Below are 60,948 nucleotides of genomic sequence, written 5' to 3' on the forward strand. Positions count from 1 at the left end.
TACAATGTGAATGAACCTTGAGAAACATACTAAATGTAAGGATGCATATATGAAAGTCACACACTAAGTGACCCACAATAGGTAGTAGGTACATAGAAATGGAAAGATCAGAGCCTGCATGGCATTGAGACCAGGACAGAGTGAGGAATTGCTTAGCTGTTGTAGGTTTTCCAGTAGGAAAATGATGAAAATACTTTGAAGTCATAGAACTGACAATTGCACACCTAAACACCACTTAAACTAGTTAATTTTGTGTGAAGTTGAGATGCATAAAATTCCCTTTGGTTGCTTTAGCAGAAAAAACACATAAATCATTGGAATTATCTGAGCCACGAGATAGAAGATATTAGATTAAATCCCCAGTGAAGAAACCCACTTGCTGCTATTGGAAGCTTAGGGGACTATTTTTGTTTTCTCTCTTAATATTCTTGTATAGTTTTTGTAAAAAATAGGAATTGGAAAATTAAATATGAGCCTATATGTCCATACTCCAGAGACATGCTATAGCTTATATATTTCCTTTTACTATATTCTATGCATAATACACACACACACACACACACACACACACACACACACACACACACACAATTATCTATCTTTGTTGGGTGATCCTTTAATAAATAATTTGGTCAAAAATATAGATTTTAGGATTATTTTATGTTCTTCTGCGCTGTTGGATGTTTAAAACTATGTTCACCTCTTCAATAATGAAGAGAAAGAGAAAGGTGGTATCAAAGTGAAGCTACTGATTACTGTCCTTGTAGGTTTAACTTATAAATCTTTCACTCTAAAATATGTTAACCGACAGAGTCTTGAGAAAGTGGATAATATTAATTTTGCAGAATAAGCAATGTAATATATGTTTTTACAAGAAACCTTGAAGATTTTGATGTTCAAAGATGAAAAACATTCACTTGTTCTTTTTTTCATCAGTTCATAATCCCAAAGGTTTGGTTATGTAGTTAAATTTGGCAACATCCACCAAAAGCTGTCCTGCACTTAGAAACAGAGGCAAGTGATGATATACTATGTCATTTCTAGTGATAAATTATCAAGTTTTACCCTTTGACAAGGGGAGTTTCAAAGACTTCCAAAAATTTTCAGAGGCTTCCAAAAATTGGAACCAGGTGACACATATATTTGTGCCAATTATTTTCTTTTAGATTTTTATTATCAGCTTCAATTGCTCAAAAAAGGTCCTTAGAGGACTTTCCTTTACTACCCATGACAAGCAGACATCCATAATGAAATGAATTTGGCAAGCACAATTTCCCCAGACTTTCAGATTATAGTTGTGTATTTGTACTCCTGAATCAGAATCTGCTAGAGCTCATTCCAAACACTGGATGTGCATCTTGACCCAAGTTTCCTGGGTCTGAGTGACTGACTAGGAGATGGAGAGTACCCCAGAGTGGAACACAATACCATGTGTCTCCAACCAACTCATAATTCTCTTACAATGCTCATCTGCATTTCTCAAATCATCTCACAGAGTCTCTCTCTTAATGCTAGCAGAAACATATTAAATATCACACAAGACTGCAATTTCAAATACATATACATCTCTGGGGAGGATGCCATGGGGAGGAGTAAAGTCTAGAACCAGTATTCAGGTTTTTCTCTTCTGATTTTTAAAATTTATAACTTCAGCTGTGATGAGGGGGGAAATAAAACCTATGTTGGGTCTCCAGAACCTTAGAATGATGAGTCATTGCCTACAGCTGAGGCGACAAGGGGCTTATAGACACCTGCAGAGGCTCACTCAACTTGACATCCTGTTTCCCATGAGCTCTTGGGTCAAGTTTTGCAGCCATGGTGAAGATTTCTGCTGTGTTGGGAGGACTCCTTGTGCTTTTTGCATCAACTCATGGTTTTCTTAACAGTAAGAAAAAGATGCAATTCTAGGGGTCATAGTTAAAGAAAGGGCTATGTCACTTCTCTAAGCATGCTACTGAATTTGGGGTTATTTAAAAATAATCTGGTGATCCATAACTAATAACTAATGACTGTAATCAGGTATGGTTTTATGTATCTGTCTTCTCCATTGAGTTTTATCTTAAAAGTATCCACCACACTGGTCCCAGGATGCTGCCTTTTCCTTGAAACATTTTCAGGCTAAATCTTTCTCTGTACATTTGTTTGTTGATTTGGAATATGTGAAACACTTGTGTTGGGAGGAAGTTGCCTAGGACTACATGATCTGACCATATGCTATAAAGTTTGAACTGGCAGTATTCAGCTACATTCAATTCTAAGTGATTCCTCTGTAGGCTGGGCATCTCAATAGATTTGCATCATTTTAATTATGCTCTGCCACACAAAAGATATGCGATAAATTTATCTTTTATAAATATTGGGAAAACAATGAATTGAATTATATAGTACATAATAACAATTGGGATTAAACAACTGGAGTCTTAGAAACTTACCAAAGTAGGCACAATACTGTTTTACTTAGAATTCTTTAGTTTCATCTAGCTAATTGGGTCCTATTAATAGGTTCAAATATTTTAACTACAAGTTAAATTTTAAATGGAAACACATCATTCATTCTCTCAGTTCATCTGTTTTCTTTCAGGTATAGATCTTTTTTAATGTTGGAAATATTTTGAAAATATACTCATTAGCTCTGTTGGTCAAAATTTGAATGATGTCTAAGAAACCAGGGAATCTTTGCTTTAGAAACTCCCAGGAAATAGCTCTCAAATTATCCATGTTCTCTTGAAGGGACTGACTCACAGGGATTAACTGACCAAACTAAAGAAAGATGCAACTAGAATTAAAACATTGTCCCTCTGAATTTGGGAATTCAGCTCAAAACAGCTCAATTAAGACATAGGAAGATCTTGAACTACCATTTTGTGACAGAAATGTATATAATATCTCCCCCCCCTTTTTTTTTTTACAGTAACTGTATCCTGTGTCATACACTGGATTGAGGTTAAAGTGACTCAATTTGTTGCCATAGGAAACCTGCCACTTCAAGCCTATGAACTCTTCCTAGGATCTGGCTGTCCTGTCTCCTACAGGGATCAAGACATATTTGTATTCTTTTATATTCTAAGTAGCTGTGGCATCAGGGTCCATGTAAGAGCATTCACTTTAACAAATAACATATTCTTTGACAAACCGATGACTAAAAAAAATCAAGCTACTGAAATTTAATTGTCAATTGATTTAAGTTTTAGTCACACATTTTGTTTTTTTGTGTATATTCCTTCCCCATGCCCCCCACCTCTGTGTGTGTTAGAACAGAGACCATTTTGTTAGAGTTGGTTCTCCATCTATACTGTGGGTCCCAGAGAACTAACTAAGGTCACTAAGCTTTGTAGCAAGCACCTTTACCTGCTGAGTCATCTCTCAAGCCCTGCCAGTTGATTTTAAACATTATGTAATATTAACTAATCTATTAAGCTTTTATATTACTTCCAAGGTAGAAGATTAAAATATAGAATATAGAATTTTAAAAGCTATGCTATCCTTTACATCTTCTGCCAATAAACACTTCTTGTCTTTGTTTGAGTGATTTTTATAAATCTTCGAGATTAAAAATCTTCTTTTCCTAACAGCCTTTAAACTCTGACTTCTTTCTCATTATTTAGATTTCAGTGGACTCAGGGCATGTAAGGGTATACTAATGCTGTAGGAATATGAGAGGGTCCAATCTTTTCTAAAATCAGAAAACTAATTTTCTTTATACAGACTTGTTCACTGTGTTTGGTATTGATAGCTTGTCTTTTCCATCTGAATCCCATTTGCTCTGCTCTTAGTACAAACAATTTGGGCGAGCTGGTTTCTGGCCTGGATTCTGGTGCATGCCCTGTTTATTGACTGCCATAACTTATTTATCTATTATTTTATGTATATGAGTGCTCTATTGGCTTTATGCCAGAAGAGAGCATTTGATCCCACAATAGATGGTTGTGAGCTGCCATGTGGTTGCTGGGAATTGAACTTAGGACCTCTGGTCTTAACCGCTGAGCCATCTCCCCAGCTCTGGCTGCCATAACTTTTTTTTTTTTTTTCCGACACAGAGTTTCTCTGTGTAGCTTTGGGGCCTATGCTGGCACTCATTCTGGAGACCAGGCTGGCCTCAAACTCACAGAGATCCGCCTGCCTCTGCCTCCCGAGTGCTGGGATTAAAAGCGTGCGCCACCAATGCCCAGCTGACTGCCATAACTTTAATACCTAAAGCAATAATCAAAATTTGGCAAGTACTCAGCACACAGGTTGCTCAAATGCCATATGCAAATATTGCTTAGTAAGATGCAAGAATACAGTACTTAGGAAATAGGAGGCCATGTCAATATTCATTTCAGAAACCTGTGATAAGTCAGGTGCAAACCTAGATTTTTCTTTCTGGGATATGTAGAGAAGAGACTCTCTCTCTCTCTCTCTCTCTCTCTCTCTCTCTCTCTCTCTCTCTCATTGAGGTTATAAAGCAGTAATGTTTAAGCAGGTAGATTTAGAAGTTTTCATTTGCCAGCCAGAGAAGAGAGAAACTAAAGAAGAGGGAATTCAAGAGTACATAGAGAAATAGGAATTTAGTGATGTGGCTTATTTTGTTTTTATTTTTGAGCCAGGGTCTCAGTATGTCTTCCTTGCTGACCTAGTGAGAGTACAGGGATGCCAGTTGTAAAGCTGGGGAACCAGCATTGGGCAGAACCAAGTCCTCTGAATGTGGGTGCCAGCTAGGAGGCCTGGGCAGTCTATGGGACCTCTAACAGTGGAGCCAGTGTTTATCCCTAATGCACAAATAGACTTTGGGAGCCCATTCCCTATGGAGAGTTACTATTGCAGCCCAGATACTCGGAGGAGGGCCTAGGCCCTCTTCCAAATGATGTGACAGACTTTGATGATCCCCTTGGGGAGTGGGTGGAGGTTGGGTTGGCAGGATCAGTGGGGAGCATGGGAGGACGGGAGGGCAAGGGAATGGAGGGATTGATATGTAAAATAAGATTGTTTCTAAAATAAAAATTAGTAGCTTATATAAGTGTCTGTCACCTATGAGCAATAGATCACATGTAGAGAGCTTCTGGTGTTTCCACATTGTTTTCTTGGAACAAAGTGACACTCATTTAGCTATTATTATGTATGACAATTTTTCACACCTCACAGTGTGACAGTGGCTGAGATGATAGAGAGGATAATGTCTTTCAAGAGTAAAGTATTTACTTCTTGGCCCATCTTGTAAAACTTTTGCCAGTGCATGGTTCATATTATCTTCAGTTTACAAACGAGGGACATACAACTTCTGAAGTTGTCAAGTATTTAGCCAAGATTTACACCAGAGTCATTTAGATCCTCCTCAATCACACCCTGATTCTTAAGTATGATTAGCAAAAATCAGCTATACAAATTAAATTCCAGACACATCAAAGTCCCTGAAACCATGTCTGCAAGGGACAGACAGTTTATCAGTCAATTCTTTGTTCCATTTTGAATCTTGCATTTGTATCTACTTTATAGGATAAAGATACATGGCTCATTTTCATATGCTACATTTAAAAAATTGAAACAATTTTCAAGAGATTATTTAATTAAGATAACCAAATTTATATTCTTTATATCATCAGGAATTGCCACATGGTACAATCATTGAAAGTTCAATCATATATTCTCCAATCCAACTAGGTATCACTTTACACTATCCAATATCTTGCTTGATTCCAAGGTAAGTGTAACAGGATACTGACATTTGGATTATTTGATACTATCTTTGGTTATCAGGTCTTTTGATGAGAGAAACCAGTGGACAATATGCTGAGATTGTGTACAAGGCTGAGCTTGACCTTCAATGTTCTACTTAAAGTAGAATTATTGTAATTATGATTTCCTTTGGCTAGTAGGTATTTCCTCAGTATTTCTCATTATTTCCTCATATAAACAGATTAACTTTACATATATACACTTTAGGCAGAAAGAAGTGTCTTTGGAATTTGTAACATAAATATGTAATGGTATTGTATGTCTTTATCTTTCATGTAATTAAATTAATTTCTTTATTATTATGAGTGTTCCATGGCACTTATGTGGAAGCCAGAGGATAACTTCGTGAAGTTAATTCTCTCTTTATGCAGGTTCTAGGGATAGAACTCAGGATTTTGGGGCTTGCAAATGTATTGTACTTGTGGATCTGTCTGGCCAGCTCCAATATTGGCTAATTAAAAAAATACTTTATTTCATTTTATGTATATTAGTGTTTGTCTACATGTATATATGTGTATAATACCTGTTGCCAACAGAATCTAGAGGAGGGCATCAGATCCCCTGAAATTGGAGTTACAGCTGATTGTGAGCTACTGTGTGGGTGCTGGGAATCGAACCTTAGTCCTCTGGAAGAGCAGCCAGTGCTCTTACCTGCTGAGCCATCTTTCCAGAGCAATATTGGTTAATTTTTAGCAAACTTTTCTTTTTTTATCCTAGAAGAATTTAATGTATATTAGAGAGGTCATTTTTTTTTCTTTTTGAGACAATGTCTCATGTAACCCAGGTTAGTCCTGAACACTATAGTCAAGGATGACCTTGAGCTCCCAATCCCTCCTGTCTCTACCTCTTAAGTGCAGAGATTACTAGAGTGCACCACCATACCTAGTTTGAGATTGCTATTCTTAAATGAGCCAAAGAGTTACTTAAAAAGACAGAGTTACTTAAAAAGACAATAGTCTTAGAACTTAGTTTGCCAAAATGAGTATTATTGTTACACATGAAGGAACCCTCGTAATTCCAACTTGAGATATTGTGGTTATCTCAAATTTGTGACTTAAACTTGATCCAGAAAGTAATGTTAATGACATAAATTTTTTTCCAAGCATCTTTTAGCAAAAAGCATGTGTTATACGTTCTCTTGAATTATTAAAATATTGAAGCCAGGTGTGGTGGTGCATGCCTTGAATCCCAGCACTCAAGAGTCAGAGATAGGTGGATCTCTGTGAGTTTGAGGCCAGTCTGGTCGATGAAGTGAGTTCTAGGACAACCAGGGCTGTTATACAGAGAAATCCTGTCCCAGAAAACAAAAAAAGTTATAATAGTTTCTGGGAATTGAATAAATGCTTCTCCTATGTGTTTTGTTTGTTTTTTTTTCCTTGTTGAATCTCAATGCTTCTGGTCTGTGTGCTACCCCATAGCTTCCCATCAGTAGCAGTACTGCGGTGAAAACTATACCTTTTCCTCCCTTACAGGGACAATTTAGTCTTGTTGATGGTACTTCAGCTAAACACTTTGGAAGGAGATTTAACAGTGCAACTTGAAGTGATGGCTTTATGAGGATCTCAGTGCTTCTTTAGAGGGGAACTAATAATGCCCATGACCTCCATTCTTCACCCTTTGCACTGGGATATTTTTTTTAATAAGAAATTTGTCATGCTGTTTACATAAGAATGGTTTCAGTGGGGCCAAGGACTCTCCTAGATTTTAAATTTGCTACAAAGGTACCTTTGAATAAAGTTTAGTGGTTTTTACTGTTTGTACTTCTTTTATTTGAGAGAAACCTTAAGGCCTGAGTTACAGGGTATAAAGTACAAGACAAAATTGCATTTTTCTTACTTAAGGGGGCCATAAATGTCTATGTATTCTAACTCTATCTGGTCTAATTGCTAATTAAATAGTTAGTACAATGTAATTTATTTTTTCATCTCTTGTTTTTCATCTCTCAATCTCCCATTCCCTTTTAATGATCTATGTGTATGATATGACAGTGCATTAAGTCACATTTTGTAATGAAAATGATTTCTTGGAAATCCAAGAAATGTTTATTATGATTGGCAAGGCTTTTCTTGAAGGAACTAGCTAGTAAATGTTTTTACATTTGAATAACAAATGTAGGGTCTGTCACAATTAACAGACTCACCAATATGTCAGTGGAGGAACTGAATTACCAGGTATGTGCTGCTGTGTTCCAGTAAGCAGAGCATGAATGAATTTAACTGCTAACACAAAATAAAGAAATTGAGGTATGGATCCCAAATAGAATAATCAGTAGAAATTTCTCAAGCATAAAAGGTTAAATTTAGGTATAGTACACTGTTGTTCTAGTAATTTCCATGTTGATTTTTTGCCCACAATTAAAAAAAAATTAAGGCTTAATTTTTGTTTACGTGTGTGTGTGTGTGTGTGTGTGTGTGTGTGTGTGTGTGTGTGTGTGTGTGCTCTCGCACAAGGCGCGCATGCACATGCATGAGGGTACTGCAGAGGCCAGAAAAGGGCATATAGTCATCTGAAACTGAAGTTACAGGGAGGATGAGGGTGCTGAGAACAGGACTCCAGTCCTCTGTAAAAGCAGCAAGTTCTCTTAACTTTTGAGACTTCTCTTTAGTCACCACTGTCTACAACTTTTAATAAAAGTGTTTTCCAGGAAAAAAAATCAGAATTTACTTTAAAATATTTTGATTCTGATTAACACATGGGATTCAGGGGGACGGCAGTAACCCACATTTATAGTATGCACCAATCAAGTTTAGCCTGCTTTTATCCTCTATCTCTCCCACTCCCAACCTCTAGTAATCAATATTTTGCATTCAGTTTGGCATTTTTTAGCTTATGAATATGAAAGAGAAGATGTGATTGTGTGGCCATTCACTTAATGCCCTCATGTTTCATTTTCCTGCAGAACAGAATTTAAATTCTTTGTGAATGAATATCATTATGTTTGATTTATCCATTCTTTTGATGTAATCTAGGGTGATTCTATATCCTAGGTATTGTGAACAGTGCTTCAATAAGCATGGGTATTCTGGTCTCCCTTTGGCAGTCTGTTCTTATTTCCTGTCTAAATACAACACAGCAAGTGACAATGGTCTTTTCATTTTAAGGAACCTCCTTACAGTTCTCCAAGATGGCTATATTAACTTCAATCCCTAATTACATGGGTGTTTCTGGTCCTCATATCCTAGCCATCACTCTGTATTTTTATTGTTCTGGTAATAGCCATTTACACTATAGTAAGGTAACATATCTCATGGTTTTGATTCATTTTCTCTGATGACTAATGGATGATCATATTTTCATAATTGTTGCCATTTGTATTTTTCTTTTGAAACATTCAGGCCATTTGCCCATTCTTTCATTAGATAAACTTCTAAGTTTTTAAATTCCTTACACAATATTAGATAGGAATTCTATGTAAAACGCACAGTAGAAAACATTTTTCCCATTCTTCAGGTTGTCCTCATTCTCTTGGGTGTTGTCTTAACTTCTAGAGCTTTTTAGTTTGAAGTAATACCATTTGTTTACTTTTTATTTTCCCATTTTTGGAATATATATATATAAAAAATTTCAGTAAGGGAAGTGTCTTCCCTACAGAATTTTCTTTATGGCTAGTAGAATATTTAATTCTTTCGTATTTTTCTGTATCTTGTTTTGTTCAATGCTACTTTTCTATCTTAATATCGTACCAATTTGAAGTCAGTTTCATAATTTAGTTTTATCAGTGTTATAAAAGGTCATCATCTGGACAGGGAATAAACACTGCTGTTGTTTTCAGTGTAGCTAATGACATTTGCAGACCCAAAGTGCATCGTCCATGTTTATGTGTCTTATTTCAGAAGTAGTGGATTAACTGGCAGCGTTTAGAAAAGATCTTGTAAAGTACATATATATCCTCGGGGTTGCCAGGTGGGTCACTGGGTAAGGGAAATTGTTACTTCGGTAGACAGCCTGAGCTCCGAACCCAGGACCCACATGTTGAGAGGACAGAATTAGCTCATGCAATTAAGTTGTCTGCTAAGCAACAAGTACATGCACGCTCAGTTTCCAGCACTCATGTTCACACACACAAATAAAATATACCTCAAAATCCACATGAATTTAGGGAATTTTTTTGAATCTGTTCACTCCTGATATCCGAACTATAAATTTGTAAACAGAAGATGCAGGGGCTAGGTGGAAAATCATAATATATTCACTATTCCTAGTAGCTCTATTGAAATCTCCACATAGGTGTCCTCTGACCTCCATACACACCTTATAGGGAGAAATCCTGATTAGAGGTACCGCTAACCAGGCCCACTTGGGCGTTGTCAGAGTTATGTAACAAGGGTTTAAGATTAGTATCGTGAACACGAGACTTCCTTTGAATCTTGGCTCTTCAATCATTTAGATATAATATAAAAGTTTCAATAATTGAAGAGACCTGTAGCCGGTGAGATTTCAACACCACAGGTCATGAACTGTGTAGAGTGATTAAAAATACAGTTTAGCCGGGCGTTGGTGGCGCACGCTTTTAATCCCAGCACTCAGGAGGCAGAGGCAGGTGGATCTCTGTGAGTCTGAGACCAGCCTGGTCTACAAGAGCTAATTCCGGGACAGCCTCCAAAGCCACAGAGAAACTCTGTCTCGAAAAACCAAAAAAAAAAAAAAAAAAAAAAAAAAAAAATACAGTTTAATGGCGGAGAAAGCTAGCGGCTAAGCTTAACAGGGCTCATCAGAAGCGAGAGGGGCATCACACTGGAGCATATTATGTCAATACATCTCAATACATCTTAGTTGGTACCAACAAAAATTACTTGAGAATCACTGAAAAACTCTCTTAGCCACTAATTATTTTCAAAACTTTCAGGGCCAGCTTGCTTTATTTTATTCTTTCACACATTTAAGGACAAAAGAAACTGAATCTAAAACGAACGCTTCAAGAGAATTGAAGTAGGAAAATTTTAATCTCATCTCATGAAGTTAAATTCTAAAATTGTGGCTATGGTATATGCATGTATACGTATTCTCGTGTAAGTGTGGAGGCCAGAGTCTCCTAATTTTTAATGTATTTTAAAATGTATTAGTGAATTGTGCACACACCTGTGCATGCAGTCATGTGTGCTAAGTGGTGTTATAGATGTTTTCAAAGTGGAGTCAGAGATAGGTTAATAAACGGTAGTTTATTGGGGAAAAGTACTTACGCAAGGCAGCCGGTGACCAGGTTTACACTTGAGCATGAGGGACCCATAAATGCTTCCCAGTCAGCCCAGCCAGGTGAAAGAAAGCCTCGTGCACCTCTCTCTCCTTCTTAAACCCTTGTTACATAACTCTGACAATGCCCAAGTGTGCCTGGTCAGCGGTACCTCTAATCAGGATTTTTCCCTATAAGGTGTGTATGGAGGTCAGAGGACACCTATGTGGAGACATTTCTCTCTACATTGATGTGGGTACAGGAGTAGAACTTGGGCTGCCAGTGGGTAAAGAGAAGAAAATATATAATTTTCATGGATGAATGTAGTTGTAAAAAGTTTAAAATGTGGGCAACCCCTCCAGAAATATGTGACCCCAAATAATACATGATAGGCAAATAATTTGATTTGTAATCTAGATAATACATTTAAGACTAAATAATGGGAAAATTTAGATTTTTATCACAGTACCAGATTAATGGATGATAGTTATCTTAGGTAGATACAAGGAATATATTTGATAAATAGTCAATGATAATAAACTGAGTGAATAATACAAAAAAGTTAGTGTGTGAAAACTTAAAAGAGCCTACACCAATCTCTATAGATTTCGTAGTGAAATGCTGGTCACTTTCCCTATGAGAACAAAGGTACCTGCAGCAGCACCATTGACTCAGATGCTGGAGGTTCTAGGCAGAACATGTGGCAACATTAAGAAAGTAAAGTTAACATAGAAGGCAGTCATGAGCTAAATATGAACAAAACCAGTTGCATATCTTTCAGAAGGGGACATACATTTTCTGTTAACAAACCTCTTGTTGAAGGAAATATAAATACTGGGTTTGGTGGCACATGCCTGCCACCCAAGCACTGGAAAGCAGGAGGTAGAAGGGTCAGGAGTTCAAATTCATCCTCAGTTACATAGTAAGTTCAAGCCCAGACTGGGCTACATTAAACTCTGCCTCCCCTTAATAAATAAAGCCATGCTACAGGGTATGCCTGTTCTTAAAGCCTCTATCTGATATAGAGCGAGCATTAGCTTTACTCAAGGTTTTAAATTGGAAATAGATTTTTTTCTCATACAACATATCCTGATTACAGTTTCCACTCCCACTAATCCTCCCAGTACCTCCCCACTTCCTGTCTTCTCTGGATCCACTGCCTTTCTGTCTCTTACTAGAAAAAAAATAGGCTTCTAAGAGTCTAAGAGATAACAAATGGACATGACAAAATAAAATACAGCATGATAAAACAAAACCTATCACAATGATGCTGGACACAGCAACCTACTAGAAGAAAAAGAGTCCCAGAAGGAGACACAAGAAGCAGAGACCCACTCCTTCACACTCAGAAGTCCCATAAAAATACTAAGTTGAAAGATATAGTAAATAGAGAGAGGACCTCATGCAGACTTGTGTAAGTCACACTTTAAATAAGTGAGCTAGATTATTTAATACCTAGATAGATAGCCATATGGTGTAGTGAATTTTTTAAATCACAAAAATCAATGTCAGATTCAAAATCTCAATATGTTGAATAATATTCTAAAGCTTTCAGAGTGAGCATTAGAAAATACTTTTTATAGATTCCAGGTCCAGAATGCTTATTAAAAGAGAGACAGTATACTACAGTGAAAGACTAATTAGAGTATACTGTTAACTAATTCTTCTGTTTACCAAGATTCTCTACTGTATTAGTGTGTGTGTGTGTGTGTGTGTGTGTGTGTGTGTGTGTGTGTGATATGTAGATAGTCATACAAAGCAGTGGGGTTGGTTCATGTAATTATGGAATATTGGAAATTCCCACACCTGACATTAGTAAGCTGGCAATCAGGAGAGATGACAGCAATGTTCTAGCCCAAGTCTAAAGTCCAAGAACCAGGAGGCAGTGCAAGTTGCAGGTTCTATCCCACATTCAAAGGAGAGGCACAGTGTCACAGCTTAGGCAGGCAAGGAGAGAAGGAGCAGGAGCAAGTGTCTTACTCATTTAAATGTTAGTCTTACAGAAAGAGAACCTCCCAACCACATCCAGAATAGCATTTACTAACATGTTCAAAACTGGTAGAAGATATTCCCAATGTGGTCCAGGGAGGTGGAGTTAGCAGGGGTGCTGTTACCAAGCCTAATGATCTGAGTTCAGTCCATGCCACCCACATAGTGCAAGAGACTCAATTTCCACAAGTTGTTTTCTGACCACCACAGACAGGACAGACAGACAGACACGGTACATGACTATTCTAAAATCTAAAGACAAATGTTGTAGAAATTTTTAAAAATATATCCCCAATATGCATAAACCAGAATAATAGTGTTAAGTGATATAAAACAGAGTAAAGTATGCACAACTAACTAGAAAGCCAGGAAACCATTTCAAGACTGAGAGTCCAAACAAATAGTCAGTGAACACAATTTCACAGGAAACAGCAAGATGAAGAGGTGCACAACCTCATTGGTAGTCCAGGGAATTTAAAACTAAGCCACAATGAGTGAATGAGAGAGAGAAAAAGCCAATCAGAAACATGTCACGGGCATGAGCCCCTGAAACTTGTTGATTCTTGTTCCTAGGGATACAAGTAACAAGAATCTTACAGATGTGTGGAGTATGGCTAATGACATCCATATACACAAAGGGTGCTATGCAGATTGTTTATTTTTATTTGTACTGTAATTTTCAATACTAAGGTAATTAAAAAAGTAAAGTCTAGTGGACTAGGCTAAGTGCCTGCTAAGATAAATGCCCGTTGTGCTAAAAATCTGTCAAATTTAATGCGTGTGTGAACGACCCAGCAATCTTGCTGAAGTGGGAATTGTGACTGATCCTGTCGGTGGAAAATGGAAGCTGGTGTTTTGCATCCTAACAGGCTCACAGGTGAGAAGATGTGAGGCGTCTCTGCCTCTGCCTCAGTCAGAGGGTAACTGCAGGCAGCTGAGTGTAGCCAATGATTTATAGACTGTCAAGGATGTCTGTTTCCTGTTGGTTGGTTCTCTGAGGCTGCTGCTCTTTGGAGTTCGACACAATGAAACTTCCAGCCGGGTCAGGAGGGTTCATCCTCCTTTGCCTGTTGTTTTGCAATGCTTCTGGACTTGAGCTAGGTATAAAAAGAAATACCTTTGGAAGATGTTGACTTAAGGAGACATTTCCGAGGAAACTTTTTCCTTCTCTCACTGATTGTACAACATCAAGGGTTGGTGTTTCCAATTAAGCTTAGTTTAATCATGAAGTTCCCGTGTTGGGGTTGTGCTTAAAGGTCTTTCATTTTATTACACACATTTGATGGTTCTTCAGGTTCAGTTTCTATGATTAATGGCCTCTTTTGAGAGGTTCGTTTATAAGGTTTACTGTGTGTGTGTGTGTGTGTGTGTGTGTGTGTGTGTGTGTGTGTGTGTGTGTGTGTGTGTGTGTGTGTGTGTGCAGGTCTGTAGAGGCCAGAGGCCAGCTTCTGCTAGGCTGTGTTCCTATGCTGGGAGGCAAGGACTCTGGTTATTCCTGATGCTGGGCTTCTGGTGAATCTTCTGCCCCCACCTCCCTTAAAAATTTTCTTTTTTTTTTTTTTGAGACAGGATGTTGTGAAGCCAATAAAGGGCTTTGTTGCCAGAGGGATGAGCCTGTATTTATGAACCTGAGAAAGGAGGGTATGCCTCAGAATTAAAATTGCCAATGGGATATAGTTGCATCTGTTATACACTGAGGTTCTAGAAACAGGTACACCCCAACTCTGGTACAGTACTGGGTAACCTTCAGCTAGTCACTTGAAGACCATGCATTTAATTTTGTATTCTACCTTAAAATAAATGATGGTTGGGCTGGTAAGATGGTGTAGTGGTGAAAGTGCTTGATGCTAAACAGGACAACCTGAGTTCAGTCTCTGAGGAACCCACATGGTAGAGCTGACTCTTGCAGGCTGTCCTCTGACTTCCACATGTGAGTGACATGTGAGTGCCCTTCTCACCATAAATAAAAAAAAAAGTACCAAAATAAGACAAGAGAACCAGTGACCTGAAAACACCCAAATCTGTCTTAATATTATTGTACAGGAGATCAGAGAATGTCTCTGACTTGCACTAATGTGGCAGCCTATTAGTTGTTTCTCGTGCTGCTGTGAGATGCTTGCCTGTGGACTTTCTCCTGCATCTGTAGGGACACCGAAGGCCCTTTTACAAGGCCCCGTTTACTTGGCCCTCTGGCTCTCAGACAGGGAGGTTTTGCTGTTCAGGGCAGCTTGGCAGTTTTGATTGTTTCAGTTGGTTGTGACTGGTACATCTGTGGCTGATGTACAGCCAACAAGGTCACCCCCAAGCATCTACAGCTGAGCAAGAAACCGGGCCCTAGAACAGTGGTTCTCAAGCTTCCTAATGCTGCTTGCTACCCTTTAATACAGTTCCTCATGTTGTGGTGACCCCAAGCATAAAATTATTTTCATTGCCACTTCATAACTGTAATTTTGCTACTGTTATATATGTTATATATAATGTAAATATCTGATATGTAGATGGTCTTAGGCAACCCCTGTGAAAGAGTCATCCAATCCCCAAAGGGGTCATTACCCATATGTTGAGAATCATTGCCCTGGAGGATTTTGCTTCTGCTTTGAAGTGCTTTAAAATACGTGTTTTTGAAATCTCCCTTTCCTTTCAAAACTAGCATAAACAACAGTCATTTTCCACACCCTCTTGGTTTCTAGTACCTGAAGGCAGCCATTTACTCTTTGTGGACCTCATGGTGAGCAACAACCACCAGCAAGTTGAACCTGATGCACCCACTATTGCTTTTTGTCATGAGCACACTTGGTATCTCTAGGGAGGGAGGAGCTGTTGTTACTCTAGTCTGGCTGGGTACTCTCAAATCTCCTTGATTGTTCCTTATTCTAAGGTTCTCCCATCCCAAGGTACTTTTCCTTTTGTCACTCGAGTCTAATATTTCTCTCTCTCTCTCTCTCTCTCTCTCTCTCTCTCTCTCTTGTTTTTCAAGACAGGGTTTCTCTGTATTGCTTTGGAGGTTGTCTTAGAATTCACTCTGTAGACCAGGTGGCCTCAAACTCACAGACATCAGTCTGCCTCTGCCTCCCAAGTGCTGAGATTAAAGTCGTGCATCACCAACACCTGGCTAAATCTAATATTTCTACACAAAATGGAAATGGTGTTGTGTGACTGAGGTTGGGGTTGGGAATTAAATATTTTTTGAGTCAGATTAGCACTAGAAAACTCCTGAACAAAATAGGTTTAAAATTCCCTGCTTGGATGCTAATACCAATATATTTTATTTTATTAAATAATCATGTTTTTCCTGATCTTTCATGCCTGGTACACACAAAGCTACTCCCTCCTCTAGACCACAGAAGGCAGATGTTATAAAAATTAAACAAATGGCTGTGTGCAATGATTTCTCCTCTCTGTTCTTCACAACTTTTCACCTGCTTTTGTTATAGTCCTTAGCCAACTTGCATTTTTTTAGATGTACTAAAATAAATGTGAGAGCGAGCTCAGGGTCTTACTAATATATATGAAGTGATTATGGAGGGTAGTGATGCCCACCAGGTAATGCTCCACATATCTGACTTTGGTTAGCAAAGGCCTTGAGTAAATTACTTATGTCATTAAAAGGAAATAGGTTACCTGTGTGAATAGAAAGTAACTTACTGATGTGTTCTAGTTCCCACTTTTTCACTCTGATATAGGGCCCTTCTCCAGACTTGACAGACTTTGTGAATTATTTAATGTTTGACCACTCTGTTTTCATTTGGGAGAGGAATAAATTACCTGTACTGTTCATGAATCTTCTTGTACTGAGTAGCAAGAATATATGATTGTTGACCTAGCAACTGCTGCAATGACAGTAGAACTCTACATAATGTGGGGAGAAAAGCAAACTTCTGGTATGATGTTTTCCCCCAAGAATGATAGCTAGCCTGCCCATGGATGGTTTAGTTTTTAAGTTAAATGTGTCCATCATTGAGTTACCTAGTTCATGGCTCTTGGACTGGATAAAAAAAGGAAATGAACAACTACTTCTGCTTGGACCTGGCCATGAGAAATGGATCATAATAATGATATTAAGAGGCTAAGGATTATTGGATAAGTTTCATTCCTACTCCAAAATCTCAATTCTAAAGCTGTCAGTACTGTTTTGATCATCCATGTCCATCAAATTCTTCATAAGACAATTTGTACTATTCAATTTTAGAGCAAAGATACATTTCCCAACAAAGCTAAATAAGGTGAACATAATTATTATTATTGTTTATTTAGCAGTGACTTCAGTGTGTTCTGAAAATTGGCTGATAGTAAGAATAAAAAGGAGGCCATTTGATAATGACACAGAAGTGAGAGTTGATGAAATACACCTGGGGGACAACTGCTCTGTAACCAGGGTGCTGAGCTTCAACTATGAGTTTTCTTATCCTGCTGTTTACTGTGGGATTGATAAATTTGTAAGTGGTACATGGTTTTCCTTTACTCTGCATATTTTGTGGATACATAGTCTCATAATCCCTCTCTTTCCCCACTCCCTTCCCTCTATTCTGCTGGGCATTGAATACAGGGCCTTGTCATGCTAGGCAAATGCTCTACCCACTGAACAATCTTGCCAGCATCAGATTTTTTTTTTTGTTTTTTGTTTTTCGAGACAGGGTTTCTCTGTGTAGCTTTGGAGCCTATCCTGGCTCTGGAGACCTTGAACTCCCAGAGATCCGCCTGCCTCTGCCTCCCGAGTGCTGGGATTAAAGGTGTGTACCACCAACGCCTGACCAGCATCAGATTTTTTAAATTAAACTTTCACCACAAGTCATGTGATTGATTGTTTATACATATCATGATAACATTTCTGATTAGGGGTTTTGTAAAAGTCCACAGTTATAGTTGGCATCTTCTCTATTCACCCCATGTTCTGTCAAATTGTATATTTTAGGACACTGTAAATAGAAATATATAAATGGGGACCCATTTTGGAAAGAGAAAATATACCTTTAAGTGTTCAAAGTTGGGGTCTGGGTTCAGTGGTTAAGTCTTCCAGAGGACAAGGGTTTGATTCCTAGAACTCATAGTGGCTTACAACTGTCTGTAACTTCAGTCTCAGTGGGTCTGGCACCCACTTTTGACCTCCAAGGGCATAGCCATGTAGGCAAAACATCTATATATAAATATATTGCACATGTAAATAATATGTAATAGACATAATATGTAGATAATAAAAATGGCAAAAGTTCCTAATGTTATCTTTTATTTTTCTGTTTGCTTGTGGAGATAGAGCAATAAGAGTTTAAAGCCAAACACACAGAAAAGAAGAATAAAATGTTTTTCACATCAATTTTATTTCTGAGAAATTAATGTAAAATAAAAATTTTCTATTTTTCTAGAACTGACAGATTATATTCATGTTATTAAACCACACAATTCCATGCCTCATCATTTCAGGTGTTCCAGGGAAATGTTTTCATCTTGTCTGAGATCAGGTACAGACTGGTGTCGGAGTTCACCCATAGATTCCAGGTGGTTTGCTCTGTGAAGAGGTAGGTATGGGTAGACAACTACTCTCCTTACACATTCCTAAACTTACCCATTGATGGGTAGATGTTTGGGGACAGGTTCAGCTACTAAAATGACTTAGAGGATGCTTCTGGCACATCTGTGGTTGTTAAAACATCTGATTGTTAGGAAACATTGCAAGTGTACAGAAGAATGGAAAGGATTTTGTAAGGAACTCATATCACCTACAGTCTATGATTTAAATTTTTAAAAAATTCCATGCTATGTGTGTGCATATGTACATGTGTGTGTAGATGTAGACATGTATGGGTGGAGAACGGAGGGCAACCTGCAAGAGTCACTAACCTACCTACCATGATGGCCATGTTGGTCCCTGGGCTTAACCTCAGGTGGTCAGATTTGGTGGCAAGCACCTTTGCTCACTGAGTCCTCTCACTGGCCAGTTTTTAAACTTTATTATGTATATAGTTTCCCACCATTTCAAATTGAAAGCAGGAGTATATTTCCTGGTAAGTATTATATGCATATAATGAACTGGAAACCCAACAGTTATTTGCAGAAATTGTATTTTACATACAATCAAATATGTAAATATTATATATGTAAATATATAATTATAAGTATTTATCGAATCAGTTCTATGTTCCCCATCCTCTTGTCAGTTCCATTGGTGTACTCCATCTTTGTGTCGGTATCGCACTGTCCAGGCTACTCTTAAATTGCCTTGTGACTTAGCAATGTCATTTTCAGTCACTCAGGATGTTTCCCCACAGATTGTCACTATAACTTCATGTTTCCTGATGGGTGGAAAAGGTCAGACAGGGAAAGCTCTGTCTCCTTCAAACTTTAAGTTACCTCCACACCGTCCTATCCAACACAGTAACCTGGAGTGCCACATGTAGCATTTATCTTTACATAGGACTGAAGTTTAGTTCTTTAGCCAAACAAGATTCTCCTAACCCCAGGTGCTCAGCAACATATCTGCTTGTGCAGATTTACAATATGTCCTTTGTCATAGAATGCTATATTTAGTGCTGCTTATGGGAATAAACATGATTCGGATGGATGGTAGCCAATGACTCTTCACAAACACTTAGGGTTCTCTTGTTGTGCCTTTGAACTTTTAAGTGGCATTTCTTCAAGTTCTGTATTTTAAAAATACCTATTTTTATTTTAGTTACGCATATGCATGTGTGTCTCCATGTGTGCATTCATGTCATGGGTACAGATGCTTGTGGAGCCACAAGTGTTGGATTCCTTAAGCTAGAGTTACATGGAGTTGTGAGCCCCCCAGTGTGACTGCTGGGAATCAAACTTGGTCCCTTTGCAAGATCAGTATATGACTTTTAACTGCTGAATCATTTCCCTAGCACCCAATCCTGTATTTTTTGATGATAGCTGATTTTAAGTTGTATTATAATACAAGAGATGAAGACACAAATATCAGATGATTTGAAGGATGAGTGATGAGCAAGACATGGGTTATAGGAAGCACGATTGAACATTTCTGATGCTCCAGCTGCTGTGGTGACAGCTTTCTTCAACCATCATATTTGATATTAATTCTGTAAAGAATGTACTGTGTAAGCTTTTCTCTCAGTGAAGGCACTGAAGCTGTAGGCATTGCGAAGCCCTGGCAATGGAAAACCATAAAACGGTTTCACATGTGTCAGCTGATACCAGTGTTTCTGCAAATCTTTGACAATCTGTTCTTTATGGCCTTCTATAGAGCATGACACTGCAGGTCCAGAGCTGAGCCTAGGGGAGCCTTTGGCTCTCTGAGGAACAGGTATGCTTCTCTGGTCATGTAAAAAAAAAAATTCAAAGTAGTATGACTTCTACATACTCCCTGCAACAATGTCAGAAACGTGCCTATTTCCTTTAGCCTGAGAACTGTTTTCCCAGTCTCCTCTCAACCTCGGTGGCTGCAGTGATAGCTGCTGGATGTTTGTTTGTTTGTTTTTGTGTGTGTGTTTGTGTGTGTGTTGTAAGAACCTCGTGTTTATCTCTCATGTGACTAATCCAGGGTTAGCTCTTGCTTCCAAACTTCAGCTAACACAGCAGCTGCAGGCAATGGGGTATATGGAAAAGTTGCCTTCCTTTCATTCATATGCAGAGAAAGAAGTAGCAACATGGAAAGGACACTGTAACTCCTAAAATGGAGTTTGGTGGATTGGATTAGTGGGATATCGCTTTTTCTCAACACTTTAATGGGATAGCTGTCCTCCCTAGCAGGGTGAGTTTGATGGTAGACTTGTCCTCTTTGTAGTGGATATAAGTCAATTTTTTTCTTTTCTTTTAAAGTTATTTATTTGTTTTACATTCCAAATGCAGTTTCCCCTCCCTCCTCTCCTCCCAGTCCCTCCCCCCCAACCATCTCCCCTCTGCACCCCACCCCCACCCATTCCTCCTCCATTTCAGAAAAAGGGAGGATTCCCATGGGTATCAACAAAACATGGCATATTAAGTTGCAGTAATACTAAGTACCTCTCCTTATATTAACACTGGGCAAGGCAACCCAGTATGAGGAATAGGGTCCCACAAGCCAGTGAAAGAGTTAGAGACAGCCCCTTCTCCCACTGTTAGTCCCACAAGAAGACTAAGCTATACAGCTGTTACATATATGCAGAGGGTATAGGTCAGTCCCATGAAGCTTCCCTGGTTGTCTGTTCAGTCTTTGTGAGCTCCTGGGGAACCAGGTTAGTTGATTTTGTGGGTTTTCTTGTGATGTCCTTGACTCCTCTGGCTCCTACAATCCTTCCTTCATCTCTTCTCAGGATTCCCTGAACTTGGCCTAATGTTTGGCTGTGAGTCTCTGCATCTGTTTCTACCAGTTTCTGGATGAAGGCTTTCTGATGTCGACTGGGCTAGGCATGAATCTATGAGTATAGCAGAATATCAAGAAAAATCATTCCACTGACCTTTTTTCTCCAGTTGTGTTTGGTTCTATCCTAGGTCTCTGGGCCATCCAGCCTCTAAGCCCTGCACTCCAGGAGTGTCAAGAGTGGGCTCTCTCTTGTGGCATGGGTCTCAGACGGGATCAGTCATTGTCTGGCCACTCCCACAATCTCTGTGCCACCCTTACAGCAGCATATCCCATAGGCAGGACAGAATGTAGGTCGAAGGTTATGTGGCTGGGGTGGTGTCCCAATTCCTCCACTGGAAGTCTTGCCTAGTCAAAGGCAATAGCCAGTTCAGGCTACACATCCCCTATTGCTAGGAGTCTCAGCTGGGGTTATCCTTGTAGATATCTGGGAGCTTCCCTTGTACCCCTTTCTAGTCATCTTTCAGTACTCTCCCCCAATCCCCTACCTGAACCCTCAGGTTCCTAGTCACACCCACCCCCAGTCTACCCACAAGATCTCTTCCATTTTCCCTTCTCAGGGAGATCAACCATTTCTTTTGAGTCCTCCTTGTTAGCTTTTATGAGTCTGTGGATTGCAGCATGGTTATCCTATACGTTACAGCTAATATCCACTTATAAGTGAGTACATACGATGCTTGTTTTTCTGGATCTGGGCTACCTCAATCAGGATGTTTTTTTTTTTTTTTTCTAGTTCCATCCATTTACCTTCAAATTTCCTGTTTCTGTTTTTAGCAACCGAATAATACTCCATTATATAAATGTATCACATTTTCTTTATCCACTCTTCAGTTGAGGGATATCTAGGTTGTTTCTAGGTTCTGGAGGTTACCGATAGAGCTCTATAAACATAGTTGAGCAAGTGTCCTTGTGATATGAATGAGCATCCTTTGGGAATATGCCCAAGAATCTATTCTGTTTTCAATGTCAATCCTCTTCCCCCATACTAGGTAGCTGCTGCTGCTGCTGCTGCTGCTGCTGTGTGTGTGTGTGTGTGTGTGTGTGTGTGTGTGTGTGTGTGTGTGTGTAGAGTAGCTTAGTTGGTGTGGAATCATAGTCTGTCGATTCTAGATAGAATATTTGTCACATTTGATGATGTTTGAAACTCTTATTCTGGGATTCTAGGATAAATTCTAGATCAATATCATTGGATAAATATTAACTTTATGATTCTATTAAATTTTAAATTCATATTAATTAAACTAACTTCTCTTTCTTTCCAATCATTTTATTGTTTTGAGTCAGGGGTTTCTCTAACAGCCCTGGCTGTCCTGAAACTTGGCTTTGTACACCAACTGGCCTTGAACTCACAGAGATTAGCCAGTCTCTGCCTCCCAAGTGCTGGGACTCAAAGTGTGTTCCACCGTGCCCAGCTGTTTCCAATCATTTTAAAAGTAGTACATAATCACTGAAATATGTATATTTTCTCTTAGATTATCTGTACTACTATCAATTCTCTAATTTTTTCTCTTTGCCCTGCTTTTAGGCCTCAATTATTTTCTATGGCGTCTTTTGGATTCAATGGGTATAGTGTGAGTACCTTCTGTGGTGGCAGTCAAGTAATAGGACAACCGTCTCCAGTTTCCTCAAAAAGTTACACATGTGAACCTAATTTTAGCAGTTGTCATAAGATAAGAGGAGTCTGTCCATTATTTCATGGCTAATGGTAATTTGTTAATTAAAATTTCACTGAAGGAACTGTGTAAATTTGAATTCTGTGTGGTTCAGCGTGCTTGAAATAAACCTTCCAGGCTTGGACACTTATTTTGTCACAGACAGTACCTTGGTTAAATGACAATAAGCTTGAATAGGTTACACCCTGTCAGGCTCCTGTCAGGCTCATTACATTTTTATCTCGAGCACTAAATTGTTTTCAATAGAGCCCGTGATAAGGAGAAATGTCTTCCATAGACAGCCATCACTAGGTCTCTGATTTCTTAACATCTATAGAAAAGCAACTAAGAGCATATATTTATGATTTGGGAATAAACTGATATAGGAAAATAGATCAGCAAAGTTTAAAAATTTCAAGAATTTGTTATTTCTCAGTGTTTCCCTGGGTAATATGGTCCAATAAGTATCTTTGATACACTTGGGTAATGTCCTCGATGATATTTAAGGATAGAGATTTGGTTTTTCCTACTGCTTCAGGTTGAAAATCTGATTTTTCTGGAAAAGGTTCTGGGTGAGCTGTCTATGAAAGTGTTTTTAACTGCTTTCCCCTTAACCCATAGGACCAACTGCCTATGAGCTACTGGATTAATAATCCCTGTGTTAAAACCCACTTTGTTCCCTGAGAGACAGAAGCAAGTGGTGCAAAGCTAGCCTGGGACCCAGTTTCAGCCACACTGCTGTTTTGTCCATTTAAAGACCAGTAGTGACATCTGTTAACCTGTTTCAGCGCCTTCGGGATTTGGGAGATGATCACTCTGTAACGTCATGTTTAAATGTTTTACCGAGTTAATTCTAAGGGCCTTTGTCACCAGAGCTTTCTATTTGAAGGCAAAAGTTCTAATAAAGCAGCTACTGTATCAGAGCTTACTTGTAAATCAGGTTGCAGGGTGGCTCCTTCTCCTACATTAAAATATGAAACACTCCAGAGTATGTGTAGCTCAGCTTGAACTGGGGCCTGAAAGGAGTGTTCTAATTCATCTGTGAATTCACATTATCTGTAAAGATAATCCCATAGTAATATGAAATTCTGTGATTTGTTAAGGGTGCTGGGCAAACTCATTCTAATTGGCCCAAATCACATGAAAGTGAGTACAACTATTAAAGTGAAAGAAAGCACACTGACTGTTAGCTTCAAAGCTCAGCCCTGAGTGCTCGCCAGAATCCTGCAACACAACAAATGAGTCCAAGTAACTGTCAGTGGGAAGCCCTCTACAGCTTCCATGCAGGTTTGGGACAACTGAAAACAGAATTCTTTGAGTTATTTTTCTATTTCTGTGTAAAGATACCATGTCCAGCACAACTTATAAAAGCATTTAATTTGTTTTTTGGGGGGATTGTATCATGGTTGTAGAACATAGTTGGTTCCATGACCATCATGGTAGGAAGCATGGCAGCAGGCAGGTAGGCATGACACCGAGCAGGAGCTAAGTGCTCTGACCCACATGCACGAAGCAGAGAGAGGGACAATTGGAATGGTTTGGACTTCAGAAACCTTAAAGCCCACTTCCCAGGGACACACATCCTCCAACAAATCTACACCACCTAGCCAAGCATTCAAACATGAGGCTATGGGTGGTCATTTTTATTCAAACCACCACACTCGGCAAATCCAAATCAGAAAATATGAATGCTCCTTTTTTTTTTGAGACAGTTTCTCGCCATGGTATTCTAGCTATCTTGGAATTCACTATGTAGACTAGGCTGGCACTGAACTCACAGATCCTCCCACCCCTGCCTCTTGAATGTTTGGAATAAAGGCATATACTAGCATGCCAGGCAGATGCTCATTTTTTTCTTATAATATTTATTATACTTGTGGAATTCCTTATGATATTTTGGTAAACTTGACTGTCATTTGAAACTAACAGAGACAACTCACTGCCTGGTCAGTCACCTGAAGTTGTTCTGTAATGTTTCATCTTTAGCCCATAGGCCATAGTGTGTCTGGCAGACTCCTCAGCAAAGTAGGAAACTTCAAACTGTCTGCCTGTATTGGCAGTTTGTCAGCCACTTTTCTCTGTGTCTTGTAGGATGTCTGGCAGACTCTTCATGATGCAGGAACCTTGCAGCAATGTCCATCTTGTTTCAGCAGTCACTTTCCTGTGGGTCCTGCATGTCCATTTTATACAGCATAAAGTCAGACAGTCCAGACAAGAGCAGTTTCTTGCCCAAATGGCTAGTCTCATCATATTGGAAGCAAACTCCATAATGAGTTTCTTCGATATCCATCTTCCCTTCTGTGACACAGTTGGTGTTGCCAGGAGCAGTTGTCTCATTGTCAAGAAAAACCCTAAGCCATTTTAAATGCCATATTCTGTAGGTCTTTGAAAGGTTTGAAGAATGCCTCTCCAATTGAAATATCTCTATATATCTAGAAAACCTAAGTAACCTAACTATAAGTTTTGACTATTATAGGTAACTATAATCTGTATTTAATTATACATTACATTTTTAAGTGAGCTATACAAACACAATACCCAGACAAGAGGAGAAATATACATATCACAAATTGACCTTAAATTTGTATCAATAAATGAAAATCCATTCCAATACAAAGTATTCATTTCTTTACCATAATATCCCTTTTACCTTTAAAAAGAGATTGGTTTTGGTCATTAATCATTCATAACCTGCCCCATTTAAATGAAAACAAACATTTATAAACAATATTTGGGAATGTGGGTATTGTTCTCTCTAAATTGCTTCCTGCTGATTGGGGGTGCTGTTTATACCATGGGGATCATGACAAAACACAGAAACCTGGCCAACTCCTTGGTTTTGTAGTCTGTAAAGCTGTTTTAGATATTGGACCGGCTGGGCCACTGTTTCAGGGGGTCTTGCTTCTTCAAACCATATTAGTCTGGAAGGAATTCACACCTTTTTATTTTCTGTGGAAACAAAAGGAGAAACTCTTTGCCCAAGTAACCTGTTTAGACTTAAATTTTGTAAAATCCCTTTTTAAGTTTTTGTCAAGTTTTTATGTGGAAGTTTGTAAAAAACATGTTGAGTGCCATTATGTTACAGGATTCCCACCTGGTTCTGCAGACACCTCAGAACCCCCAAATGACACTGCTCTTCCAGAGGTCCTGAGTTCAATTTCCAGCAACCACATGGTGGCTCACAGCCATCTATAATGAGATCTGGTGCCCTCTTCTGGCCTGCAGACATAATACCATATACATAATAAATAAATCTTAAACTTTGGGACTAGTTTAAGTTTTAACATGCTAACTCCCAGGAAAGATAAATATTCTCGTGTTTGCAGACACTTTAATTTGCTTAGTGTCCTAATTTTAAAAGCTATGTTCTAAAACTAATTTAATGTGACAATGTCCTCAGATGACTACTGTAGAAGAAAATTCATGGTTTTTAATTCAGGCGAACAGACCCATCTCATCCGTGAGATTTGATGTCACCTCCTTTCCCTCTGTAGTTTTTCATCCACATCTGGGACAGCTGGCTGAGGTCGGCAGGCATGGCCTTATCCTCTGGGACAGCCAGCTGGGAGATTATTTATCATCAAGTACTTCTGTCTTTTTTCCTCTTAACAGAGAGCCTGCCCTCAGAGCATGAGCCCAGAAGCACAGAGCCAGGTGAGTAGAGGTTAATGTCTCTGAAACCTTGAAACAGAATATGTCGTCCTTCCTTCAAGTATGTTTCCTGTATTTTATCATGGCAGTAGAAAAGCTGACTAATAGACAAGGCAGTACAGTTTTTTTCCCCATCAGCATTCTGAGAGTATAAGATGAACAGTGCTGGAACAGCTGGGCTTCAGGAAGATGATTCTAAAATGTCTTATCCTGATGTTCAATCTCCCCCTTCAGATGATCAGACTGGGGTTGGGAAGCAATGTGTCTTAAATGCACATGGACATTTAGGGATGAGCCAGAAACAAATCCAGTTTCCTTCTCATTTCACCAACTGTTTAACCTTCTTTAATTATCACAACCATGGTCTTCCTATTAGAGAGCTATGTGCTGGTTTGAAGCATACTATGATGCCTAAATTGACCTATAAAATGTCACCTCATGTGACTTAAAAGATTTACATGCATCCTGTCCTTTAAACCTTTTACTGTTTGTTGAAGTGGCTGCTCTAATTTTCAGGTTACAAATGAGACACTGAACCCTCAAGTTCCTTTCAGACTTTTCAGCTCTAAATTAAAAAAAATTAGATACATTTTATTTCATTTCCTTATGTTTCTTTCTTCTTTCCCTAAATCATGTTCTTGGCATTTCTTTTTTTTTTGTGATATTCCATCTGCAATGGCTTTTGTTGAAACAGTACACAGGTGGTGGCAGGTGGTGCAATGGTAGCAGAGGTGGGGATGTGCTTTGTCATTTACCACTATCCTTTCTACCAATTCCCTGTGACTTCTGTCTAGGTCTACTCTTTCATCTGTCCCTGCACTTGACTCTGGGCTCATCTGCCAGCCTTGGCTGCAGAGCTACTGCTGAGCCTCTCTCTGCTTGCCTTGTAGCCACAGTCTCTTATCCCCAAACTGTCCTTCAGTGTGGGATAATGCTCTCTTCCTGTTTCATGCACTCTGTCCCCACTTATGATCTGGCTTTCAGGACTAGGACCTCACCTTTCATTATTTTTCTCTTCCACAAACTCTCTACTTTGGCTTCTCTTGATATCACTCAGAATATTGGCAGTAACATGGACATAAAGGTATTTATGATAAGATCTTAGCAATGAGGAAGAAGGGTCTGGAAACTAGAGTCAAATTTATTCTTATTATATAGCTGCACAAAAGTTGGCAAGATTTCATGCATGTTCTGGTTGTGTACTTCATTTGTCAGAGTGCTTGCTTACTGTGCACAGAGCCCAGAATTTCATCCCCAGCACTATGTAAACCAAGCATGAAGATGCTTGCTTATAAACTCAGAACTGGGGAAGGAGCAGCCTCAGAAGTTCAAGAGCATCCTTGCCTCCACAATGAGTCTAAGGTTAACGAGCTATATGAGAACATATGCCATTAAAAGGAGTTATGTTTGTATCCCAGGATTTTTTTTTCAAGACAGGGTTTGTCTGTGTGGCTTTGGAGCCTATCCTGGCACTCGCTCTGGAGACTAGGCTGGCCTCAAACTCACAGAGATCCATCTGCCTCTGCCTCCCGAGTGCTGAGATTAAAGGTGTGTGTCACCAACACCCAGCCTGTATCCCAGGATTTTATGGAATATGGAATGTTAAGAGTATTCCAACTACCATGTGATCATTTTAACAGCAAATAGTGAGATCCAAGAGGGAAAGAGCTTAATGTGCACTTTATAATTGAAAAAGGAAACCAAAATGGAAAGAGTTGAAAATATTTCCAGAATGGTCAGGTGAAGAATGCAAAGGCATGTGTAGCTATTAGCATAGACAGAGTGGTCCATATACAATGGGAGAAAAGTCCAAGAAGGATTTCAGAGATCCTCAAGGCTTCTTTTCCAGGCTCAGAGCTCTAAAAGAACAGAATGCTTTGGGGAGATGGACACAGGATGGCCTCCCTGTCATAGCCCCTAGCACTCTGCCCTGAATATTCTAGAATAGCTCATATGCTTCTTCCAGGGCTCAAGTAAGCTTGGGTGTGGGTTAGCTGGCTTCAGAGAAAGTGCCATGTAAGCAGAAGGCTTTTCCATTTCCAGTCTGGTCCAACTTGACCAGTTTCTCCTGCCCACAGGGTCCCTGCGCCATTTATAAGTTAACCACTCAGAGATAGTTCTAGCCTTGAAGGGCTGCAGGCACAGGACTCCAACCTGAGAGATCTAAAGCCTCAGATGACCCCCCCAAAGGGGTACAGTGAGTCAATGCAAGACATTGGAGGGCCATCATTCACCCTAGCACTCCCAGAACATGGGGTATGGGCTGATGTCATTATCAGCAGTGTCACGGGAGTGAGGTGTAGGCAGTAGGTTCCTAATTGAGGATGGAGTTTGGACTCTTAGTTAATTTTTCTCATCACTGTGACAAAATACTAGGAAAGAAAAAGCAGCTCAGGAAAGTTTTGTTTCTGTTCACAATTTGAAGATCAAATGCCAAAGGAGGTGTGGTGACAAGGGCTGCTCTAGCTGTGACAGCAGGCTGCTCACACTCTGCAGTCAGGAGGCAGAGAGAGACAAACGCTGCCTCTCCGCTCACTTTTTCCTTGTCACCCAGCACAGGGCCTCAGACTGTGGCGTGCTGAATCCCATATTCAGGATTCATCTTCCAAGATAAGCTTCTATGGAAACTCACAGAAATGCTCAGTTATATTTCACTTTCCATGAGATCTCAGAGGATTAATTATGTGCATCCACCCTCTATTTCTTTCACAGATTCTCCTTTGCTCTCACTATGCTAGGACATGGCAGGAAGGCCCTCAGCAGGCGCCAGTGTTCTGGCACTGGACTTACCAGCTTCTATGACCATGAGGCAAAGAAACTTTTATTCTTTATAACTCACCAGTCAGTGGTATTCTCTTATACTGTCAGGCAATGGACTAATATAACTTGTTAACTGTGAGGGGAATCTGGTTATGTTTTCTATGCCAGTTTTATCTTCTATCACACTGACTCAGTAGTGTTATCTAGGTCATGGGTTATCCTAAGAATGGAAGAAATAGATGCACATGAAACAAACTGAACAACAAGCAGCAGTTAATATACAGTAACCTTAATATATTTAAACTACCATTGTCTTAGTTTATAATGAATGAACTAACCTTGCTTGGCCTGGGAGGATTAAAGATTATCATGCACATAAAATAATTTTAATAACATCACTGGTGCATTATGTAAACACAGTCCCTTAGTGACCCTGTTATATCCCTCCTTCCAACATTATTCGATCTGCCTGGCTTCACCTTTCAATACATAGCTAGGCCCATTCTTCCCCCATTCCACAATACCTTCCCACTGACCTACCCATATTTTCTGCTTCTATTCCTTGCTCCACTAATGTGTGAAGCAACATCTTAGAGTCAGAAGGTGGTGGCTCCTGATACCAGCTTCCTTCTTTATGGGTAAGCCTTGGGGAAGTGGATGGGTGTCAGAGCCCTCAAATACGGGTATGATTAGCACACCTTCCAGGCAGCCATCGAAAACACTTCCACTGGATCAGCTGAGGTATTACACAAGCAAGAGATTCGTTAAACCCCAGGAAGAAGGGGCTGCTGGTTTTGGGGGACAGACTGATGCCTCTTCTGTAGTGAGATGGACTTGAAGGCTTGAAGGGAAAGGAGTCTGTTAAAGTCTGAAGTCTCCAAGGTAAATCCTACAGGTTCCTTCTCCTTAGGAATCCTTTCATTTTTCATCTGCTATGGCCCTCTTGGGATGCCTAAAAGGTTCCTATTGGGTTGTTCAGCAGAAGTTTGGAATTTTTAGCTGTATGGATGACTGCCTTTAGAATACAGGTATTACCCTGGTGCTATTTTGGCACAATACAGCTATTTATTTGGAAAATGTAGATATGGACAGACAGATACACACACACACACACACACACACACACACACACACACACACACACACACACACACACACACACACACACACACACACACACACACACACACCACACACACACACACACACACACACACCACACACACACACACACACACACACACACACACACACACAGAGAGAGAGAGAGAGAGAGAGAGAGAGAGAGAGAGAGAGAGAGAGAGAGAGAGAGAGAAAGAGAGATATTTTGATATATTAAGAGGCTGCCTCTGGTGGCCAGTTCTGGTTATGGGGATTCCTGAAACATGAATTAGGTTTGGTGGGACAGTTCCTGCACAAGCTCAGAGGTAGAGTGTAGTGATAACTAGAGGCAGATTTTGACCCTTAGCATCTTTGATCCCCGCCTGATGGACTTGGGGATGTTATTTCATGCTCTGCTCCTTAGATTCCTCATCTAATCTATAAGATGGAGAGGGTTATAGTGATAATACCTGTTCCAGTGGGTGTTCTGAGAACTGATATAAATAAAACACCCAGAAGAACTTCTGCTACTCAGAGCTGGGAAGGTGAGCTACTTAATTTGATGCTAGGAAGCCTGCATTTTCTTGATATTTTAAAAGCCTAATTGACCATATTTCATAGAACACGTTTTGCTTTATCTGAAGGTGGAAGCTCACATTTGATTTTTTCTACTCTCCAAATATTTCTATGGTGTTTTCAGCATGAAAAAACTCAGTGCCTGCTGATGGATTTTGAATTATTATCCATAGACATGGCTATTTCTGAAGTATGAATTAACTGACTACCAACTGTGAGGCATTGGGACAGTAGAGCAAAGATGATGAGCACACAGACATAACCAAGCGCTTGAAAATTAAACTCAGACTGAGGGATGCTAAGGAAGTGCTGGGGGGATCCCAGGGGCAAGCAGAGAGGGTTCATCATGCAGACTGGACCAGGACTGAAAGGAGTTTCTTCCTTTTCTATTTTTTAAATTTAAATTAGAAATAAGCTTGTTTTACATGTCAATCCCAGTTCCCTCTCCCTCCCTTCCTCCCGTGTGCCCCCACTAACCCTCTATCCCATCCCCCTTCTGCTCCCCAAGGAGGGTGAGGCCTTCCATGGGGGAAATCTTTAAAGTCTGTCAATCCATTTGGAGCTGGGCCTAGACCCTCCTCCATGTGTCTAGGCTGAGAGAGTATCCCTCTATGTGGAGTGGGCTCCCAAAATCCATTCATATATATGCTAGGGATAAATATTGATCTACTTCAGAGGCCCCATAGATTGCTGAGGCCACCTCACTGACACCCATATTTAGGGGGTCTGAATCAGTCCTATGCTGGTTTCCCAGCTATCAGTCTAGGGTCCATGAGCTCCCCCTTGTTCAGGTCAGTTGTTTCTGTGGGTTTTACCAGCCTGGTTTTGAACCCTTTGCTCATCACTCTTCCCTCTCTGCAACTGGATTCCAGGAGTTCATTTCAGTGTTTAGCTGTGGGTGTCTGCTTCTGCTTCCATCAGCTACTGGATGGAGGCTCAAGGATGGCATATGAGGTAGTCATCAATCTCATTATCAGGGGAGGGAATTTAAGGTGGCCTCTCCACTATTGCTTAGATTGTTAGTTGGTGTCATCCTTGTAGATCTCTGGACATTTCACTAGTGCCAGAATTCTCTTTAAACCTATAATGGCTCCCTCTATTATGATATCTTTTATTGTGATCTCCTCTATTCTTCTGCTTCAACCTTTCTGTTTCCTCATGTCCTCCTCACCCCTCCTCTTTTCCCCTTCTCTTTCTCCCAGCTCCCTCTCCCCTCCCCCATGCACCCAATTAGCTCAGGAGATCTTGTCCCTTTCCCCTTCTCTAGGGAACCGTGTATGTCTCTCTTAGGGTCCTCCTTGTTTCCTAGCTTCTCTGGTGGTATGGATTGTCAGCTGCTACTTCTTTTCTCTATGTCTAAAATCCATATGTGACTGAGTACATACAAAAGATATATGTTTGTCTTTTTGTGACTGAGTTACCTCACTCAGGATGGTTTCTTCTAGTTCCATCCATTTGCCTGTGAATTTCAAGATTCCATTGTTTTTTCCCACTGGGTAATACTCTATTGTGTAAATATACCACATTTTCTCTATCAATTCTTCAGTTGAGGGGCATCTAGGTTGCTTCCAGGTTCTGGCTATTACAAAAAGTTTGACCCAGGGGCTGGAATTTGGTTTGGTAAAAGAGAGGTTATCTTTGGGCGTATTTGTCGAAGGAAGGGAGGGTTTGCTTTGTGAAGGGAGCAGTTCTAGAAAGGGACAGTATAGGGTATGAATCCTGTCATCCAGGATAGGAATCTTGATGAATGAACAAAACAAAACTCTCCATTACACTAAAAACTATTATTACAAAGTAATAGAAGGAAGCATGAAGCTTTTGGGTTCTTTCCCATGACAGCCACAAGCAACCCCAAATGGCCTCCCAGGGATTTGATAATACAGGACTGGGGACCTCAGAAGGTGGAACCTCACCAGGTAGTCATGAACGAGAGGATACTGATGGTTCTGTTTATCAGCTCTTGGACGGACCAAGTGATGTTCAAAGAGGAGTACTGCAAGCCCTCGGGGTAAGTCTGCCTTTGTCCCAAAGTTGGTTTATACAAGAAGGAACAAATATTACATGGACTGCCTCCAAAATTTCTGAGTTATTTCTCACTAAGTCATTGAAGACAAGTTGGGGCCATAGAGACCTGAGGAATAAAAATGGAGAATCAGTGTCTCATAGGGTAGAATGTCCTAGCAAACTCTGGAGAGTCTATTCCAAGGCTCTTAATCGTTTCTTGGTGTGTTCTGACCACTCAAGATCTGTGAAGTTTCTCTCTCTCTTTCCTCCCTTTCCCTCCCCTTCCCTCCCTTCCCCTTCCCTATGGTGCTGTGGATGAGACCCAGGTCCTCATGCATGGCAGGAAAACCCTCTATTATTGAGCTATAGCTCCACCCCTTTGTGCATTTTTAGGCAGAGTCTTACTAAATCACACAGATTGGACTTGAACTCATTCTGTAACTCAGGTAGATGCTTCTGCCTCATTCTCCTAAGGGGCTGGGATTGCAAGCCTATGTCACCAATGATAACCAAATTCTATATTTTAAATAAAAACATTTAAAATAAAATTTAATAGCTGTTTACCTTTGTCATATTATGTTTGTGAATAAAGCCTTCTTAGAACAAGATCTTGCTTGGTTAATTTAGGCTTAGCATTTTAACCATTTAAAGCCATGGTACCTCCTCCTTTCTGAGGAAAATAAAAATAATATTTTGCCTTTTATATTTTTTTCTTCTTCTTACAGGCCACCCAGATCCTGAATGGAATAGTGATTCTGGCCCTGGGTGTATTTTTGGGTTCTTTACAGTATTTGTCTCACCAGTTCAGGCATGTCTTCTTCTTCACCTTCTACACAGGCTATCCGTTCTGGGGTGCTGTGTTTGTGAGTATCCAGTCCCTTAGCCACAGACCATCTCTAACTCAGTACTGCCAGTGTGCTGTAATATGGAAGTGTTCTTTGAAGATTATCAGCTGTGGTTTTGATTTATAATTTCTGACAGTAGGAGGCAAAATCCTCTTTCTTTCAAATTAAGCCCCTTCACTTTGTATAATAATTGCCAGCTCCATCCATTTTTCCTATGCAAGTTATGACTTCAGTTTTCTACATGGCCAAATAAAATTCCATTGTGCATATGTTACACATTTTATTTATCCATTCATTTGTTAATAGGTATGATGGACATGGGCAGTTCCATCTTCTGGGTGGGACTTAGAGTTCTTGGATATCTACACACACACACACACACACACACACACACTCCTGTAAGTTTGACAAACTCAGGAATATGAAAACTGTATGTTTTCTCTTCTGTGCAGTACCTAGATTTTATTTTTTATATATGAACCTAAATGTTTGTGTGTATGCATGTCTATGTGTGTATACATGCATGTAAGTTGTGAAACTAGAGGAGACCAAGAGAGGAGACAAGGGGTCTTAAGGGAGTGAAGAGGGACAAAAGACAGTAACAGAAGAATACATGTGTCACTTCTCAGTCTGATAAAAGACTGTGTGTGTGTTTCCAGTTCACTGGGTGAAGCATGGATTGTGGATTCGACATTGCTGAAACTGTGAGATAGTTAAGATAAAATTTGATGGAAGAGCTAAACTCTGAAATATTCATGAATTGTTCTGCATAATAAATCTTGACAACCCAAGTGAAGAATTTCCACTCTGGATTTTAGAAAAGACAGAAAGGAAGAGTTTCAGGTGTCCACAAGCATTGAGTTTTATTTTCTCAGAAAGTGGAAGGGGAGCCAGAGGGATGGCTTAGCAGTCAAGAGCCCCGGCTGTTCTCCCAGAGGACCCAGCTTTAATTCCCACTCTGTAACTCCAGTTCTAGATCTGAAGCCCTTTTCTGACCTCTACAGGCACTGCACATATGTGTATAGATGTGCATGCAGGGAAAAAACTCACACACATAAAATAAAGTTTAAAAAGGAAAGGGATCTTGGAGTCAGTATCTCATTTGCTTTAGCATCACCAAAAGATTGGATCATTAATTACAGTTCTAGAAGCTTCTCTCTGGCTCTAACACTTTCGGGGCAAGTCCAAGGTGTATGAGCCACACTGTGAACATGCCTGCGGGGTGTGCACTATGCAGTCCTTTCTATTGATTCATCTTTTATAATTCTACCAAGGATGTGGTTTTAGAGATTAAATGTGAATGTTGGGCCCTCAGTTCCCTTATTAGAATGTCAGAAATAGCAAAAAGATCTTCTGTTGGGATCTCTGGAATTGAATGAGAGCTATATATTAGTGTTCATTTGGATGCTTTCTGTATCCTGGCAAACATGTAATCCCACAGCTCTCAGGTGATACTAACATGCGGATGTGATACTAGATAAAAAAAGAAGCTGAGGTAAAGAAACAGTGATCCACCCATGAGATGAAGCTGGTATTGAAAACAAAGATGCTCTCTCACTAAGTGCAATGAAGGGAAGACCTGTGATAATCTTGGTTATCTGAGGCAGAACAAAGACTGTCCTGAATTTTCTCCTTTATGCTTCTCTCATAAATATATCCCAACTACAGTTTCCCCTCCCTCCATTTGTCTCAGTGTCCCCGCCCCCTTTCAATCCTCTCCCATTTCCCTTAACAACAACAAAAAAGAACAGGCCTCCCAGCAATATCAACTGAACATGTCATAACAAGTTATAATAAGACTAGGTATAAACCCTCATATCAAGGCTGGATGAGGCAACCCAGTAGGAGGAAAAGGGTCCCAAGCACAATAAGAGCCAGGGATAGCCCTCATTCCCACTGTTAGGAGTCCCACAAGAACACCCAGCTACACAACCATAACATATATGCAGAGGACCTTGCTCAGATCCATACAGGCTCTGTGATTGCTGCTTCAGTCTCTGTGAGGCCCTCTGAGCCCTTTTTAGTTGATTCTGTGGGCTCTGTTTTCCTAGTGTTCCCAAACCCTCTGGCTCCTACAATCCTCCTCTGCCCTTCTTTTGCAGGGTTCCCCTGGCTCTGCCTAGTGCTTGGCTCTGGGTCTCTGCATCTGCTCCCATCAGTTGCTGGATTACACCTCTCTCTGATGACAATTGGACTAGGCTCTGATCTATGAGTACACTAGAATATCATTAGGAATCATTTCATTGACTTTTAGAATTCAGTAGTTGAATTTTATTTAGCAAGCCTTTCTTTATTCTCCAAGATTTCTAAAATCTTACCAATTTAAAATATGAAAAATTTGGATATATATATATGTATATTCTCAAATATATATATTATATATATATATATATATATATATATATATTTGAGTTGATTAAAATTAGAGTCATGGAAATAATTGCACATTAAAACAATGATCTAAAAACTAGAGAATACAGAAGTGGGCATTTAGAATTATAAATTCTCTTTTGAAGCATCTAGACAGATAAATCAGATGCATGGGCAGTGATGTGAGAATTTTAAAAATGTGTGTCATTTATATTAGCATAGCATGAGCATAACTATAATATTATTTATATCCACATATAAACCCATTAAAAGTTACACATAAACAAAATAAAATTATGATGAATTTACTTAGAATATGAACTATGTAAAAATTTCAGTCACATAAACTAGTGAGTAGTGTGAAACACACTTTTATGTGAATTTGTGTAACTTCTGTTAGACACCTACTGTCAAGGGAATGCTGAGGAGAAAGTGATCAAGACTAAATGTTCCTTTATCTGTCTTCCTATTTTAACAGTTTATCAGTTCCGGATCCTTGACTGTTGCAGCAGGGAGAAAGCCCACAAGAAGCCTGGTAAGTGTCAATTCTTCCTCTTTGTCTAGATGACCAGAGGAATAGAGAAGCAGAGGTTAGTGAATCCAGCCAAGGAGCCAAGTCTCATCTAGTGCACAAGAAAATCAATTTCTTCAAGCATTCAGTGGTAGATAATCCAGAAAATCAAATTATTCTGAATAGCTAGTGAGTCTGAAGCTTAGAAGCAGGTTTCTTAATGTTCATCAGGCTTAACAAATTATTTTTAATGAATGATCTTTCACTATTACCTTCAAAACTGAAAGCAAAACAATCTAACCATTCATTCACTCGTTTGTTTGTTTGTTTGTTTTTCAAGATAGGGTTTCTCTGTGGAGCCCTGGCTGTCCTGGAACTATCTCTGTAGACCAGGCTGGCCTCAGACTCACAAAGGTCTACCTGCCTCTGCCTCCCAAATGCTGGGAATAAAGGTGTGTGCCACTACTGTCCGGACCACTGTCTTTTAATTATTCATTATAACATTACTAACTATTGTGTGTTCTTTGCGTTATCTAGCCATTTAACCCCCATCTGTTTGGTTTCCCTCCTCCCATCATAGCTGTTTAATCATAGTATTCCACCCTCAAACACCAGTCTTTTTCTCTCCTTCCCACTCCATAATGACAGGCTTGCTCCCTGTTCGGAGAAACTGAAGCTATGGAGAGACTTTCAGACATACACATTCTGACATCTGCTGTGTGCACTAAATCACCCCAGTGTACGTTTCCCTCCAGCCTTACCCTGGAGGAACTCTTCAAACTTAATCCCCTTACTTGGGTGTTCTAGACCATGTCCTTTTCCACTATATAAATTCATAACTCCAATTTGTCCCTATTAGGCCCTTTAAATTAGCATATAAACACATTACTATCTATCTGTCTGTCTGCCTGCCTGCTTACCAACCTACCTATCTATCTCTTGGCATTATTTTTTCTTGTTGTTGAATAGTCTTTTTGTAGTGTCAAGATCTATCACTTGGATTGGTTTAGTAAAAAGCTGAACTTGGCCAATAGCTAGGCAGGATTTTGGGGACAGAGAGGATGCTGGGAAGAAGGGCAGAGTCACCAGCTAGACACAAAGGAAGCAGGAAAGCAGCACGGGCAGTACAAAGTAAAGGTAATAAAGCCACGAGGAGGAAAGTAGTTAATAGAAATAGGTTAATTTAAGTTATATGATCTAGTGGGACAAGCCTAAGCTATAGGCTGAGCTTTCATAATCAATAATGTCTCCATGCCATTTTTTTGTGAGCTAGCAGCCCAAAGAAAAATATGTCCACATTTTCCTGATAGCTAGGTGCAGTTTATTTTTCTGTTTGTTTTTCCAGACAAGGTCTCTCTGTGTAGCCTTAGTTGTCCTGGCACTCACTCTGTAGACTAAGCTGGTCTTGAGCTCACAGATATCTTTCTGCCTCTGCCTCCAAAGTGCTGGGATGAAAGGTGTGTACCACCACTGCCTGGCCCCAAACTCCTTTTAAAAAGGAATTATGTATACTGTCTCCCAATTCTTTCTTTACTTCCTGTCCTCTGTAACTTTTGTCCTTAAGAATATGGAAGGGAGAAGAGGAGGGGTGAAGAGAACAGGAGGGAGCAAGAAGGTTGAGTTGGGGGAAAAATAGAAGAGAGCAAGATAAGAGATATGATAATAGAGGGAGACATTATAGGTTTAAAGAGAATTCAGGCACTAGGGAATGGTCTGGAGATCTACAAAGATGACACCAACTAACAATCTAAGCAATAGAGGAGAGGCTACCTTAAATGTCCTCCCCTAAAAATGAGATTGAAGACTACCTTATATGCCATCCTAGAGCCTTCATTCAGTAGCTGATGGAAGCAGAATCAGACACCCACAGCTAAACACTGAACTGAACTGTATAATCCAGTTACAGAGGAGGAGGAGTGATGATGTCCAGAACAGACTGGTGAAACCCACAGAAATAGCTGGCCTGAACAAGGGAGAGCCCTTGGTCCCCAGACTGATAGCTGGGAAACCAGCGTGGTACTGATCCAGACCCCATGAACGTGGGTGTCAGTGAGGAGATCTAGGAAATCTATGGGGCCCCTTGTAGTAGATTAGTACTTTTCCCTAGCACAGGAATGGACTTTGGGAGCCACATAGGGGGATACCCTCATAGGGGGATACTCTCTGAGCCTAGACACACAAGATGGACCCAGGCCCATCCCAAAGGATATGACAGACTCTGAAGATCCCCCATGGAAGACCTCACCCTCCCTGGTGAGCAGAAAGGGTATGGATAGGTAGGGTGTTATTGGGGGGGGGAGGGGGGAGGGAGAGGGAACTGGAATTGTCATGTAAAATAATCTTGTTTCTAATTCAAATAAAATAATATTAATAAAATGAATATGGAAGTTGTTCAGGTTGCTAAAACAGTGCTCAGTTCTTGTCCTTCACTTGGCTTCACTTAAGGTCAGCATTTAGCTTACCTCCTCTCCTGATCATTTTGCTCTTGGGCTCCAGAACATCTTGACAATTCCTCCTGTCCCTTGAAGTCTCTTTTCCCAGTTCCTTTTTTTTTTTTTTAGACTGTTTAATGTTGGGTGCTCAATGTTCCCATCTTTGGCAGTTACCCTGCTCAGCCTGTATTTATTTCAATGACTTCAGCCATTTTCATTGCTTAAAATGACACCTCTGTGGTCACACTCTTGAAATACATGAAATACATGCTCCTGCCAAGATTTTTCTCCTGAGCATCAAATTAGCTCATAAACTTTGCTTCCACTTAGAAGTCTAGAATCTCCCAAACCCAACTTCTACTATCCATCATACCTGTTTTGTGAAATCTCATCTTCATGTCAGCTGATGGAAGCTTCATCCTTCTACATTCGTAGATTAAGAACAGGAGTATACCCCAATCTCTCTTTTCACATTCCCGAAGCCAGTATTTCAGTAAATCACATAGGCTCCATCTTCAAGTCAAGTTTGTGTTTGGCCTTTTCTCATCTTTCCTTGGATGGCATTCCATGTAGTCTCTAAGTGTGCTCTCTGCTTCCATTTGTGAACCTCTTTTCCTGTTCTTAATAAAGACAAAGTGACCCTTTTTAGGCTATTGATCTATCACCTCTTTGTGCTAAATGCTCCAAGAATTTTGTATTTTTCTCAGAATTATAACTAAAGACTTTTTTCATGAATTACAGGGCTTTATGTAATACATCTCTCTGTTAATTCTGACTTAGTTTCCTAATCTTATGCACTTTGGCTCCCTTGTTTCCTGGGGACACTGTGGCCTCAGGGACTTTAAACTGTCTTCTTTACCCAGACTTCCTCTGGGGCATCTGGGGAAATGCTTAATTATTTATTCCTGTCTACATATGTTATTAGTACTTAATGTCACAAACGTCCCCTCCTTTCACTATATTTCCATTCTTGTTATACAATTCTATTAGCCTCAATACTTAGGTAAATAGGGCATAGTTTATATGTCAGTGTGTTTATTATTTTCTTTAAATGAGATATGGTTTCATGTGTTATAGGGTAGCTTTGGATTTTAATCTCAGCTATCACAGAGTGCTGGAATTGCCGGCATCTTTAACGACACCTACTTAATGCAGTACTAAAGATTGATCCTAGGGCTTCATATATGTTAGGCAAGTATTCTACCAGCTGAGCTGTGTACCCCAACCTCTTCACTGTCTTTGGTACTAGATTGTACTATGGGGGAGTCTTTGTTCATGGGAGCTTTGGCTGCAGCTAGAAGGCTGTTGGGAGTATAAATAGATACTTCTTTAAATGGAATGTTGCCAAGGTGTTAAAGGATGTTTTATGTACATTAATGGACTGGTTTTTTGTTCTGTTTTAGATGGAGAACAGTTTTGGGATGAACATTGCCAGTGCAACAGTTGCCTTTGTTGGGACTGTTTTCCTTTCTGTACATTTGGCACTCAATACCGAGGAGTTCAAGAGTTGCCAGTCTTCCCACTCTCCTGACTTATGCATTTGCCTGGGTTCTTCATCAAATGTATGCTTTAAAACTGCTAATAACATATTTCATAACATTCAAAATATGCAGAAAAACAGTATCTTATATACTATGTTAACTTGAATGTTGGCTTTGCTTTTTAGTCATTTTGTAGTGAAGGGCATTAGACAATCTGTATATATTTTAATTTTCTTATCTTTGAAATGAAGATAATAATGGGTAGCACCTATAATAGTTGATAAGTAATGAAAGCAGTGCTTAGATATCATGTTGCATTACTATTGCTACTATTTATTATACTCTCCAGAGAGAATGCATTAAACAATTTATTTCACGTACCTTTGTTTGATGAAACAAACTTCAGAGACATACAACTTATTCTGTAGTCTGGAATGTTTGTGCATATTAGGTACACACTTTATCAACTGGGCTATATACACATGCATGTATATGTATATGTATATGTATATGTATATGTATATGTATATGTATATGTATATGTATATGTGAGCTAGATTGTGTATGTCTGTGTGATATGTTGCCTATGTTCCCTGCATTATGTATGTGCACTATGTGTATGTCTGGTGCCTGAGGAAGTCAGAAGAAGGTATTATATCTCCTGGAACTGGAGTTACAGATGGTTGTGACAAAACATATTGGTGCTGGGAACTGAACCCAGATCCTCTGCAAGAGCAACGGGTGCTCCTAACTGCTGAACTGTCTCTCTAGGCTTTCCTTTATTATACTTTTAATCACTTAAATTTATCTGTGTCTGTTTTTTCAGTTTAAGTGGTATTTTTTCCTTCATAGAAATTTTTCCCCTCCATTGAAATTTGATTATGTGTTTCTTCTAGGTGCTCAGCAATAATGGGAAGGAAATTTCTCCAGTAATGAGTTATGGTTCTCCCAGAACTGTATTTTTGTCTTTGGCCTAATGTAAATGCCTATCCCTCCCCATCTTAAATCCTGTTGATGGAATCATGAAGGGATCATTTTTTGTTCATTTTACTAAACTGTATTAATTTCTGTAATTTATTATGCTGGTAAGTGTTAGTGATAGTATCAGAATTTTTCTTTTATGATTTCTTCTCCTCTTGACTAGTTCACATAGGTCAATCTAGCAATAACATATCTTTCTCCCAGGACAATATTTTCATGATTTTGTATTGATACTGGATCCCTTCTTCAGAATTTGTGAGTCTGACCTTCTGTCTAATTTGTGTCTCACTCCGTTCCCCTCTGAGGGTTTTGCACTCTAGTTTCTTTCTGACAGTTTTCCCTCTGAATGTTTCCACTGATTTGATGTGAGACATCTTTTCCCCAGGGCCTGGTATCTCTAATGCTGATCCTCACCCTGCTGGAGTTGGCAGTGACCATTTCCGTCTCAGTCATGTGGTGTCTAGGAAACATTAGTGGCTCGAGAAAGGTGAGCTTGTATAAGCGATGAGAAAGTTCTATCACCAGCAAATTCCACAACATATTAAGTTATTCCTGACTTTTAGGACAAGAAACTTTTATATGGTTATGACTTGTAGGGTTCTGGGAATTATTTATTAGATCAAAGTGTGAGATGAAGCAGGGCTGGAAATGATTCAGATTTGAAAATGCAAGCTATATATTAATTTACATTTTAATTAAATGCAACATTTAACATGTAAATAACATTCGGTTAAACTAATTTTAATTATTTTCTTGTAATCTTTTATTTTTGAGCTGTATGACTCAGGATGACCACACATTCTTGATAGATATTTAGATCTCTAATTTGGTTTCTTAAAATTTTCCACTTTCAATTTCTTTTTGCCCAAGAAAGCTTTATACAGTCCTACATATTTAGGTATACAAAATAGGTATTCAGATCAAACATTTATGTATAATAAAGAATAAATGCATTTATTTAAAACAAATTGTTGGTATGTCATTTTACCACTTATTAAAGACCAAAGCAAGGTTGCATATTAATGAAATGAATGTGCTTGTTTATTTTTCCATAACAATTAAATCTTGGCTTTATATTGGATGCTGCAGGGTGGAGATTATCTTGTTTCTGAGAGTTGATTAATGTTCTGATGTTATTATTGTCAAGGCTGAGAATAGTACTGTGCATTACAGTAAAAATGATACAAATATGGTTAGTATGTTTATAGCCATTTTGAAAACTGCTGGAAATTCTATCCTAATCCTGAGTCAAAATTCATTCAACAATGTTTTATCAAACAAGTCAGCAATCCAAACAGCAATTTTAAAAATCAAACATTCTAACACAAAACAACCCAAATATATGCTGATTAGATGCTTACATGCTAAGGAAGAATAGTAGAAAAATATTACATGGATTTGTTTTCTATAATTACACTATTATGCTTTTATGAGAGAAGTTGATTATAAGCGGTGGATTACCAATGTGTAAGCAGAAGATTAGGGTATTTTTATTAGGGATATGCCTTCCTACAGAGCAGCCTAGCCAGCTGGGAGGAAATGTAGTAAGCAGCGCAAGCCGATGAAGCAGGGAAAAAGAACTACCATGTGCGTACCCTAACTCTTAAACCTCTTCTACATCACCCTGATGTCACATTCACCACGCCCTGTGGGATGTGGCCAGGCATACCTGTAGCCAGCCCCTAGGAGGTGTGGTTACAGTGCCCCCTACAGTTGATGCCATTCATAACATATAAAGAGCTTCTAACCTGAGCAGCACCCACTGGCGTTCTGTGGTGTGGCAGCCGCATGCTGTGTGTTCAGAGCTAAGGTTGTAGTGAAGGCATGCAATTCAACAGGGGCAGGCATGGCCAGAAACACCTTGGTTAGGTTAGCATTTGATTTTTATTGACTTTCCCCTGCACAATCTCCACATTCAGTTCTGGAAACCACATATGTAGCAGCAACCTATAGAAATGGAAATAAAAATGTTTTGATTGTCTCCTGAGTCATATAATGATTATTCAGTGTTTAACAGGGTAATCATCGGTGAAGGAAAATCTGTGGATCTGTGGTAGTGACCATGGTGGCAATAAGAAAGGATGGAATAGAGAAGGGAAATGACAATCCTCTTCTTGAGAACTGCCGTTTCATTTTCTAGGCAATTTCTTCACCTTCTAAGTCTGCAGAATCTGGAATACCCCCTGATGGAAGTGATTCTGAGAACCCAAACACTCAGCTTCAAGTCACCACAGAGTGAGAGCTTCACTTGAGAACTCAGAAGAGCAAGAGGAGATGAAATGCAATCCTTCTGTCATGGCATTACCCATGAGAAAGCTGGGAACCTGCTCCAATTCTTTCTCCCATCCCTGTAAATCTACTAGCATGTTCTAGATCTGGGCGAATAAATATATTTCCTTAGACATTCTTGGATTTGCAACTTATATGACCCTCCTTACAAAGTTGTTCCCAGAAACTGGATCTCTTTCTTTTTTTCTCCTACTCTATTGCTTTGTGAGGTTTAAGAATGAAAGAACATAATACTTAATTGCCCCCCCCCCATTTTCTTTCTTTCTCAGTGTCTCATGTCCTGTAGGGTTGGCTTACAACAACCTATGTAGCCTAGTCTGGTTTGAACTACTGATTTTCCCATCTTCATCTCCCAAGTTTCAAGACTAGAAGCACACACAAGCACACTGTTTGATATCTTATGCTCACAGTTCTCCTCCCAACTGTTGAGATTACAGGTGTGAGCCACCGGATCCAGCTATAATTACTATTGTGTGAATTTTCCATAAAATCCAAATTGCTGCCATCTCATGGGAAAGAGAAAGAGCCAGATATTTTTTTTTAGCACAGAAAAAAATGGTCTTAATTTTGGCTGACATCAATATTATAATCTAGCAAGTAAAACAAAAACAAACCATTGTGATTAATTTACATTTTACTATACTTGAAGCTTAAAGTTTCAGATTCTATTTCCATCAGCTTCTGGGCATCACAGGTCCCAGCAAAATGGTGGTTTGAATCAGTGGCTTTTCTTCTTCAAAGGACCTTGGGAACTATAAAGTAGAAATGTGAAAAGCAAGGACAAATTTGACAGATCTGGGGTTCAAATTCAGGTTGTGTCACCTACTTACACCTGTATGGCCATTTGTCATTAATTCTACTTCTATTATGTTACAGATAATCTACTTCCTTTTATTTGAATATATCTTCAAGCAACCCTTATCAGAACATACTAACACTATACAAGGACACTGTGGTTTCCTCAGTAGCATTCCCTACACCCTGAATTGACAGCCACCTTCAGTTTTTGGTGGAATTGACTTCACTTGGAGGTCCAGGGACACACCCTGAATGATCTAACTCTATTTAGATACCATGATGATTGTGTTGGTCCATGATGTCTCCACAGGCAGCGCTTGGCTCTAGTGTGGAAAAACATCTCCACTGAGGAGGCTTTATAACTTTCTCATAAAATATGTAACTTAAATATAACTAGAAATGGAAGCCACTAGGAGATAATGACTTAAGGTTGCTGAATAATTGAGCTAAGGCAACACAAGAGAAATTCAGAAAATAGAAATTGACTTTAAGTTAACCACTCCTAGAATTTGCATCTAGAATCTGATAACAGAGGGTATCTGGACAGACAGATAAGAGTTAGAATGAGCTAGACAATCACCTTGGTAGTTAACAGGACCTTGGGCTGTAACTCAAGACAAAATCTGTCTACAGGGAGGCTTCAAGGAAACTTTAGAGCCAGAATGAACTGGGTGAATCTTGCTCTGAACATTTCTGAAGTCATATGGATAAAGAAATAAAGATTTTCCCTTAAAGTTTGCACTTGGCATTTGAACTTTTAGAGGCGTTTGTCCTATAGCCATTTCTGTAATTCTATTTCCTATGAAACACTGGAGCTTGATGGCAGTATAAACTGTTCCACTCTAAATCATATTATATAGGATTAAAACCAGGCCCTCAAGACTGGTAGAAAGTATCTGAACCACTTCGCCAGGCCTCTTACTCACATAGTTTGATCTTAGATGACTCTAAGATATGGAAATGTGAATATGAGACAGGAAGGAAGGGATGAAAAGGGATTGTGGAAAAAGGAAGATGAGAGATGAGACAGACATAGGTTGTAATTCCTTGGTGGGAGGTACCAGAATATACCTTCTAAAGATAACCTAACTTAAAACCTTTCACATGAAAATTTGTGCGTATTTATTTTAAATAAAGTTAGCATTTACTTTGAGAAAATATTTGCTCATGAGAGATTTAAAAGCAAATTTCTTTTGAGTTTGGGGACACACCCCTAACCAAGAAACTATTTGTAATTGATACCTGCTGGGAGAAGGAAAATCAGTTTTCTCCAATGGAGTGGCCACTCTCCAGGGAATGTCCAATGATTTTGTTTGTTTGTTTTGTGTGTGTGTTCTCTTTTTGTTTATAGTTTGAGTTTTTGTGTGTCTTTTTGGTGTTTTGTTTTGAGAACGAGAGAAGGAACATGAAGTTGGGTCCATCAGGAGGTGGGGAGAATCTGTGAGGACTTGGGGGAGGAGAAAGAATATGATGAAAATACTTTCTATGAAAATTAGGAAAAATAAGAATATAATAAAAATCTAGGATCTAACTAAGCATTACAGCTCAGATGGAAAGCTATCCTGGCAGCCAGGAGTCAAGGAATACCACAAAGACAATATAAGCTTAGCAGCTTTTAGCTCTGCTCCAGGAAGGTTTCCCCAATGTAAGTACAACTCTGCTAGGGGAAAGTTTCCCCAGTGAAAGTGTTACAACTCGGATGACTCCACTCTTCTTCATTCCCACAGTGTAACAATTGTGGTCCACTGGAGCAAAGTTTCCCCTTTGGGAAACTTTAGGGAAAGTGTTACAGTTTTGCTTTCCTGAGCTTTGATCCAGCCTCTGGCAAAGTTGTTACAGTTGGGCTCTGCTCTGGCAAAAATGTTACCCATACAACAAACCTCGCTCAAGAGATTTATTCGGAAGGAAGAATCCAGGAGGTGTCTGCCTTTAGGGTGAGAAGCAACAGCAAACTGAACAGGGTACAGATTTTATACAGGTTTTTTTTTTTGGGGGGGGGGCGGAGGGCAGGCAGAGCTTTCCAAGGTGTCTTGGGATTGGTAGATTTTTGCAGCCTGATTCTGGGCCCAGTTCAGGAATTGGTGGGATTTTGTGCTCAGGGACCTCAAGGAATGGTGGGATTCTGCAGCCGGATTCTGGAGCAAGCTCAGGAGCTGGTGGGATTTCAAGACCTGCTCGTAGGGTTCTATGAGTCAGAGTCTCGGGTCTAGTTAGAGGCAGGGTGTTTCTTTCCTTGGCCCTTTTCACCCTACACTAACCAAATGAAGAAACTTGATAGTTAAAGAGAAAGCCAGGGTAAGAAGCACTTGAAAATGCGATGTGTGCCAGAGGACAAATGCTATGTGGTGGGGGAAGAAATGCTAACTCTGTTATCTCTCCCTTCCAGGCAGACATATGGTTAAAGCTCATCTTGATAAGTGCCCACCAATAAAGGAAGTCATTTGATCATATGTTCAGATACTTGCTGCTATGGAAGGTGGAACAACAAGTCTGTGAGAAACGGGGCTATGAGCACAGAATATGCTAAGCATCTCAGGAAGGGGAAGTATGAAGCTGTTGTTAAACACAGGGGTGTGAAATAATTGGGAGGTCATAAGTCACCTTTCAGTACTGTATCTGCGTTTCATGAGTTGCTGTTGACAATTCTCACACGGCAGCATTATGTCCCAACGTGGAAGGACACACTCAGTCTGTTTTTTTATAGATTTATATTGATTTACAGATATAAGAGTGTTTTACTAACATTCTGCATCGTATCTGACCACCATGCATTGAAGCTGGCTATGAACAACAGAAATGTATACCAAGCATGGAAATTGTACAACTCAGTATTGAATACAAATTGTGTCAATATAGAAATCAAAAAGCTAACAATCTAAGCAACAGAGGAGAGGCTACCTTAAATGCCCTCCTCTGATAATGAGATTCATGGCTAACTTATATGCCATCCTAGAGCCTTCATCCAGCAGCTGATGGAAGCAGAAGCAGACACCCACAGCTAAACACAGAACTGAACTGGAACCCAGTTTCAGAGAGAGGAGCGATGAGTAAAGGAGTCCAGACCAGTCTGGTGAAACCCACAGAAACAGCTGACCTGAACAAGGGGGAGCTGATGATCCCCAGAATGATAGCTGGGAAACCAGCATAGGACTGATCCCCATGAACGTGGGTGTCAGTGAGGAGGCCTCAGAAATCTATGGGGCCTCTTTTAGTAGATCAATACTTATCCTTAGCATAGGAATGGACTTTGGGAGCCCATTCCACATAGAGAGATACTCTCTCAGTCTAGACACATGAGGGAGGGCCTAGGCCCTATCCTAAAGGATATGACAGATTCTTAAGATCCCTCATGGAAGGCCTCACCCTCCCTAGTAGGCAGAAAGGGTATGGGATAGGGTGTTAATGGGGGGCAGCAGAGGAGGAGAGGGAGAGGGAACTGAGATTGACATGTAAAAACAATCTTGCTTCTAATTTAAATAAAAATGGAGAAAAAAGCAATTAGACATGTTTGTAGTTAAATGAAAGTTAAAATATAACATACAAAATCCTATGGAATATAATAGTCATTTCTAAGAGAAAAGTCTATAGCAATAAATGCTCACATTAAGAAAAGAAAAAACTGGAAGGCCTTGCCAGACTTTTCTAACTCTCCAGGGAAGGCCTTACCCACCTCTGAGGAGTGGATGAGGGTTGGGAAAGGGGGTGGGGGTGGGGACCAAGGAGAAGGGGAGGGAGGGGGAACTTGGGTTGGTATGTAAAATGAAAAAATTTAAATAAAGACGAAAATCTAAATTAAAAAAGAAAATTGTTTTGAAATCAAAAGAAGATGAAAACACAAGACATGTTTCTGTTTTAAAATGTACATTAATTACAGTGAGTGCCTACATCAAAATTGGATAAATCTTGTACTAGCAACTTCGAGACAGGACTGAAAGAGCTACAAGAAGAAATGACACCCTCAGTCTCTTAACTCTTCAAATCTCAAATAGGATTCCTGATTTTTGTTGTTGTTGTTGTTGCTGAACATAAACCTTTAGGGGCCGGGTGTTGGTGTCGCATGCCTTTAATCCCAGCACTCCGGAGGCAGAGGCAGGCGGATCTCTGTGAGTTCGAGGCCAGCCTGGTCTCCAGAGCGAGTGCCAGGATAGGCTCCAAAGCTACACTGAGAAACCCTGTCTCGAAAAAAAAAAAAAAAACAAAAACAAAAACAAAAAACACCCCCCCAAAAAACCCCAAAACAAACAAAAAAACCCAAAACCTTTATGTGTTATTAGGAGACATTGTAAGGGACCATTACATCGCTCAGGACTTTACCCTGGAGAGGAGTAGTTTTGCAAGGATTGGATAGGGGAATGAGATTTCTAAGCCAACCATTTTAAGGCTGGGCTCAAATATCACCTTGCCTGGCAATTCTGCCTTTGAACTCTAGCATGCTCCATCAGGCAGCACTGTTGTAACTTTCTTGATTTTCCAGCAGTCACTGGCCTCTGACCTCCTAGATAATCATTTTTCTTTGTTCTCATCTGCAATACTGTGGGCTAGATAAGTCTGGGATCATGATCCTCAATAGTGACTTCTCTATGATATGAGCAATCAATAGCAAGAAGATTAAGTCCTTTCTGTATTAATGAATGAGAAGATAGCACTTACCCCTTAATTCAAATAGTGTTTTTGTTAGATTGCTAATTCCCAAAGATACAGAGGAAAGAAGTAGCTGGGGCAGTAAAATTTTGTTAGGAAAGATTTGGCAATATGTACACTAGAATCCTCTATTAATATGCATATCTTAATTTCTCTTGGGATATTTTATATCCCAGAAAGTAACTCAGGTGATTAGGGTACCACACAGAGTATCTCGCAGTTCTGAAAACATGCATAAAACCACACTGAAGAACTTGTGACATAGGTATAGCAGATGAAGTTTTTTAAGAGCAAGCCTGTTTTCACCTCTGCGCTCTTATCTTCTCAGTGCCTAGATGCTTCAATATTAGGTTTTATTAATCCCATGTTTTAGGTGGAATTATGCTCTAAAATGCTCATGTTTCTCCATTTCATCCTGTTCTCTATTCAGTAGATATCTCAGTCTTATTACTTTCCACTGTAGCAAGAGAAAAGAACCAGTGATATCAATCAGCTGGAAGACTTATCTGCATGAAGATAACCATTTGTATTCAGAGTCAACCCATCTTAACTGCCCACCCAGAGCACATCACATCTCCGAGTAACAGTAACACATCTCCTTCATTCCTGAGTAGCTTAATTCATGAAAAAATGGATGCAGAAAATAAGAGCAGAGCAGATCTTGCTCTCCCAAACCCACAAGAATCTCCCAGGTAAGTAAAGACTATTGCTATTTCCACTGAAGTTATTTATCAAGACAAAGAAATTCACAGATTCCAATTCATAGATTTGTGCACAGACTCAAGTAAGTTACTTAACCATGTGGACTATACATTCTTAGTGCCTTTTTCTCTCAGCAGTTGGCAGCAAGGTTTTTGCTTAGCTTGAAAACCATGTGGACTATACATTCTTAGTGCCTTTTTCTCTCAGCAGTTGGCAGCAAGGTTTTTGCTTAGCTTGAAAACTGGGGTTACCGGATTTTCTAACATTAGAGACTTGTAGTTTCGGGTAGTAGGAAGTTTGAACATACGTATCTCTTGACTCTGTCAGATGTGTTTTAGGGGCCAGAGGCTTTCTATGATGACTGCATCCCAGGTTGGCCTTTGTGAAACTTAGGGCATGGGATCTTCCACCCAAGATTAAAATAGGAATGGAGACTGAGCTCCAAAGCAGTCCTCTAAGTATGAAGTTGTGGGCATTGACAAAATGCATGCATATATATTTCTATGCTAAAATGACTTTGAAGTCTACAAACTATTTGGTTGATTTTGTTTAATTATAGAGATTGATAGAAGGAACTTAGGGCAACCTGGGATGAACAAGAGCATGAGGCATGGTTTTTCTTCTCTTCTGTTCTATGTAAACACTTGGATAATATTCGAATGTCTGTGGTTTTTGGCTCTTGGTGTGTTCTTCTCAGGACTACACCAAAAAGTTCAACTGCTGATTTCTTTTGAAAAAACAATTAACAGATAACACTCTCAGTTCTGACAGTTAACAACTTCACACAGGCAGTTGAGATGATTGAAATTTTGTAAATTTCAGTGCGCCTGACATTGAGCTCTTGGAAGTATCTCCTGCCGCTGAAGCTCTGCCAGCGAAGCCAGCGCCACCCCCACCACAGCAGACATGGCAGACAGTTTTGAAGAGTGATTTGGAGTTCCTGGGGGTGAGTTCCTTGCCGCCATTCTCAACTCAAATTCAGGCTGCCTCTAGGAAAGAGTTTGGATGTATTAACATTTCCTCTTGTGGGCTGATGTCCTGTAATGTTCTTGATAGGTGAGGAATTGATGGCACTCTGCACATTCTGGGAAGAGAGAAGCATTTTCTCATGAAGACACTAAGTTACTGGAACATGAATGGAGAACAGAAACGAAGGATAGATACACAGTGTCTGTTGTTAATTAGAAAGAACAGTTGCTTATGTCCATCATAACTATGTAAATAAAGATGTGTGACATGTATCAACCATGAATGCATTAGAGCCTACTAGTTACGGTTCCATTTTTTAATATAGTAAATAGAAGAGAGTAGAAAAGTCTCACATGTGGTTCAATCTTAGGAAGACCTAAGACACTAAAGAGATGTTTCCATTTTCGGTCTTACTTACAGAGAAACTGGTACAGTCTTGAGAAACTATATCCTAATTTTATAAAATTCATGTCTTCTGCAGGTAACACAAATTCTGGCTGGTTTGGTATGCCTTTGTTTTGGGACAATTTTCTACTCCTCAGTGCACATTTCAGACTTTGATGACGAAGTGCTTCTATTGTATAGAACAGGCTATCCATTCTGGGGACCAGTGCTGGTGAGAACACATAAGTAGTTGTTTCTGAAATAATGCTGATCACAGGTTTTCTTTTAATCAAGTCTAACCATATTTCTCTAGTACTTTGATAAAATCTACAGTTTTTCACTTGTATGCATATAGCATCTATAAATGCAGTTTCCAAAGCTCTCTCCACATATAACTTATTAACAAGAACATAAGATTCTTATCACCCTTAGATGAAGTTTAAACCATTAGCATACTTGTTGACTGAAAAATTTAAGACTGTATGAAATTGTAAAAGAACAATACATTAATATTTAAGAAGTTGAATGATTAACCTAAGATTTGTATTCTAAAAAGTGCTATAATACTATCAATAAAAGTACATGCTAAGTACATATATTTTATTCATTATCAAAAACAAAGTTAAGTCTGGAGAGAGGCCTTGGTAGTTAAGTGCTTGCTGCTCTTACACAGGACATGAGTTCAGATCCCAGGACCATGTCAAGTGCTCATGCCTGCCTGTAACTCCAGCTCAAGGGGATAAGGACCTTCTCTGGTCTTGAGCATGTGTACACATGTGGCGTACACATACACAGACATACACATAAACTTGCAAATACAATTTAAAAAAAATCTTAGAAAACCCACAATGGCCCTGCCCCAAATGATGTGGCAGACTTTGATGATCCCGCATAGAAGGCCTCACTCTTTCTGTGGAGCAGAAGAGGGATGAGAGGGGGGTCGGTGGGGGGAATGGGAGAATGCGAGGGAGAGGGAATGGGGATTGATATATAAAATAAGATTATTTTTAATTTAAATAAAAAACAAACCCACAATGGCATAAAAGGATGTCTTTGAGAAGGGAGGGGGAAATATCGCTTGGGGGAGAAAAATACTGGATGGATATCTGTTGAACCCTTGACATACTTTTGGCCACTCATGTACTGGATTCTTTTTTACACATTCTACTATCTGGAAAACAGTGGCGGAATGAGAGCACGTTCTGTGTAAAGAGGAATTCTGTGCATAGAAGAATTCTGTGTGTAGAAGGTGTAGAATTTGATAAAATTTCACACACACACACACACACACACACACACACAGCCCACATGTCACCCTCAGTACAATAAGCCTGTCTATGATTTTCAAAGTTACGTTTGCCCTCTGTCTTTGTGCTCCCTGAAGCAACCACTGTAACTGAAAGTTTTCCATTTTCAGAGCTCTGTAGAAACAGAATTGCATGCTGCAATGTCTCGAATACCTGTCTTCCTTCATTCCACATCGTTATTGTGTATTACGTTTATTGATAATTCAGTTATAGACATAGATTTAGATCTAAGAAAAACACCACATTGGTTCCATACACTGCTAAGCATGTGGTTCACAGAGTCCTTGGTCACTTGGTTAAGAACCTTCTTGACCATCTACCATATTTTCCTTGAACTTTCTTTTTATTTCCCAATATTTAGCTTTAAAACTTATTTGTTTAATCTCTCTTTCTCTCTCTGTGTGGTGTGTGCAATCCTAGGATGTCATTTCTCTCTTGCTACCTTGTGCATCTAGGAACTGAACTCAAGTCATTGAGTCTGAGTTGTGTTACAAGTACTTCTACCTGCTGAACTATCTCATAGGCTCAAATATTTAGCTCTTTAAGTGCCCCTGGACACACAAATCTCAGTTTCTTAGAGAGTGTTCTGAGTTTTTACTTTTACTAAATTTTCTATATTTACTTTATGGAATATGTAATAACTATATGACCATGTGCTACTGAGCAGACTCCATAGGTATGCACAGCATGGATACAGGTGTCTGGCCTGGGGGAGCTGACAGTATAAGACAGGACATATGAACAAAGCATTACAACAAATGAGACTGCTACTGCAGTTGTACATCAGATATCGCTAGCCCTGCTGTCTACCCAGGAAGTATCAAATGTAGCCTCACAAGGGAGCCTTGCAAAAATGAAGAGCCACGGGTCCCATTTAAGACCTAATAAGTAAGAGTCTGCATGCTTCTTTTTTTTTTTCTTCTTTTTCTCACAGAGTAGCTCAGGCTTCCCTCAGACTTACAACCTTCCTTCTTCAGCCTCTTGAGTGCTAGGATCACAGGCATGTGGCCTCACACTCAGTTCAGACCCTGCATTTTCTCAGGGCTTTCGCATGGTTTGTATAAGCAGTTGACTTTGAGAAGCATTTTATAGGAATTCATAATGAGTACTGGTCTCGTGGGAGGTTTTAGTATGAGCACCCAAAGCTTGATCTTGTACTTCAAGGGCAGAGGAAGGAATGTTCCAGAGAGCAGATACTCACTTTCCTTTCTCTCCCATTTCTTTTCGGACAGTTTGTTTTGTCTGGATTTTTGTCAGTTATGTCTGAAAGGAAAAATACACTGTATCTGGTGAGTCGCTTTTATTCATTCTTCCAAGGGAAGACAAATGGAATTTCAGGGGTGTTAAGGGAGACCCACCAGTATCAGCTGTGTTACAGAGTTCGGATATGTGGTTTACCTCAATCCCTTTGTGCTTGGCTTTTTACAGCAAAAAGTTGGATAAAATCATTAGAAACATAAATTGTGTCACTTAATAAGCAGTGAAATTTGATTGTCTTGACACTATTTAAAGGGGACCCACACAGGTATTGTCTTCGTACATATTTAAATAGTCTTATGGCTATACAATTAGTTTCCAACAGAGATGACTTAAGGGTAGTCTATGCATGGGTGTGTCTTTTTTTTTATGCTTTGCATTGAGCTCTTGACCTTCTGCAATGCTTAACCCTGTGGTCCTCTGCTGAGTTACATCCGCAGCCCAAATGCTATTCTTGAAGGCATCGGATAGGGAAACGAATGTCTGCCAGATGATGAGTACATTTGCAAGAGTTCCTTAGTTCACTGGAATTTTAGACAGCTTTGAATTACTGTGCAGGACCAGCTCTGAAAGACAGATCAGTTGATTGGCAGCTGCCACTCACAGCCCCAGAGCTGATTGTTCTTCTGCCAGCAGGCGAGAGGAAGCCTGGGAGCAAACATTGTCAGCAGCATTGCTTCGGGAATAGGGATCATCATCCTGATCCTCAACCTGAGCCACAATTCCACCTATCTGAAATATTGTAAGGATCTAAATGAGGACGATGGCTGCTTTGTGACTGCTTTCATCACAGTATGTATCGCTTGTGAATACACTGGATCTCTGGGTCCTAACCTAAGTGTGAAACCCCATTTCTTTTTCCAGAGACACAATTCCCCATTTGGAGTTTACATCTCATAATATAGAGCTATGAACTTTGAGGGTTCCATAGCCACTTTCCTTAAGCTTAGCCTTATCATCTCCAAGTAGTCACCTAATGGCTTCCTATTCATGTGTCAGTTTATAAGGTGTGCTCCTGAGGGAGGGGCTGGAAGAGGGAGCTTCTGTAAGGGAAGGGATTTGGGGGTACATCTGTCTGTGACTTTGCCTGTTGGTTGGTTGCTGTCTGACAGGAAATGGTGTCGATGATGCTGTTCCTCACCATGCTGGCCTTTTGCAGTGCTGTGTTGCACACTATCTATAGGATTGGAGAAGCATTCAAGAGTAATAAGGTCAGTAGGAACTCCTGAATAGCATGCTAAAGAGTTTGTGCTTTATTCTTTTAAAATATGGCCTTAATTTTCTGCAACTTTTTTTCCTGAAAAACTACCTCTCAAAAACTGGATTGCAAATCTCACTTTGGAAATCTTATTATTATGAAACTGAAATATCACATGATCATAGCACAGTCCCTTGAGGATTAGACAAATGGAATCTTTATAATTATAGACATTGTGGGTGCTTTGAAGGGGTCACTGTGAGAAGTGTGTGATGGAAACATGCATGTGTTAGGGTTTACTCTTCATTTTTGTTCCCAAAGAGCTTGTTTGTTTCTGCCTTCTCTTACTCCCCCCAGCAATGTGATTTTTCTTCCCTCTGTCAATTGCTCTAAAAAAGCCTTGAGTTTTCTTTTCCTCTTGGTTCATAGTGACAACTGTGCTTTCACCTGCTGCACACATTCATTATATCCTTGGTGGGAATTTCCAATTCTCAACCACTATACTAACTCAACTCTGACTTATGTAACCTACTGCTCACCATCTATTTTCATTAGACACACTCCAGTCTCTACACGTCTTAGGATCACTGTCCTGAGTCAGAAGATAAACATTTCAGATACAGAGTAACCTTAGCAACTTGTCACTGATGTGATTTCTTTTAGCCCCCATTGGCCAGGCCATCTGATTTGCCTTCTAGATGTTAAGGAAATAATTTGTCATGAGAGGTAGGGTGAAATTCAAAAAAGACAAAAGAAGAAATTCCTGTGTGATAAACTTTCTAGAAATGGAGAGTTCTGGGTAATTGATACAGGATGATTTTTTTCTTTCTCAGGTCACAGATGATCGTCTTTATGAAGAACTAAATGTTTATTCACCAATTTACAGTGAGTTGGAAGACAAAGGCGAAACGTCTTCTCCTGTTGGTTCATAAGAATCAGGGGACCAGAACAATCTGATTCACAGTAGAATCCTGAAAGACTTTTACAAAATTACGGCAAAATTAGTAATTGCTCCACTTTCTGCCAGTTTTACAATTATTCTCTGGTGCCAATGTTTTAGTGTGCTGTTTCTGATCTCTAAATATCCCCTATTTGTGGATAGTGTCCATTCCAATTTTCTAATTTTTGTGTCACAATCTCACAATCATTCGTTCTGGAAAATCATCAAGGAATAAGTTAGCTTATATTGTATGTCTACGACCATGAACAAAAGGAAAACAAGGAGGAAATATGCTGAGGAATTAACTAAACTTAGAAAATCAGGTAATTCTTTTAGTTGTTCATAGAATTCTCATCAGCGATAGTTGGGCATGATATGTATCTACTATTATCCACCCCTACCTAGAAATATGTTTTTAACATTGTATATAATTTTTATATGGAAATATTTTGAATCCCAGTGATAAAATGGCTTTTTCAAAGACACAAAATTTTACAAAAATTGTATATTTTCTGATCCATCAGTAATTCACTAATAAAGTCATTGTTCAATGATGTTTACCAATAGGGAACAGGGAATGCTATTAAGTCATTCAGTCTAATAAGATGAATAGGTAAAATCAAGGACATTCTAAGTGTATATATCATTCAGCTAGATATGTGATGAATGACGAATAAATTGATGAAGATGAACTGAAAAGTAGTCAATGGAAATGGCAAGAAGAGGTCATGTAAAACACATGTAGATAAATATCTACTACAAATTTGGTAGGTCTGGGCATGTATGCCTAGAATCCCAGTACAAGGCCAGCTTCTGTTACACAGTGAGTTAGAAGCCAACCTAGGCTACACAGGATCCTACATCAAAGGACCAAAGAGGAAATTAGTTCAAGTTGTTAACACCTTAAAAGATAGCTAAACAGACAATAGTTGACTGATATATTGAGTGTTTGAGTCTTTAATAAAACTGAATATTAATAACTTTGTGGGGAAGGAAAGCAGTAATATGGAAATCTGATGGTGGAAGAGTACCAGAGGCAAACTAAATATATAAGATTAGTCTTAGACTTTAATTCTTAGATGGTTGTAAGGGTGATCATTATTAAAAGAAAAAGATCAAAATGCTAGGAGAACTATTTTGAGATAGAATTAAGGCAAGTTAAACTCCTATACTTAGAAGGGCAAAGAAAGTATCAAATCCAGAAAGCATAACAATTGGTCATTACAAAAGATCAGACAGCAGGTAGCATATGGTGGAGGAAGTTAAGCAAAGAGAAAATAATTAATTAATAACTAATCACCAGAGACTGTACACGTTGGCTTGGGAAAAAGGAGAAAACAGCAATCCTAAATGAATGCAAACTATGAAGAGGGATTGGGGTGGGGTGGGCAGAGGGAACATTTGCAAAAGTGCTTAGAGAGACTGTGAATAGGAGGTAGTAAAGAAAAACAACTGAGAAAATGACTTTGTTGCTGTTGTTTAGATTTTAAAAGAAGGTAAAAAAAGTTCATAACCTAGCTAACAGAACCCAATCAGACATTGAAAAATCTATTTGGGGATCAGTTATCTTCCCCTTGAACATACACAGAGAAGATGGTAGGCACACTTTTATAAATCTTCATATGTTCATACAGCCATAATTTCTTGCTTCACTGTTTGTCTACCCACCGTGTACTAGAGTAGTAAAATGTGCTTGTGATCTCCTTATGCATAATTCAGCTGGCATTTTTACAATAAATCAGAATTGTTTCACTTGATTTTTGTGCTTGCAAATAAAGTTGAGAGGATGGGGGGATTTTGAGGAAGAAAACTGAGGGTGTGTAGGGAACCAAAAATTATCTATTATAAAGTTTCTAGGGGTCCAAATCTCTTCTCCAATTTTCTAGAGACTGAATCTCCATTGTATTGCTGATGCTGGCTAATTGCTGCCTGATGGCATGGCCTCAGTGGAGAATGTTCCCTAGTTTGTATTAGAACAGGTCTAGCCCCTGAATGTGACACACCTGGGCTGAAGGCTTTGTCTACACGCTTGGGACTCTTTTTAGGTGTACCGCTAGGGTTAAAAGAATGACTTGATGGTAGGTGTTCTCTTCGGTCACCCTGACTATTGGAAAGCAATTTAGGAGAATGCTAGAATAAACCAGAGTCTCCAGTTTCCAGCGTGGACTGAGAGTCCTTCTGAAATAACAAGATGTCTGTGTGTCTGGTCTTTATGGATGTTGGGTAGCTAGGAGTTTCCAGGTCCAGCCCCTGCCCACACTCAGGGACGAACCCCATGGCCTCTGTAGTGTGGGACTGGTGTAGGCCAGACCCTGTGGCCTCTGTAGCATGGGACTGATACAAGCTGGGGCCCCGACAGATATGATCATATTCTGTTGTACACATTCATAAAGGTCTCAAGGATAAAGAAAAATAGTTTTAAAAAAGCATCATGTAGATTAAAACAATTAAATGGTGCCAAGGACAAAGAACAATTTCTAGTGCTTTCTTCCTCAATCCTTTCTCAGTAGAACTGGGTAATTAACTCTGGAAGGCAGAAAGCAGAATGCAGGACTGGCTACCAACCACATTTTGTTTATTAATTGGGTAAACAGGACGTGATCAGTTTTACTAGTTGATGTTACCGATGCTAATTCAATTGCCATACGAGCTTGATAAAGTGGCTTCTCCTGGTGAGCCTATATCATTCTGGGTTCATCCAAGAGGCACAACCAATAGGAAGTGATGATAGATGGGTAGGAGAAAGAAATGAAAATGGAACATTCCCTAAATCAGAGGTCAATGTGACAGATGTAAATGTACCAGACCTTAAATAGGCAGGAGGCACAGGGCCCTGCCCTTTCTAGCAGCTGGTGCCTGCTTCCCCGGGCACTCTTAGTTTATCTTAGGGCTAAAACATTGCAGATTGCTACATGACTGAGCTCATGTATCAGGGAGGAAGAGGTGCTTTCGAGCTCCAGGATGTACAGTAGATAAGATTTTGAGTTTTCAGAGAACAGAACTTAAACTAGAAAAAAAACCCAAAAACCAAAAAAACTAAACAAATTTGCAAGATTGTTCCCCCAGAAGCACCCAGCCAATGACAGAGAGAGAGCAAAGGATTCTGTTTAGGATTATTAAAAAAAAAACAACAGCACTATTTCATGCTAAATTTATGTCAGCTTCATTGACCTTTCTTTGGGTTGGTGAATTGTTCAGAAGAAATAAAAACAGAATGGCCAGGCTTTTGCTATTTGAAGTGTCTTGAGTGTGTTATTAGAGAGAGAGTGTGTGGGGGGCCTTGTTTCTCACACTAGAGAGAGATATACAGGAGAGGATCAATTAGGGAGACTGAATCAAGTGATTACAGAGGCTGAGTAGTCACATGACAAAGTAACTGCATAATGGAGATGCTGGAACCCCGTTAGTGTGTGGTGTAGTCTCAGGCCAAAGGCCTTAGCCCTTGGAGGCAGGGACCAAGCCCAGGAGTGTATGGCCTTCAGATTCCTTCTGAGGAATATCAGACTCGGGGCATATCAGACACTCCCACAACTTGCTTATAGTAGGTCACCATCTTTTCAGCTGAGTTCCAGTCAATCAATTAAATGAGCTGTTAATGTCCTTTTCTAGAACTTTCTTTTTATTTATTTCGTGTCTTTCCCATTATGCATCTGGTTCACATTCATCTCCCTGTTCCTTTGTGTCTGCTCTCTGCCCTTGCAACCTCCCTCCCCTGCCAATAAAATAAAATAAAACTCAAGAGAAAATTGAAAAAGAAAAATCTCATCATGGAAGTGGTAGTGTGGCAGTTTATACCCTTTGTTCCCATATATTGACTTGCAAGTGTTTGTTGCAGAGTCATTGGTCTGATTTGAGGCTGTGGTTTCTGTTACACCATCAATACTGGACCCTCACTGGGGCTCCTCTTGGATATCCTGTTGTTGCCCTGAGTCATGGAGCTTCTGTGGCTATGGTTCGGCAGGACTGGCCCCGTTTCATGCTCCAGCAGATCAAAGATGGGGTGGATGTTGGGGTGGAACAACTCAACCTTGGTTCTGATCCTGGGTATTTGAAGGGTTGGTCAGCCCACTAGCTCTCCCCCGTCCTCACTACCAGGGTGAGCTCTTTAGCATTGCCCTGATAGTTCGTCCTATGCAGTAGGATCATGGAGTGGGGAGGTTCTCCTGCTTTTATGCCCTCAGGGTCGACTCACCTACACCTACACCATCAGGGCCAGATCTGCTGTGTTGCCCAGGTGAGGTGCAGGGGCATTCTCCCAAATGCTACAGCTGGTGTGGCGCAGGGACAACTCTCCTACTCGTAGGAACTCAGGGCCAGCTCTCCCTGCAAGAAGTGGAGAGGGGAGTCTCTCTTTTTCCCTGCCACTATAAGACAAACGAGGAATGGATCTAGGGTCTGTTCGCCGGGGTCCTGGCCAACAGGGTCAGCTCTGTTTGTGCTAGCCAGGAGAGGTGCAGGGACCACTTTCCTGAGTGTTGCAGCTGGTAAGGTGGGGGGTCAACTACCTAGTCTGCTTTATGTGGTGAGGGGTGAGGAGTGAGGGGGAGGCATCTCTCCCTGCTTACACACTACCACTTGATAGATGGCTCTTGCACTTTCAAGGCCGGCTCATTCATGCTCCATCAACAGGGTCAGTTCTACTGTGCAAGACCCACTTTACCACGTGCTATAGCTGGGAAGGGAGAAGGGTCAACTCCCTTGACTGCTGTAGGTGGCGGAGGCGGGGTGGGGTGGGGGTTGGAGGCGGGGTGGGGTTTGGAGGAGGGGAGGGTTGGGGGTGGGGGTCACCTTTCCCTTGCCCTCATCACCACCCAGCAGCTGAGAGGGAGGGTACCAGCTATCCCACTCTCACCCCCCAGGGCCAGCTCGCCTCTCCTTCCCACTGTGAGCACGGTCAGCTCTATGGTCTCCCCA

At 39.9% G+C, this 60,948-nt stretch overlaps 2 protein-coding genes across 4 annotated transcripts; both read left to right on the top strand.

Annotated features, from left to right (window-relative positions):
- The first annotated feature begins 32,780 nt into the window (after window positions 1-32,780).
- On the top strand, window positions 32,781-43,788 carry Ms4a3 (membrane spanning 4-domains A3). The gene is made up of 6 exons (XM_035441576.1): window positions 32,781-32,933; window positions 33,655-33,792; window positions 36,623-36,679; window positions 40,491-40,649; window positions 41,935-42,036; window positions 43,690-43,788. Exons 1-6 carry the CDS (start codon window positions 32,781-32,783, stop codon window positions 43,786-43,788), a joined length of 708 nt encoding a protein of 235 aa, XP_035297467.1.
- A 6,119-nt stretch (window positions 43,789-49,907) lies between these two features.
- On the top strand, window positions 49,908-56,026 carry Ms4a2 (membrane spanning 4-domains A2). 3 transcript variants are annotated; one of them, XM_027406655.2, is made up of 7 exons: window positions 49,908-49,969; window positions 50,802-50,925; window positions 51,430-51,564; window positions 53,872-53,928; window positions 54,533-54,688; window positions 55,009-55,107; window positions 55,928-56,026. In XM_027406655.2, exons 1-7 carry the CDS (start codon window positions 49,908-49,910, stop codon window positions 56,024-56,026), a joined length of 732 nt encoding a protein of 243 aa, XP_027262456.1. The 3 variants fall into 3 exon arrangements, with proteins under 3 accessions (XP_027262456.1, XP_035297280.1, XP_035297281.1); XM_035441389.1 differs by having other exon boundaries at window positions 54,644-54,688; XM_035441390.1 differs by lacking the exon at window positions 55,009-55,107 and having other exon boundaries at window positions 51,430-51,444; window positions 54,644-54,688.
- Window positions 56,027-60,948: the final 4,922 nt, after the last annotated feature.

This window comes from Cricetulus griseus, chromosome 3 (assembly GCF_003668045.3).
Source record: "Cricetulus griseus strain 17A/GY chromosome 3, alternate assembly CriGri-PICRH-1.0, whole genome shotgun sequence".
Classification (NCBI taxonomy): Eukaryota; Metazoa; Chordata; class Mammalia; order Rodentia; family Cricetidae; genus Cricetulus; species Cricetulus griseus.

Coding starts and splice junctions, on each gene's coding strand:
- Ms4a2 (XM_027406655.2), top strand. CDS start 49,908: ATGGATGCAGAAAATAAGAGCAGAGCAGATCTTGCTCTCCCAAACCCA. Junction 53,929..54,532: donor GGAAAAATACACTGTATCTG/GTGAGTCGCTTT, acceptor TTCTGCCAGCAG/GCGAGAGGAAGCCTGGGAGC. Junction 55,108..55,927: donor AAGCATTCAAGAGTAATAAG/GTCAGTAGGAAC, acceptor TTTCTTTCTCAG/GTCACAGATGATCGTCTTTA.
- Ms4a3 (XM_035441576.1), top strand. CDS start 32,781: ATGGCCTCCCAGGGATTTGATAATACAGGACTGGGGACCTCAGAAGGT. Junction 33,793..36,622: donor CGTTCTGGGGTGCTGTGTTT/GTGAGTATCCAG, acceptor CTATTTTAACAG/TTTATCAGTTCCGGATCCTT. Junction 40,650..41,934: donor GCCTGGGTTCTTCATCAAAT/GTATGCTTTAAA, acceptor TCTTTTCCCCAG/GGCCTGGTATCTCTAATGCT.